The sequence below is a fragment of the Manacus vitellinus genome, unplaced genomic scaffold (assembly GCF_001715985.3).
Source record: "Manacus vitellinus isolate BGI_N305 unplaced genomic scaffold, ASM171598v3 scaffold_36_pilon, whole genome shotgun sequence".
Classification (NCBI taxonomy): Eukaryota; Metazoa; Chordata; class Aves; order Passeriformes; family Pipridae; genus Manacus; species Manacus vitellinus.
The window spans coordinates 2,161,551-2,233,639 of NW_021940508.1; the positions used below are offsets into that span (position 1 = coordinate 2,161,551).

At 41.2% G+C, this 72,089-nt stretch overlaps 1 protein-coding gene across 1 annotated transcript; it reads right to left on the reverse strand.

Annotated features, from left to right (window-relative positions):
- Nucleotides 1–16,874: 16,874 nt before the first annotated feature.
- On the reverse strand, nucleotides 16,875–28,284 carry ISL1 (ISL LIM homeobox 1). The gene is given in 7 exon segments (XM_029961549.1): nucleotides 16,875–17,886; nucleotides 20,089–20,256; nucleotides 21,654–21,943; nucleotides 23,879–23,972; nucleotides 23,974–24,136; nucleotides 27,058–27,247; nucleotides 28,147–28,284. Coding segments are annotated over 7 exon segments (1,050 nt in total). The 5' UTR covers nucleotides 28,175–28,284; the 3' UTR covers nucleotides 16,875–17,769.
- Between the last annotated feature and the right edge of the window lie 43,805 nt (nucleotides 28,285–72,089).

Consider the following 72,089-nt stretch of genomic DNA (forward strand, 5'->3'; position numbering starts at 1 on the left):
GCTGCCTGATAAACTGGAGTAGCTGAAGTGATAAACAGACATTTTATTCTTTGTCTTTAACTTATCCTATATTATGGCCAATTAAATCTGGCAGATTAACAAAAGTTTAGAGGGATGATGCCCTAGTCAGTGTTTTGGTTACTTAGACCATGGGACCTGTTTTTGGAAGCCTGGTCTACCAGGGTCTGATGGGTTCCACTTCAAAAAGAAGAGGAAAAGATTCCTTTGTATGGGACTTTCCAGGTTGTTGAAGTGGGCTTTAAACTAGATTTGTTGGGGGAGGGCAAATCCTACCCGTCAGATGCCAACACTTTTAATGGATACCAGGAACAGTCCAAAGGTATTTCCAGCCAGTGAGTCAGCTTTATCCAGAGCCTGGCTCAGATGCCTCTACACAAATGCATGTGGTATGGGAAACAAACAACAGGAATTAGAGACATGCAAATGCCTCCATGGATATGACATCACAGTCATCATGGCGGTACGGTGGGATGGCTCCTACGGCTGGAGGATTGGCATGGAAGGTTATTGGTTGTTTAGCAAAAACAGTCTAGGGGGACAAGAAGGGGGCTTAGCCCTCTATGTCAACGTCTGACAGGAGAGTGTGAGACTATGCCTGGGGATGAGTGAGGAGCCAACCAGATGGGTTTGGATCAAGACTACAAGGAGTACAGGGAGAGTAGATGCTATAGTCGGGGTCTGCTACAGGCCACCCGATCAGAAGGATAGTGTAGATGAAGACCTCTGTAAGCAGATAGGAGTAGTGTCATGTTCACAAGCCCTGTTCTTCCTGGAGGGGGACTTCAACCACCCAATATCTGTTGAAGGGACAACACAGCAGGGCACAAACAATCCAGGAGGTTCCTTGAATGTGTTGATGACAATTTTCTTATAGAAGTGGCAAAGCAGCCAACAAGGACAGGTGCCATGCTGGACCTCGTGCTCACCAAAAGGGAGGAGCTGGTGGGAAATGTGATGCTCCAATGAAGCTCTGGCTGCAGTGACCACAAGATGGTAGAGTTCACGATCCTCATGGGAGTGAGAGGTCATGCAGAAAGCTTGCTGCCCTGGACTTCAGCAGAGCAGACTTTGGCTTCCTCAGGGACCTACACAGTAGAGTCCCATGGAATAGAGTCTTGGAGAGCAGAGGAGCCCAAGAATGCTGGCTAATATTTAAGGATCATCTCCTCCAAGCACAGGAGCAATGCATCCTGACAAGGAGGAAAGATGGCAAAATACCAGGAGGCCTCCACGGACAGATAAGGAGCTGCTGAGGAAACTCAGAGAGAAAAGCTTTCAAAAGGTGGCAATGAGGACAGGTGGCCTGGAAGTAATACAGGGAAATTATATGGGAAGCTAGGGATAAGGTCAGGAAAGCGAAGACCCTGATAGAATTGAGTCTGGTCAGGGATGTCAAAGACAACAGGAAGGGCTTCTACACATATTTTGCAAACAAAAGAAAGACTAGGGATAATGTGGGCCCTCTCTGGTAGGAAATGGGAGACCTGGCTGCTCTGGATATGGAAAAAGGCTGAGGTTCTCAATTACTTCTATGCTCAGTCGGAAGCTCTCCAGCCACATCACCCAAGTTGAGAAAGGCAAATGCAGAGAAACACCCTAAAATCACTGTAAAAGAAGATCAAGTTCAAGACCATCTAAGGAACCTGAATGTGCACATGTCCACGGGGCCCAATGAGATTCATCCACGGGTCCTGAGGGAACTGGCAGATGATGTTGCTAAGACTCTATGCATAATTTTTTAAAAATTGCGGCAGTCAGGTGAAGTCCCTGATTACTGGAAAAAGGGAGATATAATCTGCATTTTTAAAAAGCGGAACATGGAAGACCCAGGGAACTACAGACCAGCCAGTCTCACCTCTGTACCAGTCAAGATCATGGAGCATATTCTCCCAGAAACTATGTTAAGACATGCGGAAAACATGGTGACAAGCAACTAAAGACAAATCATACCTGACAAATTTGGTGGTCTTCTATGAGTGGGCTACAGCACTGATGCACAGGGGCAAAGCAGCTGACATCTACCTAGACTTGTGCAAAGCATTTGACACTACCTTGTGCAACATCCTTGTCTCTAAATTGGAGAGACAAGGATTTGATGGATGGACCATCTGGTGGATGAAGAACCAGCTGGATGGTAGCACAGAAAGAGTTGTGGTCAACAGTTCATTGTCCACACGAGGACTAGTGACAATGGGTGTCCCTCAGCACTCAGTACTGGGGCAGATCCTGTTCAACATCTCTGTCAGTGACATCAACAGTGGGATCGGTGCGCCCCCCACAAATTTGCTGACAACACCAAGCTGTATGGTGCGGTTGACACACTGGAAGGAAGGGATGCCATCCAGGGGGACCCTGACAGGCTTGAGAGTTGGGACAATGCAAACCTCATGAAGTTCAACAACGTGAAGTCAAGGTCATACCTGAGTCAGGGCAATCCCAGGCACACCTACAGGCTGGTCAGAAAAGTGATGGAGAGCAGATCTGTGGAAAAGGATTTGGGAATGATGGTTGATGAAAAACTCAACATAAGCTAGCGTTGTGTGCATTCACGGCCCAGAAAGCCAAGGAAATCCTGAACTGTATCAAAACCAGTGTGGCCAGCAGGTCAAGGGAGGGGATTTTCCCCCTCTAATCCTCTCTCATGAAACCCCACCTGGAATACTGCATGCAGTTCTGGTGCCTTCAACATAAGGACATGGGACTGTTGCAGCAAGTCCAGGAGTTGTCACTGATAAGAGGACTGGAGTCCCTCCCCTATGAAGACAGGCTGAGAAAGTTGGGGCTGTTCAGCCTAGAGAAGAGAAGGTTGTGTGGAGACCTCACAGCAACCTTCCGGTATCTGAAAGGGGCCTACAGGGAAGCTGGAGAGGGACCCTTCATCAGGAATGGTAGTGATAGGGCAAGGAGTTCAAGGGTTCAAAATGAAAGAATGGAAATTTAGGTTAGATATATGGAAGAAATTCTTTACTGTGAGTGTGGTGAGGCACTGGAACAGGTTGCCTACTGGAGTTGTGGGTGCCCCATCCCTGGCAGTGTTCAAGGCCAGGTTGGATGGGACACTGAGTGGGAGGCGTTCCTGTCCCTAACAGGTTTGGAACTAGATGGTCTCTAAGGTCTCATCCTAACAAAAGCATTCTATGATTCTAGGATTATTTGAGCCTATTATTTTATGGTGGAAGAGCTTTCATTATCTTCTATAAAAATACTTCAGAATCTATTGCTTTTATTGAGATAAATTTAGTTTCCCGCTAAAAGTATGCTGGGTCTTTACAACAGGCCTTTCATACTTTACTATTTATTTCACACACTATACTGTAGTACAGCATTATTCTCTTTTAGAGAAGAAAGACTATTAAGCAAAGTGGGTTTTTTTACTAAAACTTCAGCACATAGAAACAGGCACAGAACCTGTGTATCTGCTAAGAATGCAAATGTACTCTATTTTTATAGGTATTTCCAAAGAGAAACAACATAAATGCTATTTTCAGTTTTGTAAGGTACTCAGTGCAGCACATGTGCTTATGCTCAGTTATCTCTTCTTCAGAAGCATTCAGTAGATCGTACTTCCAGTGAGATATTGTGTAAGATCATGTTTATAACTTATCAACCAGCGTGGAATGGTGGTGAATCAATCCTGTGTTGCTCTTGCAAAGAGCAATAGATAATGTGAGGCCTCGTTGGCCACACAGATGGCAGCACCTTGCTGACGATGTATGAAGTGTAACAGTAACTGGTCATGTCAGCGTGTGGCTGCCCTCTTTCAGTGACCTTCTTACTGTTTCTATACCTGGGACTCACCAGATACAAGATTTATTGCGCCGCTGCTGCTGCTGTATGGAGCTGAAGTATGGTTGCTGCCTGCTGCAGACCGAGGCAGAGAAATGCTTCTTTTGAGGAAAACAGTATTTTGGTTTACTTAATGAAATAAAAGCCTCCATGGACATTTGTTTTACATTATATACTCTTACAAACACGATGGCATCAAACATCTATGGGATACTTCGGGGTTGAATTCTGATGTATACCCATCAAATTATATTCAAACCAGAGAAACTAAGTAGTATGGAAGTAAAAGTAGTAAGTCATCATCTGTCTCAGATATATCCCCAGACATAAAGAAACTAGAATAGATTTGATTGTATAGTTTTATTTAAAAAACATAATGTTAGTCTGCACATTTGAGTAAACTTGCAGTCTAGCATATCATGACAAAGAATTAATAGTGTCATAATGCTGACATATGATAGAAACACTGTAAATATTTTTCACAAAGCAAACATTATCTTCACATGAGAGAACATAAGCTAGCTGAAAGAAGAAACAGTTAGAGATTTATTTAATATTAAAGAGCAGGCAAAGCACAGTTGAGTCCACAACAGTCAAGCAGCTTGGGTGGCTTTCACTTGATCCTTAAAAAGTATACAAAGCCTCATACTCTGATCTTCTGCTGTATAACGCTACACCAAGTAAAATCTCCAAACCTCAGACAGACAGCCTTCTTGTGGGAAAATCCCTAACTACTTCTTTGTGATTCTGAATCTTGCTAGGGGCAGGCAGAAAAAATGTTTTAGTGATTAAGCTTAGGATAAATTCTTTCAAAATGTCTTTGGGGAGCTTTAGCTTAGTCATTAGACATATAGTATTTTTAAACATCCTGGATCAGCTCTTCAAACCATGCCACAGCTTCTTTGTCTTGTGGGTGTGCTACAAGAGAGAAAAGCTGCCCTTGCAGGGCTTTGTCGCATCTCCCTGAGCATGTGTTAGGTTGTGAAGCAGGACAGAGCAGAGTACCTAAATGAGGAAGAATGAGAAGGAAAGCTGCTATGATTTACTCACATTTAAACTCTGGTTTAGATGGCACTGAACTATTTTGTAGCATATCTACTGCATACTGATCAAAATATGATCAGAATGAACTCATAATCATTAAAACATCATTATTCTGGGAAAAGAAACCATGATGTTGCCCTTTTGCTCTGGCCATACCTGCCCTTATTTTCCTTGCTTTATTTTAAGTGAATGATGATGATGAAAATAAAGCATTTATTTCCACATGCTGATAAATATTTGTATTGAACACACCATCCTACCACTACTTTCCATAAAATTTTAGCTGATCATTTTAAATTACTCTAACAACAGGTTTCTGTAAAAACCCTGGTGAGATTCTTTTGCACTCTCTGATACAGCCTTCCACGGCCAAGAGATTTCTTCTAATATTCATGGAGTCAGTTGCATTACAAATTGCAATTATTATCCAAATTATACTTACAATATGCTTTTAGACAGGTCTGCTTGTCTAAAGATGCTGATGTTTGACTCACTCTGTAGAACTAAATAAAGCCAGGATTACCAAACTTAATTTGAAGAGGTTACTGTACTTGAGATCTGTGTACGGTCAAGTTCTTGCACAGGAATTGCTCATTTGTTTGCATACCGCACTGAACAGTTGCACAGCAAGTATAATATTTTGTGAATTTCTCAATAAAACAGTGGTATTCCTAATACAAATATGACAGGGAGCTTCTGACAAGCTCAGGAAGAGGAGATCATATCTACCAGTACTCTAGGAAGAAACACAATGGTTACAATCTTTGAAGAGTAAATCTGAAATAACAGCTATTACAGATACAAATATAGTATTTAAAAAAATATTACATAAAGATTCACCTCTAACTAGAAACTAACTTCCCAAACATGGACACAAAATCTTATCCATGTCTCTCAAATATATGCCCCTTCCTCTACCATCTCCTCTTCTTCGGTTTCCTTGGTCATGTACTGCAGGTCAGTGTGTTCTGGCTACATTGACCACAGGCAACACCAGATAATAATCTCAGAAGCAGAGACTTGGAAAAACTTGCTGGCAAGTGGTTCTTTTCCATTTTCATATTGTGGCTACTCCAACATAACACCAGCTAGTGCAGGTTTCAGCTGTGGACAGACTGTGCAGACAGATGTCTATATCCTCATATACACAGGCTATATACACTCCACAGGTCAAAATTATACTTTAAAGCTAAACCTGGAGATGAACCAGGGGCTAGCAGAGCTCTGGGAATGCTGCTCTTATATTCCCAGTGAGATATATTGCTTAGTGGGCAAAGTGGAACTCTTGAGCTGTAGCACAGACTGGTATCTTTGCTATCCATTAACAAATAGCTTAGCAGAAAATGACGGGGGAAGTGTTGTGGGGAACCTGCCTTTCACCTGCTGAGATGGGATCTCCTGGCTACAGCCAAAATATCAGTAATGCTTCCAGCTCAGCAGCCAGCAGAGCCCCCAGTAAACAGGGCAGGTATGAGCTCTGCCCTACCTGCTGGCAGCATCCTCCAAGCTGTGGTAGTGCCTTCAGCCTGATAAAGACTGAGCTGTGGCCAGAGAGCTCTCAGTCATTTCCCAGCCTCACTCACACACTGGGAAAAGCATTTGACAGCAAAGAGTAAGTGAAACAAGGCAAAGATTCAGGGCCTCCATTTTCCATTGCAGGAGCTCTCCACACCACTCTGACACTGCTGGAAGATGGAAGTTGTGTAGATCATTCCTCCTGTGGAGGCTCTGGACCCTTCTGGCACTGCAAATGCCCTCCACAGCGGTGGCCAGCCAAAGAGGGACTGAGGTATCCAGCATCAGCCTTGGATGCTATTTAAGCACTTAGGGCTCAAACTGGGATCATCAGAATTTTGCTTAGTTGATGGCCATTCCCAGAGACATATGACCTCTGCAGGGGACTCAGTTTTCTATGCTGGAGTTTCTCACACACCCACAGTTCTGTCTGCACAGATGCCCAAGCCTAGGCTATTTCTGGCAGGCCACACACTTCAGGCAAGACCCATCCTCCAAATTATAGAAACATAGAATCATTAAGATCGGAAAAGACCTCCACGTTCACTGAACCCAACCAAATGGACTCAAACTTGTTTCCCATGACACAAGTTTCAACCCTCAAGCTCTTGTTTCCTCTCTCTGGTCTTGCCTCTGCTATCTAAAAGCGTTAGTGGACAGGATGGAAACACCCCACTAGACACACACAGCAGCCCTACACATATACAGGAGAGCCTTGGCTGGGGGAGGGATGCATGGCTGCATCTCCTCAGGCATGAAGGGAATCTGAAACCAGGTCTGTCACATCCTAAAGTAAACACTGAAACTACTGATAAGTTTTAGTGTAGCGGGACCTATCACTCCAGGCATTTCTGAAGCTGAAAATTATACTTTCCATCCCTCAAATTATTAATAAAATAAAATTAAATATATAAAAATTATAATAATAAAGGATATTAATGCTTGTGCTTAAGAAAGGGTCTTGGCTGCAAATTCTGGGAGGAGAGGGATAACTCCCAGTAGCACTGGGGCCCACGCCCTGAAGAAGGTCAGTGTCTGCAATACAACCCTCTGCTCAATAAATAGCAGCTGTTCTTCTGTAAACCCCACCCAGAGGACTCAGCTCTCCCCATCCACTTGTAACAACTCAAGATCCCGGTCTGCAGCCTATACTCCATTACCTAGCTAGATGTCCAAAAGGAGGTGTTGCCCTGATAGAGCTCAACCTGCAAGGGTGGCGCAGCTGCTCCTCTCCAGGCAGCACAGTGCAGAGGCACCTCACAGCCTCAGCCTGCCCCTCCTTACAAGCCCCGTGCTTGGATGGGACATTTGCAGAAGCATGCTGGCCCTTTCTCATCACAATCTTTACACAGAGAGTAAATGTGCTAAATCCTACCTTTTTGGACAGAGGGCTACATTCTGTCATGAAGCACACACACGGATCCCAGGCCGACTGAGGAGATGGAGAAGGCCAAGGTGAAACTTCGCCCAAGCCAGCCAGAGCATCCCGAACATAGCTGGGCCGGCACCAATGAGCAGGAATACTCTGTGCCAGAGGAAGGACCAAGGAGTGTGGGAACTTAGGGCAAGGAGCCGGCCAGAGCCAGGCTCTCCCACATCTGGAGACTTCCAGGTCACGGCCTGAGAAGCACAGAGGGAGGACAAGCAGGAATGCATTAAGTGAGGGCAGCAGCCAAACTCCTGAGAACAGGCAAGTTTCAGCTCCCTGATTCAGACTCCCAGCAATGGTTCTGAAGGTTCCTTTCATGGAAAGGAAAAAAGCATTGATGGAAACACCAGCCCAGGCATCCCCTATAGGCTATGTAGACCAACTACCAATACTGCACTTCCACTGTAACAAAAGCATGAGGAAGTTTATCAGGGGTGCCTGATCTCTATCAATCATCGAAGGATCAGTTCTCATGGTGGTTAGTGCCTCTTCCTGTGCAGATGTGAGTTTAAGGCAGCTCTATGCTTTGGGAACTACTACTTTGCCACAAGTTTTTTCAGCATCCTTCCTCGGAAGAGAGTACCTGTCTAACCATCCCCACCAAGGACATCTCAGTCTCTGTCAAAGACCCTTTCCCAGAGGAGCTCTGGTGCCTCTTGCTAGCAGTGAGCCCCTTTACGAGCCCACATAAGTCTGAACTGTGCCATGAAACAAGGGCTTCTGAAGCAGAGGGCAGGGTGTCACAGACTCTGTGTCATGACACAGGTAGACATAAACCACCTCCATTCTCCCTTTTTCTCTTCCATATTTTCCTTAAAATTGCATTTACCACTTTACTGCCCCTGGCAGTTTCATTGACCTAACTGGAACCACAAATTATTTGTTCCCATTAGACTCCACACTCACAAAAGTTCATACATCCCCTGACTTAACTTTTATTTAAAAATAAAAAACATTTTACAATTTTAAAAAATAGTATGAAACAATGATTAACTAAGGGGCAACTCAGACTAACAGCATCTGACTAATAGACATGATTAATAACTGGATCAGGTAACTCACCATACTTAATTGATCATTAACTTTTTCATTCACTCCTTGATCAACAGCTGCCTTTTGTCCAGCAGTATATTAAAATGTATATCAAAACTAAAATACTTTCTGAAATACAAGGTATAGAGTTATCTTGCTAAATAGTTAAAGGCAAATGAAACTCTAGAGAATGAACATCCTGCTTTAGTGACTATAATATTCAGCCAAACATTTGATCTTGCAGAACAGGGATTTCACTTTTCAAGGTTTTTTTCGTTGACACTTGGTCCTTTCAACATAAAACCTGCATTGCTAATTGCAATGCTGCTACTTGTTATGCTATTTCATTCTTAATTTCCATTTTAACTATGAGGTACTAACTGAATGAAGAGACTAAATTCTTCTGCGAAAGTTGGCAACAATTTTACCATAGAAACAGGAATAAGTGCAGTGTTGAAAAAAAAAAAAATTTTATGGTAATTTAGCATTCATAAGACGCAAGGCTTTCAGTCCACATTAGTCAGTTACTACTGCAGAGTTGTACTAACAGCACTGTGTTGGTTTATTTACTATTACCGGCTACAGTGGTTACAGCATTACTCTAAGGACCTTTGAGGAGCATGGTCCATTGTAATAAGGAATACATATCTGTGTAACAGCCATAACCATCCTCTAATAAATCTCTGCTTGAATGACCCAATGATTTCAGAAAGAAATGTCTTCCTATAAACAAAATATTCATCAGGAAAAATGTGAAACTGAAAACAAATAATTTTGATTTGAGAGTTGTAAGAAGTAGTATCTGCCCTTCATAAATTAAAATTGCAAACACACTTCCCTAATGTAATCAATTTTGGAGAGCCGATGTACTGTGAAGCCAAGATCCCAAACGGTGAAATTTCACTTCCAGGACTACTTTAAAGATCAAATCTTCTGTTCTGAAGTACCTCATAATAGTATTGGTAGCACAAAGAAATATGATATGTGGTGGTGCTTGAAAAAATCTAAATGTCCTCTCCCTTTTTACTATGTAATTGGCAGGGATCACTGACTTCGAAATGGGATGGGCTAAGCTGAATTGAAGACACATGACTCTAGACGTCCATTGGGGCTTTACTCAGAAAAAAAATGAATATCGGGGCATAAAACAGCTGTGGTTATTGAAATGATAGGCAAAGATGCCTTGAAAATTAATATATTAGAAGAAAAACAAGAACAGAGATTTCAAAACCTAGCATTTAAAAAATGGAGTGAACAAAACGCCTTATGGCTTGAACGTACTGCTCCTGTATAGACATCACAAGTTAGTTGTTTTCCCAGTTTAATCAGTAAGCCAATAAGATCCGGAATGAATGCTCGACTAAAACACATTTACTTAAAATGATACAACAGTTTGAGGCTTCTGGCCACAAAATGCTCAATCCTGATTTAATCGTCAAAACTACTCACAGATTTCAGACAGAAAAGGCTCAGCCCTGAATAAGGTCACTTGATTAACTAAAAAAGCTCTAGCCTTTCAAGTGCTTATTTTCTCTGAAGGAAATCCTGCATCTTTAGAACACCTCAAATCTCACTGACTGTGTTGTGTGTGAAGTTTGGGGTCATTCTGCAACAGCCACTTGGGTTGCTGCCCAGATCAGAATGAGTCTCAACTTGAATCATACTGCAAAACCTTCCTTACTTCATATCACAGAGGTGAAACATATGTACATTAGAACTTCAGACCTGGTGTGGGACTAATTCTGTTACATTTTGCTAAGAGTTCTCTCCAGTAAAATATAATACAGGTAATTTGTATGTAGTCTCCAACCCCAGGATTTAAATTTCCCTTAGGCAGCAATAAGTGAGCCAGGGAGTGGTTGTTTTATTTTACAATATTCTCTACATTCAGATGAGTTATTGACTCTCGTTTCTGATTCCCACACCAAGAAAGATACTTTTACTGATACACCAATATCTTAAGGAGTTTTTTTTCTCTAATAATAGCAAATTATGTAATTTAAGGTCGAATATGAAAAAAGTATGAGAGTGATGAAAACTACCTTTTTCCTACAAAATCACATTGATTTTATACACTGAATTTATATGATTTTTATACACAGATTTTACACACTGATTTTTTTTACCCACACATCAAGAGGATTTTTGTCCCTAGCTTCAGTGAGAGTTGAACTTGAGCCTTTAAAGCTGTGCAGTCTTGCTCACTAGAGGTTAGCAGCAAATCTTTTACTACTTTTACTATTTTTGTAAAGTTTGCTCCTGCAATTTCTGATTCACTAGAGTGCTCTAATATTAACTACTTTCAGATTACTTACAGTAAGATCTTTGATGTCTATGACTTCAGTTTGTGTCTTCAAGTTGGGGAAAAAATGTTTGGCCTCCAAATTTTAAAGTATTTTTAAGTGTCATATATATTGTAAGATCTTTTACGTATCATCGTATCTTTGTAAAAAAAGGTTAATTTATGGGCTGTAGTTAAAACCTTCGTAAACTTTTCAAGTTAATTCCCACCATATTTTACTTTATCATACACAGTGACACCTCAGTATTATCTCTATATACCTGCTAAGTTTAACACTTTTCAAACAACACCTTGTATTTGTGACAGTTAAAAATAAACACAAAATTTTACCCATGAGAAAAAAAAATAAGAGGAGTACCAGGATCATGGTTAAGATTCCTTTTCTAGGAAATGTTGCTCTCTTGATCCTGAATTCCCTGAGTTACTGAGAGTTTGAAATGGTTTAAATGTGCTTGATGTAAAATTATTCCAAAAGCCTTGGAATATAATTTGCTCTGTACAGGAGGAAATTTGCAACTACTAAATCTAGAAAACAGGACTTATTCACAAGCCTTCTAAACTGCACAGAAAGAGTCCTACCCACTGATAAATTTCAAAATTCCATATTAGCAGACTCAATTACAATATCCACTGCAAATAGCACATCAGTGCATCATAGTTACAGCATTCAGCTTCCAAAACGGGATATCATGTCCCTGAACTCAACCACACGGAGAAACAACTCAGAGTTTTAAAAGGACTTAAACAGATTCGCGACAAAGAGGTTTGCATTTGAACAGAGAAACAGCAAAGGCAGAGGATGAGCACGGTTCAGGAATCTGAAAACCCACCATTCAGTCACCCAACGCTCCAGGACAGTTCGAAAGCTCAAAAAACCCCAAATGAACATACAGAATGAGTGACATACGAACGAAACTTGCCTCCTCCTCTCTACTTTCAAATGCTTCTTACTTTTGAGTTAAATGCTTTTATTGATCCTAACCACCACCAACAAGCTTTACAGCTTGCAATATTCACAAATCCAGCATACAGGGACTAATACAGAAGGCAATTTTCTACTCCCAAAGAATATCTTGTACCTAAACTGACTTCCTCTCATTTAATTGATTTGCTTCGATCATTCCTTAATACTGGTGAACACGAGTGAGTTTGGATATTTTTTCCCCATTCTCTGCAAAACTTCAACTGGAAAAAAACCCCTAAAAATGCTGTAGAAACACACACGTACACACGGAGAGGAGGGGTTCTGGTGGAGGTGGGGAAACCAGCAGTTCTGACCCCAGCGGGGCTCAAGTGCCCACTGCCACATCCTGCCGCCGAGGTGGCACTTCGGTGGACGGGAAGCGACCGGAGCAGCTGCGGTGGCAACAGCGGGGTGGACGTTCGACTGAGCAGAGGGCTGGTCATCCCTGCCCGTCGGCCGGGGCTGGGGGAGGCCGAGCTGCAGCCGCGGCGGCCTGGGAACAACAAAGTGGGCTGTAAAGCCTCCAGGTGGTGGGTGTATTTGTTGTCCTGTCGGCGAGGTGCGGTGGCTCCCCGGCCCCGGCAGATCCTAGTGCTGCTGTGGACATTAAGAAAAGTCTCTTTTGGCTGATTCCAAAACCAGATAAGGAGCCGCCGAGTCACCAGCTATGTCTAGACACCGGACCTCACAAGTCAAACGGGTTGTTTGGATTAGCCTTGGCGATCTACCGACCTGAACAGCCCTCCTAAAGAAAAGCCACAGTAACACTCTATTTTCCTCTTCCCATTGCTCCCCTAGGTCTTCCCGGAGATAGAAACCAAGCTCTCTTCTAATGCGTGTGACTTCTTTCTGGAAAACTTTTCGCCCTCTCTTTCTCCCCCTCAATCACACTTCACCCTTTTTTGTCTGCCAGGAGAAAATTAAAAAAAAAAAAAATAAAAGGCAAAGAGACACTCCAGCAAACATCCTGTTTTGCAACCTCCCTCCTTCCTTCTTTCCCCGCGCTACACACCCCAGAAGAGAGCGGGAGCTGCAGGTGGTTCCTCCAGCGGCAGCCGCGGTGTAGCCCGGTCGGGCTGCCCTGCAGGATCATTGTCCCGGTGCCGCCAATCCCGGAACACCGGGCCCGGGGCACGGGTCTGACGCGGCGAGGCTGCGCGCCCTCCCTGCCTCCATCACTCTCCCTCCCTGGCCTCGAACAAGCATTTGTTTAGTGTCTCTTAGCCGCTGCGGGAAAATTTAAGGGAAATTCAAACGAAACAACAGCGTGATGTAAAAGCAGCATCTTTCGGCTGGGATGCTGCGCAGAGCGGCGCTCAGAGCCTGCCCTGAACTCCGGCACGGGCAGAAGGCTCGGAGAAAGGCACTTATTGATTTTACGCGCCTTGCCCCTGGCAAGGCCCTCATTAGAGGGCAGATACCGTGCAATATGGAAAGGTCGGCTATACAGGCGAGCCTCTTCCGCTCACCGCCCCCCCACCCCTCCCCCGGAGCCTGTCTCTCTTGGGAGCTGCCTTCTCTGCCTGCACTTCACAAGCCTCGGGAGTGATCCTACACCAGGGCCGGCACATTGGGAGCTGTTTATGTTTGTGGCGCCTGAGCTCAAACAGTCATTCAGTGGCTTGCACTGTTATCAAGAAAACAACAATCAGGAACAATCAGTAAACAGGATCTCTTTCCAGCCCCTTTATTAACTACTTACAGCTCCACTGAAGCACGCAAAGCGCCCAGCAGCGGCATCTCTCACCGTAAAACGCTGCCGGCGTTTCGGGCGTGCAGACGGGGCCAGGGAGGATGGGTGCGCGTGAAACCCACTCGGCACCACGGCTCCCTCCCGGGAGCTGCGCTGCGGCGGCCTGAGGGCCAACACTGCCGGAGGGACCCTGATTCTTTCCCTGACATCCATTCTTGGGTGACTCAACGTGGTTTTGTTAAGATATGTATGCATTCATATTTATATAAAGGCAAACACTTACTGTTGAGATGTTTAACTGATCTCAACTCTGGAATTCACGTACCCGGCTTCTGCGTCTCATTGCCACGTTGGCTGGGGATGCTGAGGGCTAATTAACCTGGTACAAATATTGAAATGAGAAGAGTCTGAATATTGGTCTCAGTGTGTGCGAACAGAATCTTCAGAGAAATTACCGCAGGCTTTAATAGGCCTTATTTGACATTATTAAAACTAGCTGCAGCAAGAAGAAAACCGACGGACCTGGGACTGCTAATCGCCACCCTCGTCCATATTGGAAGGAGAACTCAGAGCAGGAACCTGCGCCATAAGGACATGCATTTCATGAAGAGGAGCTTTTCTCTCGCTTACACAAATCCTGCTGCCCAAGGTCAGGAAGGGTGTTCTCCTGAAGGCGCTGGGAGAGTCCGCTCGACAGTTTGTCTTTATTTGCTCCACGGCAGAACACATTCGAAGGTTTGCGGTGCGCTATATGTCATGGAAAAGGGAACTAAAGGCCATAAAAGAAATAATCTTAAAATAAGTCGAATTTTTTTAACCGCAGTTTCGAGGTTGGAGGCTCCGGGGTGCGCTTCCTGAGGGACGCGGAGACCACCGAGCGGCGGCCGCAAAAGTGACCCGCCTGGACAGGGTGGGGGGGCTCAGGCCCCTGCGGGGCTGCAGGCAGGAGCCTGGCGGTAGATGTGGGTTCAGGCACATGCCCATTGGGATTCCCGCCCGCAGTCCGCTGCAGAACCGCGACAGCGCTCCGACGCCACAGACACCCTGCTGCCCGGTGTGTTCCAAGGGCCAAGACGCTGCGCTGGCAGCCAGAACGTCAGCCCCTGTGCGGCTTATCTCGGCGACTGCCCCAGCCGCCCACAGGGTGCGTCGGGACCGCGGGGCCCAGGGCTGGGGGGGCTTTCCCCCCGCCAGGACCGACCGCCAAAAGTCGCCTTTCCCTCCGTGCGCGGCCCTCGGAGACGACAGACATTCAGCGGCCCTAAGGTCCCCCCCGGGGCCGGGAAGCGGCTCTCAGCAGCGCCCTGGCGCGCAGGTTGCTCTCTCTCGGGGTCCCTGCCCCCCCGCAACCCCGTGGAGCCGCCGCTCTTCCCACCTACGCGTTAAGCCTCCCGGCGGTAAGAGGCGAATGCAAAGGCTCCAGGGTTGCCCTGCCCTTACACGTTACCAGCGCCAGTTACAGACCCTCCCGAGTCGGAGACTGCGTCTCCAAACTCACCCAATTAAGAGGGACTCCGACAACTTACACGTCAGACTACGGGGCAGAAATGATACCCCTTCTCCCTCCCGCCCCCCGAAGCGCCGTACCAATCCTCTGATCCTGCATGAAAACACAAGGGTTACTGGTCACACAGTTTAAGGTAGATTTCATATTTATTTAAATATTTATCAAGTACTCAAAAATGTATTACACTTGAGCATACAAAATGAATCCAGTTTCTAATCAGGATGACTGAAATCCTTGTATTAGATTTTAAACATTTTTTAATGTTCTCTGTACTGTCGAAATGGTTTGTCTATAGCTGAGCTTGCTCAGGGTGGGCTGAGATGGTGAGGAGGGAGGAAAAAGAAGGTTATGTTAAGAAAACATTGGGGTTTGGAGGAACCGACATGCAAACCAACTTGTCTTTGTCAGACTAAAAATCTCTGTATATTCCAGTCCTTAAGGGTGTTTTGAAGCGAACCTTTGTCTTGTGCTGCCCAGGAGCACTAGGGAGCACACTTGGATTAGAGCAAAAACAACCCTTTCCCATTTTTTTCTTCTTTCAACTTTTCCCCAAGAAATCGCCCACGTTTCGAGCTTTCACCACCCTCTGCCCCACAAATTAAAAAAGGAATAAAAGACGGAGTGAAGAGAGGAAAGTCGACAGAAAATAAGGAACATATTCGTGCAATTTCACAGCAATATCCCCGACAGAAATATCCCCACAACTATTCCTCCTGCAGCATTATTTAATTGTTTTGACAGCAGACACTGATAAATAATGGTATACTTGACTTGTTAAGCAAAAAGCGTCCTTTTTATCAGGAGCTTATACTTAAAGCACAGGTCACTTCAACAATCTCAACAACGAGGCTTTGGTATACAGCACTTTCTTTTTATTATTTCTTTAAAAATAGTAGAACTCAGCAAAAAGCCTGAGCTCCCAGTTCTTTAGATGTTTTAACGTTATGTCAGATCATGCCTAGAGTAATATCATTTTCAAGGGCAAGGGATGGGGTGGGGAGGAACAAGAGACTTTCTAACGTTATCAATTGAAAGCTAAGGCATCCAACTAGCCCTGATACAGTTGTTGAAATGGAAATTTACAAGCTGGTCGTTAATACTTGCAATAAAATATCACACTCCTTTTATTCACTAACGACCTGCTTTGCATGCAATATTTTATTTCAGGTATTTTAACTGCTAACCTGTAAATATTTAAAAGAGGGAACTTTGTTCATTATTTAATGTTAATATTATTATTATTTTCTCTATTTCAAACGCTTATCTAGTGAAATAGTCCTGAAGATATAATAATTCTACATATGGCGCTTTTATTTCACATCATATTTAAGGAAAGAAAAAGGACAAAACCCACATAGAATTAGACATATAATTCAAAGACCACGGTACAACCTCTTCTTTTTTTTTTCTTTTTTTTTTTTTTTTACTTGAGCAAACAAAAAATAGTCAAATGACATGAAAAGTGGCAAGTCTTCCGATAATAAATAATAAATTACTTTATAATTTTGCAATGCAAGAGCAAACAAAAAGAGTGATTTTTTTTCTTTTTGCTTTTCCTTTTTTTTACCTTATTTTTTTTTTACTTTTTTCTTTTTTTTTTTTTTTAGAGAGTGAGAGAGAAAGAGAAAGAGAGAAAAACAGTCCTTATAACCAATGACTATACACATCTTTGGGGGAGGGGAAGGTTCTTGGGCAGACACATTTCAAACACAATCCCGAGACGCTTTGTGGCAAAATAGAGGTATACCTTGTTGCAATGTTTTTATAAATTGGTTTCAAAGAGGAAATCGAAAATCTATTTTTAATCATCTAAGACTTAATAGGGGGTGGATCTCAACCAAACAAAACCAAAACCCCGCTACAGACATGCTAGAAGAGACCCAGGAAACAACCCCTTGTTAAAGAGTCAACTAAAAACAACATTGCAAACCAACGCAGCTCCACCTTCCTGCAAGGAATCTTTCAACAGTGCAGGGCTGAATCGTCTCTTTCCTGATGATGGAAAACCTACTGGAGCTTCTTTTGGCAAGGCTATCCCCAATATTGAAACAGCACCATTCGGATTGGGAGGGACCAGATAGAAAGTCCCTCTACCTTGGTTTCTCCCTAAGATGTGCAGTCAAATGAAAAGATTTTTTTTTTTTGAGATCCACAAGTACAAATCCTTTACATTTGGAAAACGTCTTTTTGATCCTCCTCTGATCATTGAAAAGCGCGGGGTTTGTGGTTCTTTTTAGTATTTTTTTCTAGTGAGATCCCATGATTGTCTTCACAGTGTTGCTACCATATTACCTTGTCTTTTCAAACATGACTCCGTTCATCTCATGGAACAGTTCCTTGCTAGGTTTCTTACAGGGTTGTTAAATATTCTTTCCCCCTAAATTTCGGAGTCACAACACGTTCACTTTCCCACTCTCTCCAACGGGATGAGGATAAGGGCAGAAACAACAACAACAGAAATCTGAATGAGTGTTCCTCATGCCTCAATAGGACTGGCTACCATGCTGTTGGGTGTATCTGGCAGCTGAGAGGACATTGATGCTACTTCACTTCCAGTAGAATTGGAACCGGGTCCTCCTTCCGAAAAATTAACCTGCCAAAAAAAAAAAAAAAAAAAAAAGAAAAGGAAAAAAAGAAGAAAAATAAGAAAAAGAAGTTTTGCTACAACTGTAAAAATCAACCAAAAGTAGCAGGTAAAGGCAAAGAAGAACACAAAAATAAATACACAAGGCATGCAGCCGAATGGCCCGATACATCTCCACAGGAGGCTGTGTCACTGCTGGTTGCTCTGTTTAGCTTCCCTTCCCCATTGACTTCACAGGAACCCTTTTCAGGCCTTTGGCCAAATCACCAAGAAAAAGTAGATTAAAAAAAAAAGGAAAAAAGAAGACTGAAAAATCAAGCAAATAAACAAACAAACTTATTAATGAGGTCTTCTTCCCTGTGTTGCAAGAGTGGCAATCCCAACAGGATGTTCTAGTCAATTATTTAGGAGTGCATGTGTTTTCTTGACAGGAAACTGAAAGGTTACCTTTTTCCCCTTTTGTGCACATACGAAAATAAACCTGGAAGGAGCATCCAGGAGCAGAAGGCATTTGAAACCAGCCATCCTCTTTCATTCGTGATTTGAGGCGGGTGCTATCTCTTCTTAATGAGAGTCAGTTTGATAAAAAAGGTCACACTATTTCATCCTAATGTGCCCCGCTGCTCCCGTTAGTTTAGGAGCAGCATCCGGAAAAGGCATGATTTGAAGGGTGGAGCTTTGCTAGTCCAAAAGCATTTCTTTGGCACCTATTTAGCTGGCCAATCCTGTGATTAAGGAAGGCCTTTCCAGATTAGAGACGGTGCCTTGAACAGTGGATGAACTCTTTCATCCACTATTCTTTATTTTAACTCTTTTCAGTATCACAAATTATGTCGAATGTCTATTAATATTAATCTGTCAATCTAATGATCTGCCTTTAAGCGTATGTGTATTTGGATTACCCATCTTCTCTTCTGCCTTTTTTTTCCTCTGTTTTTGAACTCACTGCCATCAAAGATTTCTAAAGTCTCATTTTCTGTTAAGGCACAGGAAAGTAAGGCAAGAGAAGGAGATAATTTTTCCTCCTGTCTGATGGACGGCTTGATTAAAGCAGGAAAAACAAGGGTTGCTCTAGATGTAAGAGGATGCAAATAGCCCTGCTGCTATGCTATATTTCCCTGAGCCAGCACAGTGTGCCAGCAAGGGAAATAAACTGCAGACTGTTGTTGGGCGAAAGAAAAGTGATTCTGCAAGAGAGGATGGTACTAAACCAAAAAGATTTGAACACAGTGCTAGATTCAGCTACAAACCTTTATCTTGCATCATTTCTTGTAAGAAAAAAATGTGCAACAGATCATAAAAGGGTTTATATGTTAATTTTTCATAACTACTATTTTGAATTATTGAAATACCATACACAACGTACCTTATTATTTTAAAGATCTGGTTTTAACACATTTAGGCCAGGAAACTGAGTTAAGGTTGAACTTCTGTCCTTAATTCACCTGGTTGGGCCTAAGTATTGTAGATGATATGGTCCCATATGAGCTGCCAAGTGACGTAGGCATAAGGAAGGGAGTTAAGAACAGAATTTATTCTAAAAGGTCTGTTTTCTTTCGGCTTACGGTAGTTTATTATAGTGCTTGAATTTTTCACCTGAATACATACTAGCAATTTCCTGTTCAAAGGACAACATTTTAAATAAGTTATATATATGTATATTTGTTTGTGTATGTAGATATATGAAGTTATATCTAGAGAAACATGCTTAAAAGGACTTCAAAATTTTAATTAAGTGACTGATATTTGTGTGACCAAACAAGGGCCCAGGCTGACATTGCAATCATGTATTTAAAATTCAGCCTATGGCATAAAGGCAAAATTGGCCCAAAGTGGGGAGGGGCAAATTTTATAAACTGCTTTCACAAATGTAAGTACAATTAAGTGACGTGTTAAGAATGTTTTAGTTCTCTGGATGAGGTGCTGTCAGTTTTTAGGAGTGTGAAAGCTGACTTATTCTCAGACCTGGCTCAGGCCTTATCCAAACTCGCAGTCAACCCCACAAGAGCTCTGCTGTACGCTAAGGTAGATTTTGCATCAACCCCTATGATATCAATTCAATTCTCCATGTTTACAGGTGCTATCATGTTCACCTTGTAATTTCGGGAAAACCCAGCCAGTGTGGATTGCTCGTCTCACTGAGAGCATCCAACACTTTTAATGAATCCCCGATTGCTCTGCCCCTGATACCGGCTGGGAACCGACACTTACTAGTTGCTGAAAAGCAGGTTGGTCTATGTCACTCTGCAACGCGAAGTCACTCAGTACTTTCCAGGGCGGCTGGTAACTCTGCACCTCCACGGGGTTCGCCTGCAAACCACCGTCATGTCTCTCCGGACTAGCAGCCACCATAGGAGTTCCTGTCATCCCTTGGATATTCTGTAAACAGCCCAGCAAAAGATGTTAATGAGCTTGATTAACTTCATTGTATATAAGTGCTGAGTCAATAAACTGCTTTCTATCTTATCTATACGGTCTCTTGTATTTGCTTTGTTAATCTGCTGTGAATGTCTTACTGTATTCTACTCTAGGTCAGCCTGTTTCTACCCGCTGCATTTATCACGGTGGAAGTTTACTTTCTTTCCCTTTAATGCTCCTATTCGTCTCAAGGCATACTCCCTCCGTCCTAAGCTTCCTTAAACCTGAGCATTCTGTATCTCGACTGCCGATGCACGTCTCAGAACAAGAAACGGTTAATTATGCTCCCTTCCTATGTCGCATCCAGGCTGGTTTTGTTCTGCATGACCTTAACTAGATCGTATATCCGCTGCACGACATCCACTGGGGTACGTCATTACCGCGCTCTTAATAAACAAACAAACAAAACAAAACAGCCCTCCCAGTATGCCCTATGGTGCAGGCACAGTGTACAACATAACTCCAAGCCTCGACGAATAGATTGTTCAGGCGAGTTAATAACACCGTGTTTTATTGCATTCCAACAGGGTAAAATGAAACTCCTTAAATTCCACTTAACTAGGCAGCCTTATGGATTAATAGTCATTCTCAGGTCAGTCAATATATACACAGGGAGAGTAACAGACTCTTCTTCAAGTGGACTAGCGACAACAGAAAGAAAAAAATTGGCTTAAAATGGAGAAAATTTGTTCGACTTTCTGCTCGTTTGCATCACACACGCCTATGTCCACAGGCAAGGACTCAAAATATATAAAACTATCTATAAATTAACTTGTAAACAGTATGGTAATTCTGAAAAATTTGCATTGCATTTGTCTTTTTCTACAGTAAGTGCACTGACAAACACACACCTATACATCCTGTAGTATATAATGTGCTAAGAAAAACACATCTAAATTGCCTTTTATCCGTCTTCTTTTTTAACTTTTTTTCCCCCTGCTGGATTTACTTCTGTTTTAAACGAGGGAAGGGGGCAAAAGCATTATTTTCCCCTTAAGGAGTCCTTTGCTTTTGCAGTATCAGCATTACACAAAGCTGATATACATCCCATGAGCTCTGCAGGTTACAATTCATGCTGCAGAGAAGTTAGTCTAAACCACTGCGTATCTTTTAGCCCCGCAAAAGAGATGGGTTTGCGTGAGCAGCCTGTATCTGCTCCTTTCTGTGGTCTGTTTCGATTGCGCTGACAACAGAAACAAACGGTAACAGCTAAGCGGTATCGTTTTCTTTGTTTTAAGGGAGCTCGCAAAAAATCAAAAGCATCAAACCGAGCCCTGAGGCTGTCCGAACAGAACGTATCCCAGGCGTTTCGCCTTGGCAGTTAAGGTAGAACATGGACAGAAGCTGAAGCCACTTACAGTTTTGTCATTGGGTTGCTGCTGCTGAAGTTGCTTCATCATAATGCTCCTTTTTTTATCCTTGCATCGCTTGTTTTGAAACCAAACCCTGATGACCCTCGGGCTGAGGCCAGTCATTTCTACCAGTTGCTCTTTCATGAGGGCGTCAGGCCTGGGGTTGGCAGCGTAGCAGGTCCTCAAGGTGTGAAGCTGTTTTTCATTAAGGACAGTCCGGACTCGGGTGGTCTTCTCGGGCTGCTTGTGGACGTGGGGCCGCAGAGCTGGCTGTCTGGCAGAGATAGGTTCTGCTGTAGGGGAAGGGAGGAACAGGATCCCCATGAATAGGGAGCAGGGAGTCTGCGGAGACTATGAATCTAAGCTTGTGGGACAGGGGGAGGGGGCCGGGGGGGGTGATGAACCCTCTTTCAAAGGCCATTCAAACACTCAGATCTATCGGAGCTGCTGCAGACTCCTCTGCTTTATGCGCTGGTGGAGTGACTGACATTTCTGACTCCTCAGATAATTAATTTGCAAAAACAAACCACCCCCCTAAAACCCTTAATGACAGAAGCTTGAACCTGTATGAGACTTGACAGGGGAGGGTGAGTTTGCTAAGGTGTATGCGTGCTAGGAAAGGAGTGTGTTTATCTCCTGACAAATCACCGAACCAGATTTTTGGGCCAAAAATTAATAACGAATACTTCTTAAATTAATCATAATTCGGGTCTGCTTCTTGTATAGTGAATCTAGCTCAGTTTAGCCAGAAGCCGCCATAACGTGCAATAGCTCCCGGTGGTTTGATGCTTCCAAATCAAAGCAAAACAAGCGAAATCCTCTGCACCAAGGCCATGGAGGAAAAGCTTGTGAGAGCCCTATATACCAAAGCACGGAGGATGGCATCTATCTTAGAAAGTGGAGGTGCTTGGTGAATTTGTTTAGACTTAAGAAGAATAATTTTTTTTAAAAAAAGTTTGTCTGAGTCTTTAAAAAGGAGAGCAAGCCCAGCAACTCGTGGAAACGGCCAAGAAATGCAAACCTACGGGTAGCATCACATCAAGAGCTAAAAGTGTTCCTGTAATTCTGCCGTTCTTCTGTGCGTTGTGTAGCTGTAGCTATGTAGGTGTAAATTGACCCAGTCAAGGGAAAAATAAAAACACTGCTATTTTTCCCCCCTAAAACTGTTTAGCTAACATTCTGAGGTGCTTGCTTTTGTACAGTCGGGTTCCGATTTCTCTGAGTATAACAATACATCAGCAGATGCGATGAAGACATTACGAAGGCTTCCAATCTTATCAGTATTATACCTGCCGACACAATAAGCCTTTCGGAGACATGCACAAACACGCTATAGGGAGCACAATCTCTCTAGAATTGTGCCCTGATAAGGTACAGGATTATTTCTTCCTATATAAAGATAAGTTACCCGAAAGCAGCTCAGAAGAGGGAAACGAGCCTGTTTTAGCATAGCTAAACTTTGCAAATAACCTTCCGAGATACAGTTACACGCACAGCAATAATGCCGGCCAACCTTGTATCGTCCAGCCTAGTTTGCCTCAGAGACATGTCCCTTCCTAAAACTAAGAGTCTCTGAGTAGCTGACGTGCCACGTCGAGAACTACAAGTGTGAATGAAGTTGTAAGGTGGGGCGACTCTGAAGTTACTAGGCTGAGTTTTGAGATGAAATTCTCATCAAAACACGAGAAACGTTTCAAGAAGGCAGAGTCACTTTAAAAGACAATTACCGAAAATTAGCTTGTTGACAGTTTTAAATTACAGCCTAAGCGCTCGCCTGTACTTATGAAGTCTATCTCTTTTAGAACCCCACTTCCTCCAGCGTTCAGAACGGCTCCTACACACGCTCCTGAGGCGGCCGAGAGATCGGCCGGCGCTTTGCCGTAGACCTGCTCGCCGCAGGGGCCCGTCCCTCTCCGACTCAGGCTCAGGCTCAGGGCTCGGGAGGGTGACGGAGGACTCCTGCACGCGGTGCGCGCTGGGGGCAGGAAGAGCGGGGGTGCGGCCCTCCGCAGCGTGTCCCGCCTTCACGCGTGCCGCGAAAGCGGCGCTCTCTCGCCGGCAAAAGCAGGACCCGCGGAGCCAGGGCGTGGGGACACGTCGCCGCGCGTGCGCCTCTCCGAGGAGGTGCGGCCTTGTGGGAGCAAATGGAGCTCTCCCTGCGCCCAGCGCGGGGCCGGGCGTCGCCAAACCCGCGGGCTCCCGCGGCGACTGGGCGCGGGCGGTAAACCTGCCAATCTGCAGCGGCCGGGCGGGTGCAGGGGCGCTCGAGAGGTCCCTCGCCGCCAGCTGGCCGCTCCACCACCGTTCGTGGTCCGCCCGGCAGAAGAAGGCCGTCCTCCCGCAGCGCGAAATTCATGCCTGGGATGAGCTGGCGGCTGCAGGCCACGCAGCGGAAACACTCGATGTGGTACACCTTGGCGCGGGCGCGCATCACGAAGTCATTCTTGCTGAAGCCGATGCTGCATTTGGCGCACTTGATGCCGTATAACCTGAGCAGGGCCCAGCCCAGAAAGAAAGAGAAGGAAGGGAAGGAGGGAGAGCACGGGAGGGGGAAGGGGAGGGTAGGGAAGGGGCGGGAGGGAGAAAGGAAAGGAAAAAAGAAAGAGGTTTTCACTCCCGCTCGTGGGCAGCCCCTGGCCCCGCGTAGACGCGCCACACGCAATCCACTTCTTTAAAAAGCACGAAAAATACAGAAACCAGAAGAGGAAAGGAATAAGCCGGATTCGTTTGCTGTCCGTGCGCTGATCCCCATGCCGTAAAAGGTAGAGGGGGCCCGAAAGCAACGGTGGAAGAGAAGAGTGGTGAGGCAAAGGTGTAAGAAGAAAAAAACAATGACTCCTTTGGTTCCCGAGGAGATCCGACCTCTCCCTGCTGTCCCAGCGCCCGGGCTGAAGCGGGAGTGGGGCCGTTACTGTCCTCTCCCTGCCTCCTCACCTGACCTAAACTGGCCTGGGACTGAGCTGGACTACCCGGGCACACCACGGAAAGGCGACGCTGCCAAAGCTGCCATGCACTCCACACATACAAACCTGCCAGCCTCACCAAACTGCCGTATTTTTTTGCGCGGAACCCACTCAGGACTTGTACCGCTTGATGTGTGCCTGGACTGCCGTTAGCTTAGCCTCTGGGACACGGCAGGGGAGACTACCAGCGCACGGCCTCTTCCCCTCATCCTCTCTCACCAGGTTAATTTGATACAACAATATAAGCATACACACGTCTCCTCAGGCTCACATATATAGTAGTGTAACTTCTCTCCCCAACTAAAAGGCAGTTTGGGTGCTCTGGCTTTGCAGCCTGTCCCTTTCCTTAGCCTCCTTGCCCTGTTTTCCCTCTTCCTGACGCTCCCACCTTGAGCTGGGGCTCAAGCTTTCCCGCAGGAATGAGAGGGCAGCTCCTTGCTGACAGCCCCACAAGACAAATAATACGTTTCTGGAGTGGATGGCGGGCTCCTTGTCTCCCGTGGAGGAAAGCGGGGCAGTTCACCCATCAGTAGATAAACACGAGAAAATCCTCCAATTCGGGTGTCTAGCACTGCAGTCTTTTGGCTCCCAACGAGTGCTCTTTAGCCAGCAGCCTTCTTAATACGATGTAAAATTAACATCTTTCTGCAAATGTACGGATATACGCACATATGCATGCTCACGATCCAGAGAACTGTGAAAACTGCTCCTAAAACTAAGCTAATATTTATTCCCATTCATTTCCTCACCAGTATACTTCCTTGGAGATACAGTCTGTAAAACATGCATGTGGGTACAGATGTTATTTAAATACTTCTTTAGCTGCTACGGCTATAAAGACGTGCTAGTCCTATTTTCAGAGCTACATATATCCAAATTATAGTCTTGAGAAGAAAAACCCCAAACAAACAGCTAGACAGCAAAAGAACAGAGTGATCGTAAAGCATGTGCATTCATATGTACAAAAGTTGCCGTAGTTGCCCACAGGATTGACAACTATAGATTGGCTCACGGTCTAATTCAAAGTCACCTTGCATGTAACATACATCTTCCTTTTTAAATTGTAGAGAATTAAATGTATTCCATATTAACTTAATAGAGCAGCATTTTTTTTTCTGCTTAAATTTCTCCCGCTGAGTTTTATCAGGAGGTAAGTGAACACAATTCAGTCCAAACGTTTTCCTTTCATTTGAAATCAGTGAAAGGACAACACTTAAAAGAATGGCTCCAAAGTTCGTTTAAAAGTAAAGAATGAATGAATAAATAAATAAATAAATAAAGCTTAAAAGCTCTGGTTTTCATCATTATAGAACTTAGAGAATAATCTCACAATGGTTTGAAGGAATGGTCTGTTTATAAATTGTGCACTGGAGCAGGAAAGAGTAAAGGGGTTTATTTCAGTTCAGAATTACACAGAAATCAGACGATATTTTAGGTGTCTCGGAGACTTGCTTCCAAAACTTTCTGTAGAAAAAAATACTTTTCATACCACAGTGTCATGCAAACTTCTGATTTGGCAAACCCGGTAGGTGACACTGAAATGGATCAGCATGAGCCAGGAGCACAAATAATAAACACACTCGAAATTCCTGCTTTGGTTTCTCTATAGTGTCAGGATTGGCAACGTTCACATTTTATCAGTTACCAGATTTTAATGTGAGGAAGGAAGCGGTTCCATTATCTAAATATACCCAATTGTTCACGAACAGATGATGGGCAATTTGATCTGGTCTGTCTAATTCATCAGTACAGATAAGATAAGAAAGCAAAGGCAGTCAGATATCACCAAAGGGGTTAATATTTAAAAAGATTAAATGTCAGTTATTTTAGCTAAGAAACATTTTAGTCTAGGTTTTAACATCGCCATAAAAGGAAACTTCAATATGAAGGAAATTTGGGGTTTGTTTCTGTTTTCCTTTTGCTTTCTGTTTTAGACAGGCCTGGTTTAAGATTTTTTTTTTCACCCGTGTATTTATTTTTGCGGCATACGTGATTGAAGAGCCTTTCTTATGAATGCCATTATGCCTTTGCAAAAACACAGAGGGATGCTTTTCTCAGGTTGTGTTAGAAAGTAATCACTTCTATGTTGCTCATAATATCTACATGGTTAAAAATATCCATTATCTATGATTTCCCATTTCGTTAGAATCAGAGGTTGCCTTGACAAAGTCCTCAGAAAGATCCTACACAGTCTCGAACCTGGTTTTGTTTATACAGAAATTTGCATTTGAATTTAAGGAATAAAAAACTTCACGACTACCTTTTCTCCTTGCCGCTCTATCTATGGGAAACCACTTAAAAATATACGAATTGTCTTTTACCCTCTTCCTCACAATTTTTCCTCTTAATGTGTCTGTCAAATTTATAAAGTTAAAAATAAAAATAAAATCTCACCAAAGAATTAAACACTATAAAATCTCACCGAAGAATTAACATAAGTGGCATACCTGATATAATCTCTTTTACAGTAGGTTTTGCCATCCCTAACAAAGCACGTACAGGTCTCGTCCAAATACTGATTACACTCTGCACACTTCAAACACGCCGCATGCCATTCCAAATCCGGAGAAACCCTCAGAATATACTGATCGTGAATTTGATTGCCGCAACCAACACATAGGGAAATCAGACGTTTTTCTGAAATGAAAATAAATACATGATTGACTAACCGTTTACTCTCCTACAGAGATAAACACACTTTTAATGCCATTCCCTTATAAAGCGTACTCTGGGAGTGTTCTTGTTTGGTTTTTACCTTTTTTTGTTTGTTTTGGGGGATTTTGTGTGGGGTTTTGGTTGTTTTTTTTAATGGGTTTGTTGGTCTTGGGTTTCGGGTTTTTTTGTATTGCACTTTTGGATGATAACTGAAGTGTGCCATCAAAACCTTGCCTCGTTTAGAAAGGAGGCGGAACATATGTTAAAACACAAATGTGAAGAGTCTTTGGGGTGAAGGTCCTCATTTCACAAGCCTTGCATGGAATCAAAACTCCAAACTCCCATGTTGTTTTATTTTTATTTTATTATTTGCTTGGTTGAATGCCCTGCCTTACGAGGAGAGCAGCTATGTGTATTATTTCATATTTTAAGAGGCTGTGACTGAAAACGATGAAGCATGGCTGCGTGCACTTCCCATTCAGCCTTCTCCCTCAGAAGAGGGGAGTCGAGGCTTCTAGCAAGAACAAGCATCATTACGGTTGTCACTTGCTCTTTTTCGTAAGTCTAATGCTAACTACCCTAGACCGAGTAGGTGCTGGATAGTCAGCCTCACCGCAGTCTTACCACAAGAAGAACTTAAGGCTCCGTGGTTGGAGATCCCATTAAAATCCTGTCTGCTCCACAAACTTTAAAAGAGAGCAGGACCCCAGGCTGTTAACATATAACGCTACGACGTTAAAACAGAGCAAGCATGCAGGCATGGCAACAAAGGCACCTTCTCTACCATTCAAATGAAGTTCAGCACTTTAGCAGTTCGCCTGCCTGACACGGTTACAATAGACAGCACATTTATTCCAACAACGGTAAAGATTCCGCCTTACTTTTTGGTGGGTCTCCCATGTCTCCCATATCTGAAAGAGGGTGTAATGTCCACAGTGAAATGGTGTACGGTTTCGTTTTAAGACCCCAAAGTAGGTTTGAGAGCTGTCGCTAAAAAACAAAAATAAATAAAAAAAAATAAAAAGTAGTAGTAATAATAAAAAGAAAAAAAATCGAAACCGGGGGGAAAAAAAAAAGAAAAAAAAAACCGGCACAAAACACCACCGACGTGGGGAGACCCTGTCAGGGCTGCGGAGAGCGCAGGGGGCGCGCGGTGCGGGGCGCGCGCGGGGGCGCGGCGGGATCCGGCCACGCGGAGCGGAGCGGCAGCGGTGCGGTGGCGGCGCGGTAGCGGCGCTGTGCGGGCGCGGTGCGGTGGCGGTGCGGTGCAGTGGCGCTGCGGAGGCGCGGCGGTGCGAGCTGGGCGCTGGCGGCTGCGGGCACTCGCCTCACCCTTATCTCTTACTCAAACTTCTCTGCTCCAACTCAGCCCTCTCGCCATTGGCCCGACGTCACGCGCGGGGACGTCACGCCGCGCGCGCCCATTGGCGGCGGGCGGCGGGGCGCAGCCGCCCCCCCCCATTATCGTGTTTCGGCGTCTGGCGGCGCCCGCGGGCCCGGCTCGGGTTCGCCCGGGCAACTTTTCCCCGGCTCCTTATTTGTGTTTTTCCTCCTTTTTACTTTTCTTCATGTTCGCTTCTTCCTCCATCTCCACTGCTTATCTCCTGTTACACCTTTCGTTCGGCTCTTTCCCCGAGCCCCCTCTCGGGCTCCTTCATCCCTTCCCCCCCCCTCCCCCCCCCGCCGGGTTTGCCATACCGTGTGTACCATTTCCATAAATACATATATATACATATACACACACACACACACACATATATGTACATATATTATTTTTAGTTGTGGTATTAGCCCAATTGTTTCCTTATGTAACGTTTATCTTTCCGCGCTCCGGTTTGGCCAGGCGGAACTGCCCCGAGCTCCCCGAGGGAGGGCAGGGTGGGCTGGCTGGGCATGGCCCCAGCCGAGAGATGGGACGATTTGAGGTTGCCCTCCAGCCTCCTTTTCTCTTAAAACCGCGGATAAAATCTTCATGTATTTCTGTTGAATACAAGATCGAAGGAGGTACAAATATTTACCTGAAATTGTCTCTCAAGAACTTCTGCCTTTCCCCAAGGAGGATCCCTTAAAATTCTTATTAAAAAAGGTGTGGAGAGAAGATGCAGACTTGCTGTTAGAAAGGATCTGCAGCGCTGCTCCCTGGAGGCGATGTGGGGATTCCTTTAGCCGAGAGCCGCGGCCAAGCGCGGTGCGGTGCGGTGCGGTGTCCGCGACCGCGGCTGCTCAGGGGCGCACGGCGCACCTCGGACTCCAGCGGGCAGTTACATGAAAGTTTCCCAAACCAGGCAAAATGCAGCTTTCCCGTGGGCACTGATTTCTTTGTGTGTGTTTTTCAAAGGGCAGGCTCCGGTTCGGCTAGTCGGTGCCTGTCCTTTAGTCCGTGTGCGGAACTGTACCCGTTCCCGAGCGTGTCCGCCCCATGCCCTTCTGACACCCACCCTCTCCACCCCGGGATTTAAACGTTCCTTTTGAGTTTGTTTAGATGCCATTTTTGTCTTCTGTTCCATATGGACTGTTACACCGCCCTCAACAACGTAGTGTAGAAGTGCCCTCCAATCACTATGCGTCAGGAAAATATATTTGTTTTCAATGTCCTATGTTTTTAAAAGGCACCTGAGTTTGGGTGTAAGAGAGGCAAAGCCATATTCATGCAGAATAATTTACCTAGGAGAAATCTGATTGAAATGAAACAGCCAAGAAATAGTTCTGAAACTCGCATTTGCTAATGAGACAGCTACTAAACAACGGACCTTCTCGGTTTCCTAACTTTGCAAGATATTTTCCTTTCTCAAGCTGAGGGGACAAACACACCCTCCAGGTTTATTTCAAACAAGAAGTGGGATTCAGCGTTGCCACTTGTGGAGATAACTAAACTGCCTTGAAATGATCTCAAGATAGTTTCAGGAGGTAAAGACAGGGTTGTAAACACGCGCACACAGTAAATTTACATATTCAACGTTTAAATAAACAGTGGGAAATGCAACTCTGATAGGTGATCACTTCCACACCCAAGAAACTGACGATATACATATAAGTGTTCGGGGGGAGTGTACATGTGTGTGCGTATATACATACATATATATATATATGTATATATACATATATATATATAAAACTAGGCATACGTATAATTATGTATACCCAGGTAATTAGGTACAAGAATAACAGTTATAATTCTCTGTGTTAACCGAGTAAACAAAAAAAACAGTTATGACGAACGACTGCCAAGAGTGGCGGCTTCGGTCAGCCTGGCACGTGTTTGGGGCAAATCGCTAGTAATTGGCCAATTTCACTCAAATTGGCGGGCTGCAGTGTCGTCCGGGCCGGGTCGGGTCGGGCTGGGCCGGAGGTCAGCGCCGCGCCCCGTGCCTGCCGGTGCCCCCGCAGCCCCGCTGCCTCCGGCTGCGGTGCTGTGCTTTGCGTTGCGGGCGGGGGCTGCGCTCCGCGGGCACAGCGCGGTGCCCGACCGGCCTCTCCCGCTCCGGGCGCGCAGAGACCGCGGCGACCTCTGCTGGCCGAGGGCGACCGACCGCGGCCCCGCGCGGTGGGCCCGTGTCAGACCTTTTGTGTTTCTTCCCCTCTGCAAATGTCACCCCCCCCAAACCCTCCCCATGGGCATGCTCAGGCCCCCCCTTCCTCCCATACCAACCCCCCCCAGGGTGACCTCACGCGCTGCGAGCTGGAAAAAGGTCCGAGTAATTTAAAAAAAAAAATAAAAAAAATTCACCTCAATGACTGAGGGAAAAAAAAAAATCCCAGGGTTTTCCAAGACTGAAAGATGGAAGGTATTTTTCCGCACGGCATCTTATGCATTTTTTTTCCCCTTGGATGTTTGTACATCTTTTGAAAATTTGACCTGATTAAAGTACAGCTCCTCCCAGCTTTGAAATAACACACCTTATTTTTCACCGTTACACCCTTGTTTGAAAATAATTCAGTCTGTAATTCTATTAACCCCCGCCCCATAACTTTTGGTTTAACTACTACTTCTGGAAGAGACGACTGCATGTTAAGCTTGATCTTTGGAAATGATGTGCAATAAGCGAGAAACCTGTCTCCGCCCCAACAAACCAGGATTGGGAAGAAAAGGAGGGCTTTGATCAAGGGTTTTTTCCCCCTCCTGTGCTACTGATTTGCTTACTGTGTATTCGATTCGCGTTCCCAGTAAGGCGAAGCTCTATATTTAGCCGACATCAGAATCGGGTTTAAGGGAGTGGAATAATGAGTGGAACTGCCAGTTTCAATGAATAAGGTATTGAGAGAAAAATCCTGCTGAAGGATTTATCTTTTATGATATCAATATACACATGAATGGGAAGACATAAAATGGGATTTGTACATATTTGAGACACTTCCGAAAATATACGTATTTTTTTCTCCCTTTTCGTATTTATTTATTTTTGGGATGGGGGCTGGGAGAGCCTGCTAAAAGTCGGTGACTCTACACAGCAATCAACAGCTTTCATCACGTTGAGGGGCTCAAATGAGATTATATGCGTTCGAGGGAAGGGAACGGGGGCAAAAAAAGACTAAAAAAAAAAAAAACCGACAGCGGCGATTAACCCTTTCCGTCCCTTAAAGCACCGCTATAAATTCTGTCCTGCATTTGCTTAGTGGCGAAAACCAGGATGGCTTCCTAGGGAAGGGAAAAAAAAAAAAAAAAAAGAAGGAAAAAATCAGCTTCGTGAAATTATTAGAGGTATTGCTGGTTTCAGATGAGAGGCAGTGGGCTCGCTAGGGCATGGGTGAGATGCCCTTGCTAGGGGCTGAGGCAGTACCAGGGTGCGGCGGCCGAGCGTCGTGTGGGAACGGGGCATCAGGGGCTCCTTGTCCGCCCCGCCGGGGCTTGTCGCGTTTACCCTCCCGGGGCTTTGAGCAGGTGACCTGGCCACAGAAGCAGCGCGCCTCCGGCTCCGGTCGAGAGGGCTATTTTTGTCCCACGACATGGCGGTGGCTCAGCGCAGTTTCGCCATTCGGGCACGCAGAAAGGTTCTTTCCGTCAGCTCTGGCTTAAAACTTCTCTTGAGGAGCTTTGGACCAAAAAGATGCTGTGCAAGAAGAGCCTGGATTTGAGGTTCCCAGAGGTTCGGGTTTCCCCTCGCTGTCTTGCGGAATGCGGCAAGGAGCCCGTGCGATGTGCCGAGAGACGAAGAGGTCTCGCGCAAGGCTGAAACTGGAAACAAGCGGAGAAATCAATCACAAAATGTATTAGCTGCTCCGGGATGCAGGCTTTGACTCATCTAGAGGTGTGCGATCTTTAATCTTCGAGTCTCAGCTACTGCATGTGAGGGAGAAGTGTACCATAACAGCACTAAATCTATCAAAACAGAAGAAAACCTGTCAGTGGGCTTCTGCGCGCCCAGGAAACCTTCCCGAGTTTAATAATGCAATTTCGCTTATTAAATCCCGCTACCGCTTAATTAAAAAAAAATATATATAAAAGAAAAAAGAAAAAAAAGGCAGAAAGCAGCCATCCTTTCTCTCCTAGAGCCTTCTCGGAGTTCAGTAACACTCAGAGTGTCACCACAGGACTGACCGGCATCACTGGCCCCATTTTTTCATCCAGTCGGAAATGGACACACTGTCATGGGTAGTGTAAGCAGGGGAGCGAGGTCTCTGGAAGTTAATGTAAATACACAAACACCCTCCCCCCCATACACACACCCCAAAAGTCTGGGGTGAGGGAAATCCCTAAAAGATGTTAAGAAGATGTCCGAGAGTGGGTCGGGCCGAGGACTGGAAAAGCCCAGTTTCTCTTCTGTCGCGTGCTGCCTGGCCTTAGCGCCGGCAGCCCCGAACGCACAAGAGGAGCGAAGCAGATCGGGTATATTTATTACTTTAAACTTTCCCCTTTGTTATCTTCCCCGTGTCAGGAAGTGTTCGAGGACAGGAAATACAGCGGCGATTTTGTCTCCGTGGTGAACAGAAATTTCTGGTTAGCGAGGGAGTTTCAGGCCCGCTTTCAAGTCCCGGCTCTGTTGGGGGTCCCGCCGGAGTGATCGGACCCTTTCGTTTCCCCCGCTGCTCATGGGGGCTGTGTGGGCCGTGAGGGGAGGCAATGACCCGAGCCCGGCCCCGCGCGGGTCCCAAAGGGCTCACGTCCCACGTCGGGAATCAGACTGGCGGGAGAGATGGGAAGCAGCGGGATAACCCTGACCCCCACGAGTCTGTCCTCCCATAAATATGCATAGGGGACACCTCAATCCTACCCTCTCGTAAACAGGCTGATTCCCATGGGAAATTTTCCTCTCCAAAATACCTTCATCCTATCTTAGGGCCGCTACAATAATCGCTTCTACACGTCTCAGGAAACCAGCCCAGAACCCCCGGGTCTGGAATGCGGCTTTAGAAAGGGAAAAAACCCCAAAACCCAACACCCCCCCCCCGCCCCCTAAATAATGAATAACGTCCTCCTCATCAACAATAGTGACCATAAACGGCAGGGCGAGCAGCAGCCGAGGCGGGCGCCGGGGGCCGGTGCTGTCGGGGCCCGCGACCACCGCGAAGCCTGCGGGGCAGGGGGAGGACGCCCGGCCCCGGCACGCCCGGTCCCGGCCAGAGTGCACCCCGGTACACCGGCAGAGCGCGCCTGGCCGGGAAGCAAGAGAGGGTGGATCCACTCCCCTCTGCTGAGCTCCGCTCTCCGGCCGAGCCCCTCAACAGGGCGCCCGGCTGAGCGGGCCCGAGGGGCCGGGGCGAGGAGGAGGCGGCGGCGGGCAGAGCCGCGATCCCCCTCGCGTGCGGCCACTGTCCGAAAGACCGTTCCTGGCGGAGCGAAGGCGCCTTCCCTCGAATGCGGTGAAGCGCTCGCCGGTGCCACCCTCGCTCCTACCCAGTTGGTGGCAGCGGCTGCAGTGTCTCACTAACTCTGAATTCTGCTGTACGGAAGGCGCTGCCCTGCTGTCTTTCTGAGAGGCTCTCTTTCCTCCCCGGCGCCTCGCTGACCTTCGCAACGGGGTTTCAGGAGATGCAAAAAAACACCCAAAAAACCCACCAACCCCCCCAACCAAACTAAAACAAAAAACTAGACCAAACAACGGCAGCGAACACTAAATAAATGAAGAAATATAGCAACTAGAAGAAACTAAGTTTGACGATCGGTAATCCACTTGTTTTATGGGCAGCGAGCTACTTTAGGCAGCAAAGGATATACCACCAGTCTTCGGTCATTGGGAGGTATATTTATTGCTTCTTAAATGAGTGAAATAAAATTGACAGCTGCAAACAAATCCAAAAAATATTATGTACGTTTTAAAATCAAACACACGTAGTTATCTGCGTGTTAGGTCAGGTTAATCAGCCGAAGGGAGACGATATGTGTAAACAAAAAATTATGCCTAGTTAAATTAGTTATTATTGCTTAGAACGTGCAGATAAATCTTCCAAAATTGATGACTAGAGAAGTAGTAGGGAGACCCAAAAAGGAGACAAAGTCCAAACATGGAAAAGTTAGAACTCAGTGTACATAGATATCACAATTTTGGTGTATTCACATGAATATCCCTGCCATGCACAGTTTATTGCAAGTGTTCTGAGGAGAAGTTGCCTCGCTTCAACAGGAAAAAATAAAAACCAAACCAAAAAACACTGAACAGAATTTACATAATGCCAATCCTGTAAGTCTCAAAACTGCATGCAAACACAAACTTGTTAAAGTGGCTACACACAAAATAGGAGAATCCTGAGTGAAAGTAGTGCAACTAGCATGTTAGAGGGATGAATTAAAGATGAACTGTGACCCTTTGTACAATCATTTCTCATGCATGAAAGCAAAAGAAGGAGGGGAGGGGAAATTTTTATGTGTTGTCCACTGTTCAGTGTTTAGTGGTCTCGCTTTTGAATAGGGGCAAATAAAAACCATAAATAAATAATAAATCTTACATTAAGAACAAGCATGCACAACATACGTATTGCTTAGCATTAGCTAGTGGGACATGTGCCATCCATTACATATAAAGATGAAAGGTATCTCACACGATAGGTGATATTGGGTTATATATGTATGTAGATAGAGAGCAAATCACAGTAGTGTGCAATAGATACCACCAATACATGTGTTACACACCTGTAACATTCATGTGGAGCATATAATCATTATTAAAGTTACTTGTGGTAATCATTATTAAAGTTGTGGTTTCCTTTGTATTGCTCAGAATCCTGCATTTAGTCCCAGCTCAAGAAAAGAAATGTATCATGGGTTAGTGCGGCAAGAGCTTGAGTTGCCTGTCATCGTTTGTTCTCTTTATAAGATGTGTATTTCTGCCCATATGGTTGGTTGTATCCATATATTGTGACTTTTCCAAATGTATTGCACACAGTTTCTGTTTCCCTGTGTAAACAAATATGTACAGGGTGAACTCAGCATCTGAAGACCCTGCAATGCAGTGCATACTTTAACAGTTTCACTGCCAAATCCACATTTGGCAGATAAGGAATTTTTAAATGGTTGCAACTTCCTATCTTCACATATAATGTATTTGAAAGGCAGATTGGGGGAAATTTTATGTTTTTAGGACAATTTTCTAGTTTGCCTGTAGACTGCCTGCTATACCCTAGTCCACCTGGTCTCACGAAAGGTTGGAAAGAAAATATCTTTGGAGGAGGCAGGCCAGTAAATGTGTTCTAGCCCTGGGACCGTACTTAACACTCACTCTGGACAATGCTGCAAGTGCAATCAGTAAAGAGGCCATGTCATTCCCACTGTTGTCAAGGGTACCAAAATGAATGGAAGGCCTTGGATAGAGGCGAGATATGATCTGATATGATGACCATATGCATTTGAGCTGTGTCGCAGGACAAAATGAATGACTGAAAAGAATGAGGGCTTGGGAAAAGATCAAAAAAAGGATGAATTTGGCTTTAGGGGGGGGAGAATCATAAGCAAAAATGTATGGAGGAACAAATAGAGGGGCAGAGGTGAGAGTAATGTTCAAGAAATTGAATGCAATGTCATTGGAAACAGAAAATAAGAAGGAAAGAAACTGATGGTGAGGAGAATATAAAAGGAAGAGCATGTCAGAATGAGGAATGAAGAGAGCGAAGATGGAGGCAGGGCAAGAAAATAGAAAGGAGAGCTTTCCAGTGTGTGTATTTGATGCTGAGGCTGTGGCAAATCAGATATTGATACCAATGATGATGATTTGGCACTCAACTGCAAATGTTTCCCAGTCTCCTTCATAAAAGCATTTTTCTGTTAGAGCTACAATCAATCGTAATATATGTGACAAAACATGACTATGTTTATATTAATTGCAACGTTGTAATTGTTTACTTTTTTGCCACTCTTGAATTTGCATAGGATTTCTTTCTTCTAAAAAAAAACTGGTTTTTTGTTGTTGTTTTTTGCTTGTTTATTTTGGTTTTAAGAAAGCATTGCTCTTCTAAAACAAAGTATCCACCAAACCTCCCTCCCAAAAAATGTATCTCTCTTTCTGTAACTCCTGTGGGTCAAAGAGGACTCCTGCTCTGCACATGTGCAGAAACTAGCGGGCCTATAAAAACTTGATGTGAATAAGCACTGCTCCATTAAAGGTCAACTACAGCTGAATCAAGCTACTCTTAAAAGACATCTACCACAGAGAAGACAGGTGACACAGACAGGAACAGTATAGAAAGGGATAGATATTGATCAGAGCAAAAGAGAGAAGGCAAAACACAGAAAATTCTGCCAAGCTTTAATACTTTTCCACTAATATGTTCAACAATGGCCTTATACCCTACACACTCTGACTGGCTAAGGTCATGTTGATCTTAGCCGTGCAAAAGGAAGCAGCTGTCAACTGTGGCACATGGCAGATGGAGAAGTCTTATCAGATTTTTAAAACATGAAATTACTTTTTTTTTAATTTAGAAATTGATTTGCTGTGTGACATTAGAAACCCTTATACTGGTACCACGTGTTGCAAAGAGCCATCTTCCACCTCTGTGTGACAAGACAAGAATGTTTTTACAATGTGTGTATATTTTGCCATACTTGAATTTTCAAAAATAATTGGTGTCAGCCTTATTTATTTGTTTTAGATATCTTTCTTCTTTGTCTAGTCTGTACTACAAATGTTGCGTTGAAACTATTGAGTTTGACAACATTTGCTTATGTGGCGGAAATGAAAAAACAGCTTTATTGCAGTAATTATGACAGGAGGTCAGAACAGGTGAGCAAAATAGTTCTTACTCTCCTTCAAATCTCTGTTAGATAGTTGGCAGCATTTCTCGCTGTAATTTCACCGACCTGAATGTTTTATAGAACCCGTGATTCAAAAATTGAGAAAACGGATAACAGCTTCCAGATGCATGAAGAACCTACTTAGAAGCACCACTGAAAATTAATTTAGAATTTGCTTTATGACAAGATACAATTGTTGGCTTTAGTAAAAAAGATAATACTATGCTCATTTGTAGATTTCTCAGAGTTTGTAAGACTCCACACAATCATTGCCTCAGGGAATCAGTCCTAAATAACATGGGAGTTGTGGATATCAGTGCACAGGTGGTCACCTCTAGGACTCAGTGATAAAGTTTTTAACCAAACACCACACTGAGGCAGGCAATAATCATTATACCCATTTTACAGATACACTAAACTGTCCCTCAAGTAAAAAAGGTGAAAATCTGCTGTCAGCATCATCAGCGGGAAGCTTGTTGTTGCCTCACAGTGCAACAACCTGAGATATTCCTCAGCTTTAAGGATCAAAGTAACACAATCTCCTCATCTTTATGTTTCATCAAATAAATCTGTGTTACAAGATACCTCTGCATGCAGTATTATACTGAAGCATAAGCTTTAATACTTAAGTGGATATAAACCCAAATATTTTTATGTACATTTTTGTCTGTGATACAACTAGATCTGCAGATATTACAGATGGTCCTGCCTACTACAGTTATAAAGTAAAAACACCCCACAAAATTTTGGATAGTGCTTTCTTCCTTTGGCTTTAAGGTTATTTATTATGCAAGTGGACTCCTTATGGGCTTAAGAGCTTTGTTTATAAAGAAGTTAAGCATTTCCCTACTTTTAAGGACTCAAGTCAGCCACTGGCATAAGAGGCCTGACACAGAGGTTTTAAGGTAGGTTGTATGTGGCTTTCTGAGCCTCTGTCATCTTTCATTCATTGACAATGTTTCTCACTTACTGTCATCATCATCAAAAACCAATTATAGTTTCTTAGGGTGAAATCTTGCTCTAATCTTATGGATGAGGAAAGAAAGATTTTCTGAAAATCACCAGCTTAAACTGTTATTTGACTTCATGTCTTTCCTTCTTTTGGAAGAAGTGTTTTCATTTATTTGAGTTGGCTGCATCTAAACACATTTTACATCTGGAGTTTTCTATAAATGAAAGAGGTAAAATGGAAACACACGATGTACTTCAGAAGGCTTCTCTTTGATTGAGGGAAATAACAGAGCAAGAGTTTTGTGGAAAGTGTTTTTGGAAAGTCAAGAGGATGTTAAGCAGAGATTCTTGCAACTTGCTTCTGTTTTATGAATATGTTTCAACATCATTACCTGTTGTCTTTTCTTCCTGTGTATTACTTGTATCCAATATATGTTCAGTGGCAGAAAAACGAATGATTGAATGTAGATGAGCACAGCTTACATTAATAGGATTATCTGGAATAGTCAAGTATGACAGTCTGGAACTGTAGAAACATACATTTTGAGGTCTAAACATACAAATTCTTGCTCAGAAGATCAATTACATTGGTGGTAGTCAGGCTACAGGCATATGTATTTTCATTTAAATCACCTCAATTATAAATGTTTCAGTACAGAGTTCTGTGGCAGAAACTTAGTCAAAAGTGTTATTTTCCTCAGGTCAGTGCAATTTTCATGCAAGGCAAAAACCCACATGGTTAAACACTTAAATATTTTTTCTCTCTAATGCATACGCTATTCATGAGGATTTTTTTTTCTCCAGAAAGTAACAAGATCGAGTATATCACAGTCATTGAAATACTTTTTATCAGAATCTAGAAATGTCTTGCTCATCTATGTCAAGAAACAAAATTTACATAAGCTTCATGAAATTGTACCAAAGACAAAAAAATCTTTTTCAAATCAATTAACAAAAGCGCTTTTATTGGAAAGAAAATGAGCACTGGATATTACTTATAGGCAGTCAAAATACTGTTGAAAATTGAATTCTTGGGTTTAAGTATATATTAAAAATGAAGAATAATTTTATGAATCCTTTATTCCAAATAATGTTCCGATGACATAGAAACAAAATGGAAAAGAAAAAGGCCGGTGAGGAGAGTGAAGAGGAATAAAGCCAAGTAATACACAAACTGTAGTCTTTTTCATAGAGGGAATGTCTTGTGGCTAGTTAGTGGTAATAGAGTTGTGAGTAACTAGGATTCAAACCAGTAGCATACCAGATTTACTTACTATCAGAATCTTATCTAATGAATGTAGTTGAGTTGTGTTTTACTTCCTTTTTTAGTTTTTTTCTGTTCTTTTTAAAAAAAATTAAACCAAATACGCAATTAATCTGCCAACATCAACAAAATCTTTAGAAAACTTACAACAGAGAATAACCATGTTTTTCCATGTGCTGTAAATATTTACCTTTTATGATAATCCCCATACCCATATAATTGTTAGGAAAATTTTGGGTGTCTAAGTAAACATCTTGATGTGATTATATTCAGAAACTTACAGGCACAAAATGAATAGAACACATATAATCTGTATAAATCTCTCAACTCATACTACCATTTCATTAGCCTCTGTGCAACCATCAATGATTTTGCAGCTAGATCTTTAACTGATTAATTACAGGCTTTCCAAAAGCAACTTACTTCCCCCCCAGTATATCTGTAATAGACCTATTACATTAACAGAAAAAAGTGTTTGCTCATACAACATTAAGCTTATGAAACTAATTTAAAGCCATGGCAATCCTTTTTTGGCTATGAAATGCTGAATATGAGACAATATCCACTTTGTTCTGCTTAGGTAATGCAGGGATATGCAGAAAAACTCTGAAACAGAAATAGTAAAACTAACAGCTAGGACTACTATTTTTCTTGTTTTAATTCAAATAGTTTTGGAAAAGAAATATCCTCGGTTCCTGATTCCTGCAACTGAGCCATGGCAAAAAAAGGCATAGTGTATGTTTCATATGGTTGTGGTTTTGGGACCAACTTTTATAAACACTGAATACCAGAGTCAGTCCTACAGCAGCTTAAAATTACTATTAACTGATAACTATTGATTACAATATGTTGCAAAAGTGAGCAGGGTGTACTGAACCTCAATGTGAATGTGCTGGAGGTTATTTTTCTAGTAAAGTAATGCCTATATGTTAACTATATGTGACCTATAACTCATTAAAATGCAGATTTCTATATCACTCTAAAAATATGTGAAAAGCTAGGGAAATGTCAGATATTGCTGTATGCAGATGCTTGTGAAGAATCTCTGTTCAGTGCACCTGCTGGGAGTAGCTCATGAGTTTTAGACCATCTTTGAAGCTCCTATATCTTGGGGTCCTAAAGCTGATGTGAGTATGCACTGCCCTTTTTACAGGACTGTCTCATGATGTGTGCTCCACTGGAGTACCGCAATGCTCTGGCCACAGAACATGTCTTCAACATGTCTTAGAGCCAGCTGCTACTCCATTTTCTGTGCATCTGGCTGGATAAAAAGCTTAACAGATTCTGTGCATCACTGACATGGACAGGGCCAGAGTGGCCCTCAGGGTATGCCTCAGTACATTCATGATGGATACAGGAAGGTACTAAGGCAATATTCATTGTCCTTTCTTTCAAAGCTGTGGTTCTGGTTGCCTTGAACATCACCAGAGATACTATTAGTATTACAGTCTGCAGTGGGAATCAAGGCTTAGCATGTTTGCGACCATAAAAGCATAATAATAAAAAATAAGTCTGCCTCAAACCTTTTAAAATCTGTAATGCTGGCAAAGGGAAGGAGAGGAACTAGATATGACACATAAAGTGAATTTTAGAAGATTAAACAGCAAGTACAAAAAGAACATGGAATAAAATGCAGGTTTCCTGAGGTCCATGCCATTGAATATCTCCATATACTGTATGCTTAATATGCATGATTGTAAGTACTGCAAGGGTTAGATTCAAGAAAAGTGGTGTAATTACAGCAGATTTACATGTTGTCCTCGCAAATTATCTAATTTTTTTTCCCCTCATGAGGTAAATCTCTAACCTTGTGTTAAGTATTTCAGTTTGCAGGTGTGGGGAAAAGTACCTGGCTCCAAATATGAGTTCACCATAATAAAGTTTTTCTGCAGTCAGCATGCTGATCAAGGAGATGCACAGAGATCCTGAGTGGGAAGCACCTGAAAACTATTATGTTTTCAATCTTTTCACTGTTGACTACCTAACCATGGCTGCGAAAAAGGACTTTAGTCTGTCTGGGAGCAATAGCTAAGTGATCTTGCGGATCTTTTATGAAAAGAAATCCATATTAAAAACAAATAAACCCAAGACAAAACAAAACTAAGCACAACATGTTGTTGTCAGGTAGCTGTTATACAGTAACCTAGAGATTACAGACAGATGTACCTGAGAAGACTCAAGATGACGCCTTTCACATCCTATCAGAGAGCTCCTATCATCTCACTATTATTACCCTAGTGGGACCAGGGAAAATGATAGATATCATCCAGCCCCTCTGCTGAAGGTGTACAACTGTAGAGAAGAGATGTGCAGAACCAGAAAGAGAGAACAGGAAAAAGCATGAATCTTAAGCTCAGTGATGGGTCATTAACCTGGAAGAAGAAAAACCCAGGCTGTGATCTCTATCTCAGGGTTTGTCACATTTTGTTCCTGGATGCTTCATGTCATTATTAGACAAGGAGCTACAAATATGATCTTCTCTACTCTTTAACCAGCAGATTAAATGATCATATTCCTCTGGTTCTCATCTGTTGGTTCTGTAAATTTTAAATTCTTTTCTGATTTCTGAAGAAGTCAGTTAAAGTATTGTAAACACTGTGCACACGTTAGCACAGCTCTATGCCCAGTCACAGGGAGCTCAGGTGACACCGCGTGGAGCTGGTGTGGATATACTCCAAAGTCTCAACTTCTGTGTGCTTAGTTAAATATTTGCAAGAGTGCCAGTAATGTATCAGGAAGAACACAACAGAAAATTAAAACAATACTTTAAAACTGGAAGGCCCCTATCACTTGTTTACTCATTTATTGTCAGATATTTCCAAGAAATAATTGTATGTCTCTGACATATAACATTGTTTCTCATTGTTTGTGAGCCAAGAGAATGCATAGTGAAAAAGAAAAAACAACAAAATACTTTCCGTGTCACTTTTAGAACAAATGAATGTCCGTGCTACAAGTGTATGAAAATTTTTTCATGAGTGTCTGCTTTGCATTAATGAATGGGTGGACACTGTGGCAAGCAATAAATAGACAGTGGAGAAATCCCATGATTGCATCTTTTTCTGTTCTCCACCAAGCCATTCAATGCAGCAGAATTGTCAACAGGGGATGGTGTTAGTACTACGTCAGAGCTCTCTTGTGCTGGTGGAGGGTTCCAGGGAATGGACATTGTTTCCTGTCCTTATTCTTATTTTTGAAAAGTGTCCTTTTCCTCCTTTCTGTTCTTTCTCTGCCATTTACACACTCCTGATCTGCTTACATCTTCCATCATCTTGTGTGCACTATCAGTTCCGTTTTGTTTCCATTCTTTTTCCCTTCCCACTGCAATCTCTCAATGTCTCTTTAAAGCAATCATTCAGAGCATAAATTTCATTCTGCTTTTTATCCTTCTGGCAATGGAGGAGAGGTAGTGAATTGCTCGAAAGGAGCGGGAGAAGGAATACGGGGTAGCCACATTTACTCCCAGTTTGCACTTCTCTCAGAATGAAACTTTCCTCTTTATGTCAGAGGAAGGGAAAGATGTTGCTCAGCTGCAGGCTGCTAAATGAGATGGGGCACATTGGCCTTCATATCATTAATGGCTTCCCAGATATCTCAGTTTCATTGCAAACACCAATTAGCATGGTGTTCTCAGCTCTTCTTTTTGTCTCTCCCAGCATTCCCTTTTCCCCTCAGATAATGTAGGTACTATTAGGAGTTTCACAGCCTTGAAAAGACTAGTCTTATAACCCACAAATTTCAGGGGGGAAAAAAGTGACAAATTTTAATTGGACTATCAGTCTACATGCATTTGTGTTGGCTCATATTTTTAAGAATGTAAAGAAAAGGGACCTCTTACTTGACATAGGTGCTAAAATTAACTTTGATATTTAGAATTTTTCACAACCAGTATTGACTGTGTAGGTCATTAGAGCCATCTGGGGCCTGATTCTGTAGTTGCTTTCATCAGCAGTTAACGGTTTCTGGAACTGAAGATGTTCTGAGCAGTGAATGGAAGTAGATTCACGCCTAATATCAGGTAAATATCAACGGAACACATTTAGAACTTGTAATTCTTTTTCTTTCTTTTGAAGGCATATAATCACTCTGAATGTCAGAATTAGCAAAGCACAGATATTCCTGGATTGCAAGGTAGCCATCCGTTTGTTTAAGAATCTGTAGCCGTTACTCTCATTGCTCTGATATGGACCTTTTGCAGTTACTCTTCCCATCATAAATTGAGATTAGCTCAGTTGGTTAGAACCTGGTGCTAACAATGCCAGGGTTGTGGGTTTGATCCCTGTATGGGCCATGCACTTAAGAGTTGGACTCAATGATCCTTGTGGGTCCCTTCCTACTTGGAATATTATGTGATTTCAGAGCTTGCTTTTTGAGATTCTTTGAAGGCCACTAACCGTGTACTAGTAGTTCAGAGAACAATTTCTTATCCAATTAGCATTGCTGTCTCTGAGGAGTGTGTTATCTCTTTTCCCAGGACCTCCAGTTTGCTTGCAGGTCAATTTGTGAGGCAAAATTTAATCTATGAATCCCTACATGTTTAGAGTCAGTTGTACCTCAGTTGTTCCTCTGCTGCACATTCAACAGCTCTGATTTTGTTACCTCTCTTGGCACAGTGTATGGCTTAGCTCTCTTTTTCTGGTAGGTGCTGGGACTACCCGTTCCCCTGATCCATGGTACAGGTTCTCCTCAAAGCAGGTCTACACAATATGGAATTAGGGCTTTGAAATCTCTTTCCTGCTCTTTCAGAATTTGTGAAATAGGAGTCTGTGCAATGTTCTGAGTCCCTTCTCTTTCCATGGATTACATGTTTAACTCCCTTCCTAAAGGGTAATGTGTGTATGTTTGTATTTGTTTGCATGTGTGTGTAAATTAGAGTTTTCCTTAAAAAACTTCTTCCACAATTCCATTCAAGAAAACCCAAACATTTCACTCTGATCCTCAAGGGGACAACAATCAATGCATGTTATGAGGACTACTTTGCTCATATTATTTGATGCCTTAGTCTGAAGTTATAAGCATTGGGGGTTAAGTCCAGATCTGTACAATAATCTTAAACTTACTGTGCCAGGCTTATTCTCTAATCCAAAACGCTTCTTCGAAGCCCAGGCTAAATCAGCATTGGCACATTAACTAGCTTTTTTCTGTATGTTTACTGCTATAACCTGTCAGATTGCTTGTCACTGACCTTATTCTCCAGGTTTTCTGGAGCTGGTGAACCTTAACAGCAACTTAACACTTTCTGCACATCTATTCTGCAGTGTGAGTGTTTGGGTTACAATCCTGGGGATGCTTCTTGTTGAAGCTGTGTCTGTGCCACATTTGGCACATCATGCTCTAATTTATCACGAAATCCAAATGGGATGCTGCATGCTTCCACTACAGTGACTTCCACTGCGAGTGTTACTAAATGAGACATATGTTCTAAACACTAATTCTTAGATTTTTGTGATATAAAGTAGAAACTATCTGGAATACATGCAACTAAAAATTAATTCAAACCAGGAAAGTTTTAGTAAATCATACATGTGTTTCAAAAATTAGTATGGGTAACAGGGCAGATGATGTGCTACTCAGTGCACAAATACTTCCCAGAATAAACCTAAGTAGCATAGATTTCTCTATTTACTCTGAATATTCCAGAAAAATGGTGATGAAACTGAAATCCATACCTGAACTAAAAAGTGGTACAGTTCTGAACAGTATATGAAGAGAGGCCAAATAGTCCAAGTCAGCAGTAACAGCAGGTGATCCAGACAGCACAATGAAGTAGATGGAAATACTGCCTTACACCTCAGAGACAAATTACTTCAAAAAAGTGAAACAGTGAAATTAAAGAGTGACAAAAAATATTGTTGTGTATAGTACTGTGTATTACTGTGTATAGTAGTGTAAAAAGTGACATAACAATAAATAACATTGGTATATTCAGAGTATTTATTAGTTTCTTCATAACTTGTTACTTAATCAATAACACTGTAGTATCTTAAACAGATTTTTCCAGCCTGTAATGTAAAGAAGGAAAATGGGATTGGTAGAGTAGCAAGGAAGCAAGAAGAAGGTAATCCATGAAGCAATCAATTATTAGGAGAATACTTCAGTTGCAGCAGGAATGAGCTCAGGAACATCAGGGGTATGTTCAAATTTGCCTCCTATTTTTATTTATCTTGAATGTTTAGTCTGATATTTTCTTTAGCCAAGTGATATGTACCTGATATTTGTGGTGTAAAGTTTACCTTTTTGCAGCACCTAGAACTTGGATTTATGTTTTTTACATAATATTCTACCATTTTTTCATGAAGTTCCTTGACAGTTCAGTAATTCAGGAAGGACAGGGGGAGGCTAATTTTCTTTTGATATTTATTGCAGGTGAATTGTTAAAAGAAGTCACAATAGTGTTAACAAAAAGGGGTTTATTGATGATTAAATGGTGATCCAATCATAACTAATTTATGACTGTATGATAATCAAATAGTGATTAAGCAATAATTGAACCATAATTAAACAGTGATTTAACAATTATTTGACAATGGTTTAAACAATAATTTAGATGATGATTAGACAGCAGTCAAACACTCTACTACTTACTACACTTCTAATAAGTTACAGCAGGAGATGTAAATTTTGCTAGCATATGATATAATTTTAGGCCAAGTGTAAAATGTCACTTACCTCATTATAGACCTTGAGGAATAACCCTGTGCAAAGGGAAATCACCAGTGTGCAGCCTGCTGCTGTGCGGGAGAACTCAATGGGCTTGAGAGCTACAGATATCTATAGGTAAAGTAATTGACTTGCAATCAATCCTTCCTTTGGTGTGTGTGCAGTTAATGCACAGCTGCAGCAGTTTCAATGTTGTCTAGTCCCAGCTCAGGCTGGTGCTGTTAGCTCCTGATAAGACATGGCCTATAGTCTAGGGTGCCCGAGAATATATGGTCTAGCACAGTGCTTACAGTTTACACTTGCCGGTGATGCTGGAATAAAAGTACTGCTTACTCAGAGAGGGGGCATCTGTCACAGTATCCTTCTGCAAAAAATTCAGCCTTTTTTTGTGTATTGGGTTTGTGTGACCAGGCTTTGGTAGCTGGGGGGCTACAGGAGTGGCTTCTGTGAGAAGCTGCCAGAAGCGGCTTTCCCTGTGTCTGGCAGGGCCAATGCCGGCTGGCTCCAGGATGGACTCACCACTGGCTAATGCCAAGCCAATCAGGAACGATAGTAACACCTTTATGACAACATCTTTAAGAAGAAAAAGAAAGTTATTGTACAGATGTAATTGTGGCCAGAGAAGAGCAGAGTGAGAACATATGAACAACTCTGCAGACACCAAGGTTAGTGGAGAAGGAGGGGGAGGAGCTACTCCAGCTGGCAGAACTAAGATTCCCCTGCAGCCTGTGGTGAAGACCATGGTGAAGTAGGATGGCTCCTTGCGACACATTGGGGGTACAGAGATACACCTGGAGGACCAGGGGAATGCAGAGATCCACCTGAAGCCTGTGGAGGAGACCCACGCTGGAGCAGGTGGATGCACAAAAGAGGGATGTGAACCCATGGGAAAATACTGCTGGAGCAGCTCCTGGCAGGGACCTGCAGACGTATGGAGAGAAGAGGCTATGCTGGAGCAGGTTTTTCTGGTAAGACTTGTGACCCTGTGGGGAACTCATGCGGGAACAGCCTGTGCCTGAAAGACTGCACCCATGAAGAAGTGGCCCATGTTGCACCAGTTCATGGAGAACTGTTGCTCATGGGATGGACTCATTTGGAGATGATGGTAGGGGACTGTCTCCCATGGCAGCGACCCCATGCTGGAGCAGGGGAAGGACTGTTCTCTCTGAGCAGCGACAGGAAAATCATGTGATGAACTAACTGTAACCTCCACTCCCAGTCTCACTGAGTTACTGGGGGGAGGAGGTAGAGCCTGGGAAGGAGGGAATGGTGGAGGGATAGATATTTTTAAGATTTATTTTAATTCTCATCATCCTAGTCTGATTTTGTTATTAATAAATTCAGTTAATATCTCCAAGATGAGTCTGTTTTATTCATGATGTTAATTGGTGAGTGACCTCTTCCAGTCCTTACCTTAACTCTTGAACCTTTGTTATATTTTCTCTCCTCTGACCACTTGTGAAGGGGACTGATAGAATGACTTTGGTGGGTGGCTGGCATCCAGCCAGGGTCAGCAGCATGGCATGAAAAGGAGTTGCTTAAGCTTACATTTAGTTTTTATGTTGTTTTCTGTCCGTTACAAAGGAACCAAAAATTGTTAAATTGAGCACCAACAAATAGATTTTAATAGATACACTTTTGTTCCCTTTGTTCACGTTTGGTATTTCAGATTTTAATAGCTTGTGACTTTAGACTTCTGTTTACAACCAAAAATATCTCTGTATGTGAAAGCCAAGATCCTTCTCTAATACTGATTCTAGAAGTTAGTGCCTAAGTGAAATATTGTCAGTAAAATTCTGAGACATATCAATGAGTTTCACACAGAAATTCTGTCCTGCAGACAAAATACCATAGCTTAATTTAACTCATTCTCATTGAATAACATTAGCAATAGTTTACATTAGTGGCTTGTCACCATTAAATGCCTAAATACTGTGTGTTAGAAATACCTGAGGAGTCAGACAAACAGCAGAGTACACCCCAAAAGGCAGAATTCTGAGCCATGCTCAGTGATTTATATAGGCTAACCCCCTTGTGAACACAGGTTTTTCTCTCCTTCCTCACACAGACACAGAAGGAGGCTTCAGACTCCACTTATGTGAATCAGTTCACCAGAGTGTAGGAGCCCTCATCCTGCATCTGAGCTCAAGGTGAAAACAGTCAGACACAAGTGCCTTCAGTGACTTTATTCAAATTGGTTTGGCAAAACGTGTCACAATTCCAGTAGAGATGGAGATATATTCAAAAAGCAAATTCAGAATTTTTTTTTTTACTGCAACAGGGGCAAAACCTATCAGTCACTCAGACCTAATACCTAGATTTCAGAGGACTTTTCCTATGCCATTCTAGTTTCATCCTCATATTTGTTTTTACTGCTGTATATTTTCATTTATGTGCATTCAAGTTCCTTAAGAAAATGTTTACTTAAGTTTGACAGTTGGCAGCTTTTCAAAACTGAGCCAAACTAACTTCCTCCAGAACAGCTCTATTTTGCACATTCCCTGATGACTGCCTAATGCAAAATATTTTAGTTGAAATTCTAATTAAGTTTAAATTAAAACTCCTTAGATTTTTAAAGCAAGATGAAATATTTTATTACCTCTTACACTTCAGTGTTGCATTTGCCAACCTACCTGGTCAAGCCAACCTCCTTTTCATGTTCTATATTTTTATTTTTTTGTGGGTTTTGGCTTTGAGACCTTAGAACTTCACCTTAATTCCACCTTCCTCTTCTCAAAACAATCTCCTCCAAGGTTTAGGGTCACAAACTTTCTAAAGAATAAATAAATAAATGCGATGACCTTGTTGTATGAAAGTTCACACTTTCATGGTGCTGAAAACAATTTCCAAAAAACAGGGCTAGACAGGAAAATTTGTATGCAGATTTAAGTTATTATACTATAGTTCATGTATAAAACAAAGATTCCACAACATATGGAAAAGGTGGCATGTTTCCAATAGAACTGTGGAGTAGTGCCATCAGCCCACCATTTGGAGGTACACGACTGGCAGAGAGTGCTCCACAGAAAAGCACCTTTCCACCTTCTTAGGCTTATTCCAAGTTACTCATGGCTTCAGCAGGCAATTTTGATCTCACTGTACTCTTGTTTCTTTTAACTTGATATCATAGACCAGATAACTAGTTATTCCTAATTAGATGACAAAGTACTACTAGCCCAAATGATTACTGGTTTGGTATCTTAAGGACAGCATCTTAAAAAAATGGCGCTATTAACAGCACACATGACTTTAACATGTGCAAGACCAAAAGTAGACCTGTGGTATTGTATATTATTTCAGTGGAATACATACACATTCTGTAGGACATTAAAGGTTGAAGAGAGTTTTATAGTCTGCATCAAAGTTTCTGGTCATCTGTTTATCATTTCCCCCCCTCTGTCCTTCCCAATGGGGAATTATTTGAGCAAGCATTTTGCTTTATCAATTCTACTACAGCTGACAAATCTCCTGTTTCTTCCTTTAAAGTTTAGAAAGAACCAAATCATGTTTTCTCCTTCTTTAAAATTGTTTCAAAACTGGCATTAATCCCTATACATCATACTGCTGCTTTCTCTGGATATGTGTTTTGGGGGAAATGTATCACCTGACCAGAAAAGGGATGGTCAGTTTCACAAGTCGTGTTTTTTGTAGGAAAAGGACATCTCTAGCAGGCCTGGCTACTAATAGTCCAGATCAATGAGGCTGTTAAAATATGCCACAGTGTCTTGCTGCCTTGTGTAACAGTTCTGCTTTGTGCGGAAACACAGTTTGTTATAAAGACAGTGAATGTCTGAGCTTTTTCACCAAGCATGTAGTCAGAAAGAGCCTGGGATGAGCTACTGTATCCCACCCCACATCCAAAACTATGTATAATGGGAATCTCCAGGGAACAGAGTCTTTTTGCTGCAGGGAATTGACTATTTTGTGATGTTTTTCTGGATTCTTCTTGTGAAACATGACTCCTGTAGAATTTCTTTTTTGATGAGGAAATAGCTCTTTGATTTTGCTCTTGTATTGCCAGCTGGAAATTCCACAGCTTTAGTGTCATCAGACACTGAGGGGACAGATGTGTTCCTTTAGGGATCTTTAGAAGAAGGATGAAGACATTAATTCATAGTTACAATTAAAGCTTTAATTTCTTAACAGGATGTCATGATTAGTATAGGACAGAATTTATGATTAGAATAGCACAGGATGTCTACAAGCAGAATCGATATAGTACAATAGTGCAATATAGCATTTTTAACACATTATGATTATTAATCACCTGGGCCCTCTGCAGGATGTGTCAGATGGTTTACTGTATCTATATAACAATCATAATGTAGACTTGAAAGTCATATACTACACTTAGGAGGAAAGAGAGAACAGCGGCATTGTCTCTGGCCATTGTGAGGTTTTGAATCTCACTGTTCAGCAGCAGCTTTAGTCCACGTTCCCCACTTACGACTTGTAACTGTTTGATTTTACTCAAGAGGGTTCTGGCTACTGTTGCACTTCTCTGTGCTGTGTCAGGCCACCACCAGCGCCAGGGACTGAGCACCTGGGAACTCCAAGGCTGCTGAGGAAGGGCGTAAACAGCCTGGCACCCAGGCTGGTAGGGAGGGGAAGAAGAAATCTGTTTGGTTTGTCTACTTGGTTGACAGGATCTTCAGGGACTGATAATGAAGGAAAGGGAACCAATACATAACTCACTCAGTCATAGAGAATGGCTGCTTGCCTCATAAAATGGCATTATTTATGCTAACCACGTTACCAGGGGTTGAAAGCAGGGTATACAGGAAACTCCTGGGAATGGAGTAATTTGCTTTCCAGAGGCTCTTATATGTTATTTGTAGTTCGTTTGTTCACTTGTTTGATTGTTTGTTTGTTTTTATAAAAGCTGTCCTGTAAGCATAGGTCCTTTCATTTTATGAGATAGTATGGCATAATGTGACCTCACATAGTCCATTTACCTTGAAACAAATCTCCCAAACATGGACTTAATCACAGGGGAAAAAAGGGTATCTGTAGAAAACACATCTGCATCAGGAAGTCCTAGAGCTGGAATGAAAAAGAGGGTATGCATTTTACAAATTCTTCCACAAAAATCAGTTCATGGCTTCAATTTGCACAGAGCGTGGGGATAGGTGGGTCTTGATGACAGAGTAACCCTTAAAGGCACCCTCACCTTTTTACCTCCAGTGGATAGTTGCTGCTTTCTTAATCTGGATTGCTTTGGAGCCCCTGCAATGACCACTGCATTAGATTTCACGGTGCAGAAAGAAGGGGGAAATAGTTTGGCTAAGCAGAATCCAAGAACCTGCTGGTCACATTCACAGTACAATCTTTATTCCTTGCTGCCAGTTGTTCACTGATTTAGATCTCCAAATCCTGCCATCTGTTTGCATCTTAGCCAAAATTTGTGATGGAGCCAAATTTCTCACAGAGACAGGTTTTAAACTACTTCTAGTGTTTTAAACTACCACTACCTGACCTTGATTAATTCTGAACTTTCTATAACTATTTAATTTAGGAAATTTACTTGAGATTTATGCTAGTAGAGCAAAGTCTGGAATTTGCTCACTGTGTTCATTCTGTTATGTACATGTAGCTTCCTTGTGCCCATTATCAAGGGAGCTAAGCTCTTAGAAAATACTGTAGCACTCCCTTTGACATCAAGCATAGTGTGGGCCCTATATGTCATTAAAATAATGTGAGATTATCTGCATGCATAGAGAATGGAAGATAGAAAACTGAATGGAATAATAGAACTATTATCTGTTTAACATGCTTTGTATCTAGGAACAGTTCAGAACTGCTGATGATATTTTAACAGTCTTGTTCTGAAGTCAGTTCCCAGAAGACTACCTTCTTCAGAAACTCTCAAGGGGGAATGACTCTATCGCCACTGCATAACGACGAAAAGGACTTAGGTACTCTGGTTCTGCAAATTACTCCATCTGGTATCTTCATAGACCTCCACAGAGGCTGACAAAAAAAAAAAAAGGTAAATCATAAGTCAGAATGACAACAATACTTTGATTTGCAACAGTTTGAAAGACATTCCACTGTAACCTCTGGGAAATACATACCTGAAAGATAATTACGTAATGTATCCCATTCCAAAATGCATCCCATGCACCTAAAAATTGCTAGAAAACCTTGTTAGAATATCTTCTTGAGTGATATAAACACGTCTGTGAATTTTCACCTGTAATTAAAAAAAAAAATAATATGCTGGTTGGTAACACTCAGGAAAATCAACATCTACATTTCTTCCTCTGTTTCAGAGTAAGTTATGTTTTGATGATAAAGACAATGTGATAAAGACAGCTAATTTTTCAAAGGCAAAACCCCATCTTTATATTTGAGAACTGGCAATATTTTCACAGAATTATTTTTTTTATCCTTTAAGATGTATGTTCAGCTGGAAAACATATTATTCAATTGCTACAACTGTATACTGTACAAAAACAAAAATAACATTATCAATACATTTCCTGAGCTCATACATTCCAGTGCTGCTTTGTTATTGTTGTTTGTTTGTGGTTTTGTATTGGTGGTTTTTTTGGTTGATTAGTTGATTTTTTTATCTTTTTTTTTTTTCAGCAGCATTTTTACAGGAAGCAACAACTGTGTCACAAAGGAAATAATTTTCTTTGGCTAGAATTCCCAAATCAATCTTGCAGCCTTCAGTCTATGCAAACCTTCATTTCAATTTTTTGTAAATATACAGTTTATGTATTTCATGTGTAATTTGTGGCCATAGCACTATATTTCAAATTGCCAGTGTTTCAGTAAAACGCTGAAAAACAGAGCCATGTGCGATTTGTAGGCTGAGCACAGAAATAAAATTATGCTTTAATGCAACCGTGAAACTGTGGCATTCCAAAAATGGCATATTTCAGTGTGTCCTAGAGCATTAGATATCCGTTAATCTTTTAGCAGCTTTTTGAGCAGGACATCTCTTTGAGCATGAACACTCCTTTCCAAAGAGACCATACCCTTCCATGAGGGAAGGTTATGAAGACTACTGAAGAAATATGTCAGAACACTAGATTTATTGTACTTCTCTTTTTCAAAATGTACCATGTAATCGCTAATCTCTGGAAAACTTTGATTTAACATGTCATCTAAAAGATATTACTGTATTATTACTAGCACACTAGCTAGAACACAAAATACAGGAGTGTGAGTAGAAGGAATATGTCTCAGATTTTAGCCATGATTGGCTACAATCTCATGACACAACAGTGACAGTGGAACCTTCCAGTCAAATGCTATCCTGTATGTTTCACTATGTAATCTCCACTAGCATAATTTTCAAGGATTAAAAAGCCAAAGTTTTACAAATGTGGTTTCAGAGAAGAAGACGTTTTGTGGTGATGAAACACCCGTTACAGTAATTTCAAAAGCCTGCAGTTTTCTCATCCTTAAAATCTTTTGACTGGAAATAAGGAGCTGTAACAACCTTTGTGTTTTTTACACAGTAAAAGTTTTTGCAAACACGCAGGACTGATAGCACACCAAAGGAAAACCGCAACTTGTCTACCCAGACATTAGGGTTGTATGATGTTTGATTCCTGTAATCCTACAGAACAGTATCAAGCTAAGAGATTTTAAAGAAAGAAATCAAAATTTCAAGACTACTTAATAATGTGAACTGGGAATACCAGAGTAGAGTGTTCACCTCTTCTCAAGCAAGCTGTACATGTGTTGCCAAATAAAAAATACTGTCTATTTCTGCTTGAATGTCAGTTAATTTCTTCCTATGCTTCCAAGTGATAATGACAAAAAAGAAGTATCATGTCCTTTTCAGTTCTGATTACAACTTGCTCATTTACAATTAGATATTACAGGTGTCTGCATATTCAAAATATACTTCTGTTTTTTTCCTTAAGAATAGGGGTGGAATGCCATGCTTTCAAGATGTGAAATGCCACATCATATGAAACAAAATCCATTGGCTGAAGGAATTTTAGAGTGTTATAATATTAAATTTCATTTTATAATGTCAAAGGTTCCATAGGCAAAAATTTGCAACAGTTAACAAGTATGACCTTTAAATTAGTCACAAGAAATTCAGGGCATAAACTTTAATATTCGCTCATGAACAGCATTTTTTTTGCCTAAAAATCTAATAAAAGGAATGAATCTACCAGTCCATCATATTGGTGATTGTTACCAGAGTGGTGGTTCAAATCTATAGCACTAACTTAAGTAAGAGAGCCAAATTGGACCAAATGAAAGAGAAGATCCTGAAAATAGTTATATTTCAGCTTCTAAATCAATAATTGGACATTTGCAGTGGTAAGTATGTCAGTAAAACTCTGCTTTTCAGCTCAGTGCGTAAGCACTTGCTTACTTTGGGAAACCTGATGAACCAAATCACAATGAATAGAGTCTTGTTAAATCTGTTCACACATTTGTATCATATACAAGTAGATGATAACCAAAGCATTTTTTTTTTCATTTTTCTTTTTGTCTCAATGGCAGCATAGAGCTAACAGTCCTTGTTAGCAACTTTAGATCAATGATGTTTGAAAATAAATTTGTCAAAAAGGACAAAAATAACATATGATACACTTTGAATATAAGTCAGCTTTTGTAGACCAAGGCTCATCTCTACCGTCATCTACACAAATACTTAAAAGAATTGTGAAACACACAGATATGTCAAATGTACCTGCTGCAGATTTCGCACAGAATCTAAAAGTGAGGTATGTTTCCTACAGGATGTGCTACCTTTTCCACTAGTGCCTCTCATCAAAAGTTAAATATATATGTAATCTCTCGTAATTCACCAAGGTTATCATAATTTCATACCTGAGTTCTGAAGATTTTAATGAATTAATTTGGCATCACCATATATTATTTTCATGCAATATATTTTATAAAACTGAAACATAAGGTTCTGAAGTTATACTAATCCAAAGTAGTGGCCTTTGTTTTTCAAAGAACTAATCTTACTCTTCTGGTTCTAAAGAATATTTGAAAATTCCATTTAATTCAGAAAGAACTGGGTATTCCAAGTCATGCATCTGGTACTCCTACAGAAACTGCTGATGCTGAAATGCTGTTTATACTTTTGTGTATACATTCAAAAAAGGGTGTTGAAACAAAATTAGTAGGAGACTGGAATTAGCCTTTGTGTGACTGAATGAGTGGAAAGCTTATCAGGAGACTTAACACACTCAGCTCAGTGTGTTAAGGACACCAAAAAAAACCCCTCTCATTGAGTTGCTTACAGTCTCTAAGTGTTTTTATATGGAGAAATTACAGTCATAGAACTAGACTTTTAAGAAAGGAATGACAAGGTTCAACACAAAGAACCTGAGACCGGACAAATTTAAATAGGAAATAAGATATATTTTTAATAGTGAATTGAAGTTAGTGCCTTAAAACTATAATCAGATGGATGCAGTTAATTCCCAGATTTTGGGATGAGGTCAAATACATATTTAGGAGATGTGTTTTGATCAAGAGCAGGTTACTGAGACTCAGCACAGTGGTAAGAGAATGAAATGTATGATCTAGTGATGTGATTGAAGAGGGAGAAGGTGACCACATAAGTTGCTGGTCCTGAACTCTCAGACTATGTGGATATGACCAAATTACTTGTAAGAGAATCACTGAAGATGGAGTCCAGTCTTCAGTATTTTCTTTTTGTTTATATTTCACTTTTGGGGATGCAAGATGAGCAGTTTGTTTTTTCTTGATATTAATAACCATTTTAGGAATTGTGTTAATGAAGTAGTAGAATAGATTCTACCATTCATGAACTTCAATAGTTTGATATTTTTTTTTCTGCATCTCCTTGTTTTTTTTATCTGCAACACAATTCAAGGGAAATGCAGTGCTTCTCCACAAGGCTCTTTTAATGTCAGATTTTTCTACATCATAAACAAAATAGATGCCATTTAATATCTTATGGAGAATTTAATTCATAATGGTATCACTTTACATTGGTATTCATTTCTGTCAGCTGTGAATTGTTCACATTCTTTAAGAATCACAGTTCACTATTTATGAAATGAGGTCTTAAACAAGATTTTACAGTTTTACAGAACTTTGGTTCTTTGTTTCAGCAATTCTATGGTAAGTGTGGAACTGGAGGGATAAACCAGAGTGCTGGTGAGGACAACATTATACCTGTGAAGGCACTGAAGAAGACAATTTTGTCCTGTCCTCCCAGGATAAGTTAATTGAAGGGTGTGCAAACTTGGGAGAACCAACTGTGCTTAATACAAATGCTATGATTTCCATGGGCTGCATGTTAGGAAGAGAACCTCTGCAAAGCAAAGATAAAAAATACATGTGCACCCTAGAGTTTTTTTTTATAATTTACTGAAACAAGGGCCTGACAGTCCCAATCCAGTACTCTCCATTTTCGTGTGTAGCGGTCATTGACTTCAAAGAAGCAAAGTATTTGCTGGTTTTATTTTTCAGATGGAAAATTAATGTACACATGGCAATCAACCATAGATCTTTACAGTTCTATTCGGTGGCTAATTCTATAGAATTACAGTAACAACACGGAAATTAAACCAGCCTTTTGCTCCTCACATAGCCAGCCAGTTCATGATTCAAGCACTGGACTGGTTAGCTGAAACAGCACCATTCCCTACTTTATGTTTGGCTACTGTCTACATGGATTGACTAATAAAAACTATAATTTTTGAGAAGAAATGTACCAGGTAAAAGGCAGCTTGCAACAGAGTGCCAAACAACAGATCAAGATAGAAACAATAATTTCTTATTGAAAATGATCTTGAACTTAAGGTTAATCAGAAGAATGTGTGGCTAACCTTGACAACTCCTTTTACTAGATAGTATTCTACAAAAAATTCTATGTTTATTGCAGATTTCAGAATAATAAAGATGAGTTACTTTCCTACAATTAGTCTAGTCTTTAACAAAGAGTAAGATATTCAATTTTTCCTAGAAGCAATTTTTAATGTCTCAGAGATGACATGACTTGTCTAGGTTCCAATATCTAGCTACAATAAAAAATCTAGTTATTGCAGCATTTTCCAGTGGTTTCAGGGTTGTTTTTTGTTTGTTTGGTTTGGTTTTTTGGTTTTTTGGTGTTTTTTTTTTAATATATCAGAAATTATTTAAATAGTCTGAGACACAGCTTTGTGTGACAATGGTATAATCCAAAATAATGAGTACAAATTAGTGAGTTGGGACGCTCAGAGGGCAGTATTGTTAAAACCATGACACCTATTTTACTCTCTCTCTTATTATTTAAATGTCACTATGTGCTAGCACAGTACAGCTGGAAATAATAACCATCTTCAATTACCTCATCTTTCATGCTTGCCAAAAAATACATGCAATAGCATGTTTAATTCATCATGTTTTGTTTGTACATTAATAAAGGGAAATTTCACAGACAGGAACTGCAAAGTACTGTATAGTAGAAGTAATGAGTAGACAGCAAAAGGTCTGGTTTGGAAGTTCAATATTCATTTACAAACTATGGACCTAAACTATAGTTTGAAGCAAAGTATGTCTGTACATTCAATATTTGCAAAATAAAAGTATAGTTCCATTTCGTTATATTTTAAATGAGTAACCTTTTCCTCTGGAATTAGTGCTAGGACCTTCAGCTGGGTTACAAAGTTGTTAGCTCATTCCTGGATAAACTTTGAGAATTTTCTGAACAGGTTCTATAAAAGAACTGGACTAAATTTGACAGGTAAAGCCAGAAGCTTCAGCTGGGGTTCAGCTTGGTGTAATGTATTCTAAAGGCTCTTACTCCTATTTTATTCTGCTGAAACAATGGAGACTAATGGAGGTACCTTCTGAAAGAAAAGTATAAATCAGATACTTTGAAGTTCAGAAAATGAAACTCTTTTTGATTGACAGTTTCTGTAACCTTTTTGTCCAATCTTTTTTTTTCTTTTCTTTTTTCCCTTTTCAGGCTGTTGAGGTCTTGGAAAGCCTTTCAGTCAAAAGAAAAGACAAAAGACGGCTAGGAGCAGAATTAACATTGCTCTTGATTATTATAAGATTTCAGCAGCACTCAGGTATGGGATGGAAGTGGAGAAAATAAGCACTGGGAATAAAGTCTAGGATTTATTTGCATGGAAAGGAACTGTTTCTGCAGAAAACATAGTTTTTAGTAACTCAGTAACAGAGAAAATTTAGCAGAACCCTAGAGTAACACCTGAATCCTAAGCTTATAATCAGCTCCTCTGGAAACCAAGCTTGAACCTATTAAAACGGAGAAATTTTTCTTTCTTGTGACACAAGGTGGCTACTTTGCTGTAGTAAACCTGTGGTTGCCTGCCAGTGTTCAGAGAAAGATGTGAGGCTGTACTGCTGTGCCACAAGTGCAGGCAGGGACTCAGGTGCAATCTGTCACTTTGAGTTGTCTTAAGTAACCTGTGTGTCTTTTCCTTCTGCAGAAGAACACAGCAAACAGAAAGAGAGTGGAAGAAGGAACACCTGAGAAAGGGGACACTTCTGAAAAGCCACAGTCTGGTTTAAGGAGAAATTTCATTAGCCTCTCTGAAGTAGTACTCATCTCTCCTTCACTGAGTGCTATGAAGTACTCTTTCCCCCTTCCTCTGCAAATCAAAGACAAATCCAGTACATAATTCCAAAACCCAATTAAGTCTAGTATAGAATTAAATTTAAGAGTTCAAAATGTAGACTGATTTAATCAACGATGGATTATTCATGCTGGATTTGAATAGTTTATTGTAATAGGCCAAAGAACATGAAATCTCACATTGAAGGGAAGTCAGAATTTCTTTATATGCAACATTTGCTGTGGATTAACTGGAATTACATCATGTCAAGCTGCCTTGAATCTGGTTTTTGCTTTCCCTCTGGTGTAAATAACATGTCATTTTATTATAGATTGTTTATCCTTCTTTGAAAGTACCCTGAGATATGATCTGTGTTCATTCTAATGCTGTGGATGCTGAATCCTCAAACAGCTGTCACACTAGTAGTCCACTCTTTTGCTGGCTACCAAGGTCAGGTTATCTCTTAATCTCTTAGTCATCTGTAATCGTAATGCACATGTATCACCTAATGGGTTTAAAGGCAAGTGCATAGACATCTGTATACCTTTGGCCCAGAATTCACATAACTGTACTCAAGATGGCATTGAGATATACCTTATAGATGAATGGGAATTGCTCCTGGGATGTGACTGTCAGGGAAAGAGTGCATATAAAGCCATTCAATGATTGCTTAGCATATATATGCACACTAGCATCTCCAAAGAAGACATCACAAGCAGGATCTCAGTGTCTACTAATCTAAAAAGTTCATAAGAATAGCAGTAACCTGTGAAATATCCCTGCAGAGTATAGAAAGTCTGTAGGGATATTCCACATCCATTTCTCTCCAATATACAAAGGTACAACAGCTCATGCACTGTATAACCATTTGCTGTCCTTGTTCTTTCTATGGTTTGGGTTTTCTGTTTTTTTCCTTTCTTTTTTTTTTTCCTTTTTCTTTTTTTCTCTATACCATCTGTATAAAAAGAAAGTCTTTCACCAAAGCAGCTGATGACAAAAATGAAGTGTTGCACAATTACTCATAGCCTTCTAAGGTACACTGAAAATCTTTAGGGAAATTAATTCCTCTAGAGTGAGTGCAGATTTACATTTCATTCAGTGGGAACCCCCAGAAGAAAGTGATTCTCATCTCCTAAAATGGCCCAGAAACTGGTAGGATGCTTGAGGCATGAGACATTTCCATATTCTGTGATTGATATCATTGAACCCAGGCAGATAGTCTACGTGGATTTGATCTGAACACTCCTGTCATCTTATGATCTGAAGAAGAGACATGTAAGTCCAATAAAGTTGGTATATAATTCAATACTACCTGTCATAAAAATCCAGATTTCCTTCCAAGAGTCAGGACACAGCATCTTTTTGATAGAAGTTCTCTAAACCAATAACTGCTAAAGGTGGAAAAGGAACCTTGAAGAAATATCAATATATGAATGTGGTTTTCCTACGGTCTTCACCAAATGCCCTGGAAATAGGACACTGGTTTAACTATTGCATTTTTATTTTTATGGCTTCCACAGCTGGCCCATTGTTTCTTGTTGTCATTTCTACAGTCAGATAGCAACGTTCTTTTTCAGGCTGTAGGGGATGAACTCTGCACCCCACTGAGGTGGATCTAAAAACAGGGTAACCCCACTTGATCTGTGAGAGGTGAGGAAGCTCACAACCTCTGTGAAAAAGTGTATTTGGGTCCAAAAATCATGTCATTGAGCTATCACTGTGTTGACACGAGAAGTGAAATGAAATATTTAATCTCAATTTTACGGTAAGATGTCAACTCATCTAATGAAGATACATTAAATCTACAACCAGTTTCAGATGTTAGCATGCCATGTACACTTATCTTCCTGTGAAAGTATATTTTTTATAGAATGAACAAAAGGACAAAGGGATAATTACTGCTAGGTGAAAATAAAATTTCCATGAGTCAATGCGCCATCAGTTGGATGTTGGTTTTCACCCCATTTTCAGGTCTATTTAATATAATTTTACAGTTAGATTTTGCAGTATGCAGCCCTGGATATAGTATTCTTGATCTGTAAAAAGTGCAGAGATTTTTGAATGCAGAAAAGTAGAGAGAGATACTTGATGCCAACCACAGTCTCAAAGACCTCAGAGACTGAGGATTGTGGTTACTTCATAGAATCACAAAATCCTTGGATGGGTTGGGTTGGAAAAAATCAGAAAGATCATCTATTCCCAACCACCCTGTCAGGAGCAGGGACACCTCCTACTGGACCATGTTGCTCAGTGCCCCATCCATCCTGTCCTTGAACAGTGCCAGGGATGGGACATCCACAACTTCTCGGAGCAACCTGTTCCAGTGCCTTACCACACTCACAGTAAAGAATTTCTTCCATATATCTAACCTAAATTTCCCTTCTTTCACTCTGAACCCATTATTGCTTGCCCTGTCATTACAGTTCCTGACAAAGAGTCCCTCTCCAGCTTCCCTCTGGGCCTCCTTCAGATACTGAATGGTTGCTATGAGGTCTCCATGCAACTTTCACTTCTCCAAGCTGAACAGCCCCAACTTTCTCATCCTGTCTTCTTAGGAGAAGAGCTCCAGTCCCTTTATCAATGACACTAGCCCTCCTCTGGACTTGTTCTATCAGTTCCATGTCCTTATGTTGGGGGCACATAAACCATATGTTGTACTCCAGGTGGGGTCTCACTAAAGAAGAGCAGAAAGGGAAAATCCCCTCCCTTGACCTGCTGGCCACACTGGTTTTGATGCCGCCCAGCTTTCTGCGTTGTGACCACACATTGCTGGTTCATGTTGAATTTTTCATCAATCATCATTCCCGAGTCCTTTCCACAGTCTGCTCTCAATCACTTCTCTGACCAACCTGTAGGTGTGTCTGTGATTGTCATGACCCAGGGCCAATCACAGGACTTTACAATGTAGGACCTTGCTTTGTTGAACTTCATGAGGTTTGCATTGTCCCACCTCTCAAGCCTGTCAAGGTCTCTCTGGATGGCATCCCTTCCCTCCAGCATGTCAACCACACCACACAGCTTGGTGTCACCAGCAAATTTGCTGAGGGTGCACTCGATCCCACAGTCCATGTCACTGAGATGTTGAACAGTACTGGCCCCAACACTTACCTCTGATGAATGCTCTTGCATGAAGCAAGGAGAGTTTTCAGAGGACACATCCTCCCATGAAAATAAAGAAATCCTGATGGTCTGAAACATTTCCTCTAGCATAGCATTACTTAAGTAAATTCTAAATAACTTGCTTCCCTCCTGCTCTCCTTCAATTTAGCATTGACAAGGGCACTTGCGAGGTCAGTTCTTCATTATCTGCACTCTCTGCACTCTGTGAATATTTGTTTTAGAGGTTTTTCTCTGAATATTTTTCTTTAGCTACCTTTATACAATGTTTGGGATGTAGTTAATCACTTGTGGGAGTTCTCTCTTTTCCTGATTAAGACTAACAGCCACATCTATGCTACTTTTATAAAAAAATATAAACTTCATTGAGAAACTCCTTAAAAAGGTCACTTCAATACTGTCATAAACACTTGTCAGAAACATAAATATAATTATTTATAGCTTAATGAGATTTTTGAAATGAAGTTTGAGAAACAATTGATAATGAACAAAATATTGTCAAAATAGTTAAAGCCAAGATTTCTTCCTATCGAAGTTTGCATAAGTCTTTGTTTCCACGCTGAATATCCAGGCTGAAACCCCAGGGTTTTTTACCTATATAGACAGGCAAACAATTTAGATAGAAATTGTCAAGATATGTATATTGCTTTGCTGTATGACTTGGTTTGGTCATTTGCAATTTTCAACTATAAGAAGCCTTAGCAACAAGTCAAATGTATAATACACATTTTAAATCTGTGAGTCAATTATATTCCACGATACAGTTCAGTACAGGTGTACCAAGAATTATTATTTGCTTATCATCTTCTATTTTGAAGCATGTTAGCAATATTTCATTTTAGTGACTACACACAAAGATATGAGTATCTCAGGATCTCAGGATTGTTCTTGGGTTTGGTTTTAGTTGATTTTTTCTTTGGTGGGGGAGTGGGACACACAGAGAAGGAACTTCAAAGAATGTGAAGGCCAAATCTAGGATTGTAACAGAAACTTACCTGTAACAATGACTAAGGGTTTCAATTGCTCCTCTCTTATAAACATACATAAATAAATATATCAGTCATAAAGACACCTAGGTGAGTAGTCAGGGTGGTAGGGCTGAAGTCCCTATAGTCGCTAGGAAGCTTCCAAAAGCAAAGTCAGATAGAAAATGGAAATTCAAAACTCTTTGACTACTTTTATTATATCTTAAACCTGTTGCAAACTGAGCAATAAAGTCTGCCTTTTGAAGAGCTATTCTATTTCTTTTATATTTTATTTGGTTTAATAGTTGCAGATGACTTATTTTATGGGGAAATACATTTCTCTCTGTGAAACTAGAAATCTTGCCAAAACATTTGGATTCACCTTATCCATTATTTCAACAAATAGAGAGCTAGGTATTTTATATGTTGCTGTTGAAGGGCCCTTGTTTATATTAAACTGGAGATGTGTACTATTCTTTAAGAGGCCTGAAAGAAATTATGCAGTCATAGGGAATGCCTTTGTAACTCCATAAGCAACAGGGGACCACTCAGCATGCCATTTGTTAGAAACTCTGTAACCTTCATAAAACACATTTAAACATTTACTTGCAAACATATGTCAATGCAATATTATTTTAATTAATATTGAGTTTACTTTGACCTATTTTGTTGCTTCATAGTTTAATTTAAAAAAATGTGAGGCGAAGCAACAACAATGGGAGTACATTTCTGAAATCTAGGAGTTTAAAAGTTTCTACTGCTACTGATAAATTTTCTTTCCAACAGGAAATTGGGAGTTTATTAGAAACCATGTGATCATTACAGTCCTTTTCCTTTAGAGATGTTTATGAAGATCTGAGAAGTCAGTAGAAGAAACATGAATACTTGTGAACAAGCTTTTTTTAAAGCAGGTCTTTGACCTCAGTGAGAGCTGAGTCACTGAGTTCACAGGAAAATGGAATATAACTAGATAATATTTCATTTAAAGTCTATTGAGGACTTTTTAAATCTTTAATGAATTCATGAGATCTGATGATTTCAAAAGAGAGGTGTTAGAGAAACAGAATGGCTGTCTCCCCTGAACCTGCCTTTTTGCACCTAAGAGAGTTCTTAGAGAGCTTTTTAATGCCTACCTATGTACACACCTACAGTCATGATCAGTCTATCTGTTCAGAGACAATCCTGATCTTCTAGGCTGTAGGAATGCCTATGGAGTGCATCTCTCACCTAATGATACATAACTTTCTTTTTGCTTGAAATTATATATTTGACTATTCTGTGTTTATTCTGAGAAATTATATTCTTTTATAGTCTCCATAAAAATATACTCACTGAATACATTTTTTAGTCTGAAACCTTGGTCTTTTATAAGCATATGAAACATTCATCAACATCATCAACAATATTAATGTATCCATACTATATTTATAATTTTGAGTATGATATCTTTTAACCATATTAAAAGAAATTACTCTATAGTTTGCTTTTTAAACAAGAGACCATGTATCCATTTAGTCTTCTTTAGAGCTATTCAGACTCTCAAGGCTTCACTGATACGTAATAATAAACAATTCTTGCAAAGACTGACAATAATATAAAGCAAATGAAAAAGTAATCACCAAGAAACAATTTGAGTCTTCATTACATTTCTCTTACTTTAATTTCTGCAAGAACAAGCAAACTGATACTAATATCTTCTGAGAAGTGCTTAGACAAATCTAAGTGTGCATCCTTAAGCAACAGAACTCTTTTTAAGAAGATAATTTCTGGCAGTTTGCTCAGAAACAGTATGAGGATAATTTTATTCTCCTCTACGAACTCTGAAACAAAGATCATTCTTTTATAAATTTGCTGCTTAGTAGTTTACTTGCCCAGAGAAATGTAAGGTAGATTTTGCTTCTGTAGTGTAACTGGGATGGAATTTCTAAATCTTGGCAAGAGAGGGGTAAAAAGTGTATGTAAAGGACTTTATGATTCTCACAAGTTTTTCCTCTTTTATATTTTTATTTTCATATCCTTGTGTCTTACTGATATCTCCTATTTTGTACTGAGTTATTAATTCTCTGGTTCATGAACCATCTTTTTGTTATAATCCTGTATAACTGACCCTAAGTGCTACACTTGGGTACCTAGGCATTACTGAAGTAGAAAATCCAAGTCCACTGAGGCTTAAAATGGAAGGCTTCTTTCACCAGCTTGGCTGCAGCATGACAACTTATGTAACCACTGACACACAAACAAACCGTGTGACTGATATTCATTTTGGTACATCTTTAATTTTCCAACCAGAATGACCTGTTACCTATTTACACCTGCAGACAACCTGCAACAAGATTCCTGGGTATCTTGATCTAAAAAAAAAAAATAAATCTTAGTCCTATCTCTGGATTCACACTGTGAATCTGTAAGTCCTTTGCCACCAAGCCCTTTTTCAGTTTAAATTAACAATATGCAGTTAAAACAGTTTCTTTATAGCTTCTTAAGTTTAGCAAGTAGGAACAAGGTCCACCTCTTCAGCAAAGAATCAGTATTACTAAAAGCTGTTTACCACTGATTGGAAGACCCATACTGAGTTTCATTTCCAGCTGAAGATAGAAGGGACACAATAGTAGTTGCTTTTGAGTTTCCAACAAAGAGTAAGTTTTGAACTTGTTATCAAAATAGTCTAGCATCCATCAAGGAGATGCTCAGAAAGGTCTTATAGCAGTACACAATACTATCGAGTTTGGAACTTCTGCCTTTTGGCATCCATCTCTTCAAACATTGCTTTGTAGCATCATGATAGCATTTATAATGATTAAATATTATTTACAGTAGTTTTCTGGCATATTTAAGTTTGCAATTCAGAACGTAAGTATGAAATGGCTGTACTGAGTCTGCCAACAGTTACATCTAACTTTGTATAGAGCTTTTGAGGGTTTCTATATCATACTGTGTTACACACACCAGTCAAAGTAATAGCACTGAGAAGCTTACTTTTTATTTATGCTATGTTTCATCAGAGCTAATGAACAACTTTGTACTTTCCTTGAGAACCTTGGGGGCTTGAGTGGCTCAGACTATACTACAACCTTCTCTGCCACCTGGGTCTGTACAAAATGCAAGGCTGTCTATCACATTCTCTCTAAGTTGCACTGCAAGTGGAAATCATTCCTACTCATTTTTACAATAATTCAGTGGATAAAGCATTGACTGAGGAGATGTGTTCAGTTGTTTACTCTGCCTCAGGAAATTCAAGCTTACATCGTCCATCTCCAGAAAAAATCACCACTTTAACTGTAGGTTATAATGATAAAGAATAAAGGAATTCTCAGCCTCTTCTGTTGAAAATGTTCTTCTCTAATTTTAGAAATAGAAAAAAAAATACGTGAGCAAAACATTTAACTGAGCTGTGAAAACTTGTACGTGAACATGATTTCACTGTAATGGCTAAGGAAAACTTGGCCTCAGCCTATACTCCAGCAGACACTTATGTATTTTCCATTAAATAACCATCAAAAGAAATATAAAAGTAGTCTTTAGAATCAGTTTTGGCTTCCGTTTTCCAAGGAGAATCTCTAGACTAGGAGAAATCAAGCATGCCTTTCTAAATCATTCTGGCTTGCTTTCAACTCTCTTACCCAGATTTTATCTCTATTGCTCCATGCTTTGTTATTTTGCCATTAATCTACAAGGCTGCAATTAATGCTGTAATTATGTTTCTTTTCCATTTGCATGGAAAAAACTGAGAGTAACGTCAGTATTAGATGCAGAAAACATACTGTGAGGTGACAGAACCATACAGTTGGATAAAGATCTCATGACAAGTCCATGTTAAATCTTTTTTTTGAGCAGCAGGAGGTAGCACAGGAATTGCCACTGTGCTTAGTGTCATATTATTTGAATGCATAAACCTTTACTTTGTTTCATTAATAATAATACCAGACTTAAGCTCCAGTAGTAGTACAATGTTTGCAAGCTTAAATAAACAGATTCATGCTCTCTGACCCAATTCATTGTTCTAGTTGCTGGTTCCCAAGCCTAAATAAACAGATTAATGTTCTCTTCCCAGTTAATATTAATAAAGACCCTGTCCAGGCAAGGAAAGAAACAGTCTTCCCCGTGGTCACTGATGTTTGCTTATGATGCATATTGCTAAGGGCTGGGTTTTGATTTCTGTAATCACTTGCCCTTACTGCTGGTGAGTTGCTCTGGTATCACCAGATGAATCCAGCTGCTCTGAGCTCCAAACTCTCCACTGCTCTTCGGAGCCTCTCAGTGTCTCTGGCTCTGGTCTCTGTCACTAAAAAGTTCAACATAGATATGTATATATGCACACATACAGATATACATATATTACAATTTATATTTGTGTGTATATGTTTTATTTCCTTTTTTTTCTGCTGAAACCGACAAAAAAGATGCTGCTTTCAGAAGAAAGATCTCCTTGTTGCTCTTTTCCTTCTTTCATCCACTGCAAGATGTCATTCACCCTTTTGAATTTTTGCATTAGCGATTAAGAAGAGGCTTGTAACTGGGAAAATTGACTAACTGTATGAATGTTTCATATTTTATCCAATTTTTATGCCATAATGTAGTTTTAAGAGATCTGGAGTAACAAGATATGAGCATCTTGTAGCTATGCCTTTATTAATTTTTAAAAGTCTGTTGGATTGTTGTGCTGTATTATGTTTAGATCTATCCACGGCTGTACTATTGACTTTGACAGTAATGTTATCTGGACATTTCCATGACTAGCCTCAAAATGCACTATCATTATAGTCTGGATGTGCTTGCATAGGCACTTTTTCCAATTAAGTGTTATGATTATTTTTCCTTCCTTTCTAGGGTGCTTGTGTTTAGCCTTAAACTTCTATACTAGGACTCTCTCAATTCATGCAATTAATATGGGGTTTTTACCTCTTTTACATGTATTTATGACTTTTAGTCATTATTAGTTCAGTAATGAGAAAAAACACAACCAAATGCTGCATTAAAGTTTGATGTCCTTCTCTATAACTCCTAGAAGCTTCTGATTTCAATGGAACTTCTTGCGTTAAAGCCTGAAAAGAGCATTCTCTTAAAGCATGAAAATGAAGTCATTAAATCTAAGCTTTTTGTGAACAGATTCAAATGTTCTCTATGACAGGATTAATACAACTAACAACACTATATAGTAATCCGGGGGAAAAAGATACCTTAAAAAAATGGGTAACTCTCCCTTAAAAATTCGGATTCAAAGTGGTATTTAAACCTTGGTCTCCCATGTCTGAGCAATAAGCCTGAGTCACTCCACTGCTGTCTTTTCAGCCTGGGCTTCCTCAAGTTGCTGTGGTGAGTGTTGCTTACCTCCTGAGGCATCCAGAAAGCTACTGTTATCTCATGTGCTTCGTTTGGAGCTACAGATTCAGTGGCTTCATTGACTGCCTGAGTCATAACACAAACTAGGTCGTCTATGGCCAAGCTGACTGTCCTAATCACTGGACCAATGAATCACCTCCTCTAATTTTCTGGCCCAATGTCTCTGTTTAATTATTTAAAGAATCCATGACCTTTTCCACCACAGGTAAACATAGATGCTGATCAGAGCATTTAGCAGAAATGAGGGAAACTCAGGTTGAAGACCTTTTGCTCCATTCAGGTCTGCTTTTACTTTACTGCTCTTGGGAGCTGTGGGATAACCTCTCTTCAGTTTTGTTCCCAGACATATTTCTGTATTCCTCATCCTCAAGTCTCAAGCTTATGTCTATATAAAAATATAACTAGTTTTAAGGAATACTTTCTGAGGTGGGAAAACAATTTACCCCACTTCCAATCACCAACCCTTTAAGAATAGCATCTTGGCTTCCCATTGTGGGTGTTCATTTAATTATTTGTATTACATTTTCTGTTTTGCTTCATGGTTTTTAATCGGTAAAACAGAAGAACTGCTTATGTGCTCAAGAAATATTATTTTTCCACATAGTATTGTTTGAGTTCCTACTTCATATGATTCCTAAATTATATTGGTATGATAAAAATAATAATTTTTAAGTGTTTTAAAATAACTTTCCTTGACTGGAACTATTTTGACATGTAGTACATTGCAAAAAATTATTATGCTAATGTTTGTATCCTCATGGATCTAAAATTCCACAGGGCTCTCAAAACCATGAGATGTTAAAAAATATTTTCTTTTGGTTCATATTTTAAAACATTCTAAATCATTAGAATGTACTCAAGTTACACTTCCAAGCTTTTCTATAACCTTCCTACAAGTGTAGGAATCCATGCTTATTAAAAGCAGTGAACACTGAGACTCATGTAAACTCAGAAATGAAGACAGAAATCTCACTAAAATTTGAAAGGCTTATGATAAAATAATATCTGAAGATTAACCCTCTGTTACCAGGTTCAGTATATTTCTGCAATAAAGTAGTTCTGCTGAGGGCTTGCAGCTGTTTTGTTTTGCATTATGAATTGGCATTATATTGCCTCCCATTCATAGTATTTTGGGAGTAATGTTCACATGGTGCTGTGGTACTCTCAGAGTGTAAACTGACTTATTTCCTGAATATGTCCACCCTAACATTTTTGGATTGCATTTTTTTCATGTTTGCTTTAGTTCCAGAAACACTCCAAGTCTAAACAGGTTGTCAGCACAGAATAACAGCCTAAAACTACTTCTAGAAGAGCTAAAAGTCCTGACTTGAACTTTTTCCTCATGTCAATTAACTTATCTGAAAAGCTGTTGGACTGGGCATGGTCAGGCATGCTATTTATGACAAACTATGGGCAGGGTACATTTTAATGTGAGAATATGATTCAGAAAATCTTTGGATATCTACTTGTATCTGGCATTGCAGCTAAAGCTTCCTCATATACCCTGACCACATACAAGTCAACTGATTTTGTGTTACCTTTTTTTTTTTTGTGATGTGTGTAATATTTTTTCTCCCATTTTTTCACATTTGTCATTGCTTTGCTTGGGATTTCATTTTTTTAGACAGTTTGTTGCTTGACTGCAATATAATCAAAGAAGCATTTTTTTTTTTGCCCCAGTTATAAGTTGGCACACAGTGAAGGGATCACTGTATTTTATTATCAATCTTTAAGTCTTTTATTATAGTTTTTAAGTCTGAGTGCTGCATGTTTAGGAACAATTAGATTCAGAAACATATATTAAGCCAACATTAGGTCTGGAAGGCTGCAGGAAGTAAAGTAAGGGAAGGTTTCAGTTTAGATTCTATCAGCATCATTTAACTAACTGAACTGCACTTTTTATAGACTATTTTTACACAATAGTAGGTGATTATTCCATCATTAATATTAAATATTTCCAAACTCTGTTTTCTTCTGAGATCCAATATTAGTGCTACAGTTTGTAAAAACAATGCATGTCCATAGCAACACATGTGCAGCTAGGAAATCTACTCAGTATTTCTGAATGTCAGACCACTGAGGAGCCTTATTTTTGAACTCCATGTCTGGAAATCTCAATCCAATTCTCCTTGCTTTCACTGAATTCATTAAGAGCTCTGCAGGGTCTTCCTAGTCATCATCAACATTTACAAATGAGCGATATGCACTTTATTTTGTTAATACTTTCTCTGCTTTGTATATAAATAGGTGACAGTAAAGCAGGAAATGAAAGACTTGCCCAAACCGTTTTAACAGTAACGTAGCCTGTGTTCCCCTATATGGTTGCAAGCTATGCTGGCAGTGGTACATGACTTTGGTAGGGTCACCCATGCCAGACAGGTCAAAACCGTAGGGTCAGATACAATACATCTGTGGGCAGGATGAGCTCGTTAGCTTTCTGGCAGTCATCCTTGGAGAAGGACAACTCTCATCCCAAACCGGGGCAGATGGAGCTCGCTTAGCCCTGTAAGGCCATCCATCTAAGAGAAGGTCACTCTAATCAAACCTACGTCCTGAGGACCTCGCTGCCACCGTCTAAGCTCGCTCGGCCCTGGCAGATGAACCTCAGGATTAAAGGGTGGGTCCAGTTCCGCACATACTGCATCTCACCTAAAAATCCATTGGCAGGCTTGAAGGCTTTACCCACATTCACAAAGCCCTGTAGCGACTGGCAAGGGTCGAAATGGCAGGTGAAAGGTGCACTGGAAGCCGCAGACCCAACCCTGCATGCAGGCGGTTCAGGATTTTGGTCATTTGAGACTGACCAGAGATGACAGTCTCTTGGGGCAGCACCCTGAACAACCAAGCAGCCTTTTCAAGGACAGCACTGCTTGCTCCACTCGGAGAGGGGCCTAGAAAAGGTGGCCTAAACAAAGCTCATCTCCACCTTCACCCGGTTGGTTAACCGCAGGCCACCGGGCGTCTTCTTCCAATGTGGTCGCACAAAGATCAAAAGACAAAGGCATGCACCTGCCTCTAAAGGTGTACCTAAATTGACTCTAGCATGCTGGAACATCAGAACCATGCTCGATTCTGTGGATAGCGGACGTCCTGAGTGACATTCTGCCCTAATTGCCCATGAACTGGCTCGTCTCAACATCAACATTGCGGCTCTCAGTGAAGTTTGCCTTCACGAGGAAGGTAGCCTCAGAGAACATGGTGCTGGTTACACACTCTTTTGGTCAGGTAAGCCCAGAACCTAAAGGTATCTCTCAGGAGTTGGTTTCATGATCAAAAACTCTATCCTTCCCAAACTCAAAAATCTGCCGACAGGTCATTCTGATCACATTATCTCCCTACACCTTCCACTACACAACAACCAACACGTTGTCCTCTTTAGTATATATGCCCCAACTCTCCAAGCTGACCCTGTTGAAAAAGATAAATTTTACGCTGACCTGCACCACGTTACCCAAAAGGTTCCTGCAGATGATAAGATCATTATCCTTGCTGATTTCAATACCAGAGTAGGTAAGAATTTTGAAGCATGGAAAGGAATATTAGGCAAGCATGGTGTTGGAAGCTGCAATGATAATGGTCGACTTCTGCTAGAATTCTGTGCGGAGCAACAGCTCACCATCACTAATACTATCTTTCAGCAGAAAAATAGTCTGAAGACAACCTGGATGCACCCCAGATCTAAGCATTGGCACCTCATTGATTATGTCTTGGTGTGAAGGAGAGATGTCCACGATGTCCATCACACCCGCGTGATGCCCAGCGCAGAATGTCAAACAGACCATCAGCTGGTGTGCTGTAAACTCAACTTCAATCTCACATTCAAACCCAAAAGGTGCAGTAT